This window comes from Lolium perenne, chromosome 2 (genome assembly GCF_019359855.2).
Source record: "Lolium perenne isolate Kyuss_39 chromosome 2, Kyuss_2.0, whole genome shotgun sequence".
NCBI lineage: Eukaryota > Viridiplantae > Streptophyta > Magnoliopsida > Poales > Poaceae > Lolium > Lolium perenne.
Window position 1 is genome coordinate 223,287,936 of NC_067245.2, and position 72,089 is coordinate 223,360,024.

General features: G+C 45.5%; 2 protein-coding genes across 2 annotated transcripts; one reads left to right on the forward strand and one right to left on the reverse strand.

The window, feature by feature from the left end:
- Positions 1-15,983: 15,983 nt before the first annotated feature.
- Positions 15,984-19,631, forward strand: LOC127335015 (peptidyl-prolyl cis-trans isomerase FKBP53). Its single transcript, XM_051361600.2, has 12 exons — positions 15,984-16,187; positions 16,308-16,381; positions 16,603-16,817; positions 16,933-17,066; positions 17,142-17,231; positions 17,765-18,029; positions 18,112-18,330; positions 18,437-18,659; positions 18,869-18,953; positions 19,039-19,080; positions 19,193-19,241; positions 19,326-19,631. Exons 1-12 carry the CDS (start codon positions 16,172-16,174, stop codon positions 19,402-19,404), a joined length of 1,491 nt encoding a protein of 496 aa, XP_051217560.1. The 5' UTR covers positions 15,984-16,171; the 3' UTR covers positions 19,405-19,631.
- A 2,103-nt stretch (positions 19,632-21,734) lies between these two features.
- LOC127335016 (putative disease resistance protein RGA3) lies at positions 21,735-23,693 on the reverse strand. The gene has a single exon (XM_051361606.2). It carries the CDS (start codon positions 23,598-23,600, stop codon positions 22,128-22,130), a length of 1,473 nt encoding a protein of 490 aa, XP_051217566.1. The 5' UTR covers positions 23,601-23,693; the 3' UTR covers positions 21,735-22,127.
- Between the last annotated feature and the right edge of the window lie 48,396 nt (positions 23,694-72,089).

Sequence of the window (72,089 nt, forward strand, 5' to 3'; positions counted from 1 at the left end):
AGTTGTTTACTCATTGCTTTTACCATTGCTTCGAATCGCTGCATTCATTACATATGCTTACAATAGTATTGATCAAGATTATGATAGCTTGTCACTTCAGAAATTATCTTTGTTATCGTTTACCTACTCGAGGACGAGTAGGAACTAAGCTTGGGGATGCTTGATACGTCTCAAACGTATCTATAATTTCTTATGTTCCATGCTACTTTATTGATGATACTCACATGTTTTATACACACTTCATGTCATATTTATGCATTTTCCGGCACTAACCTATTGACGAGATGCCGAAGAGCCCGTTGCTGTTTTCTGCTGTTTTTGGTTTCAGAAATCCTAGTAAGGAAATATTCTCGGAATTGGACGAAATCAACGCCCAGGATCTTATTTTTCCACGAAGCTTCCAGAAATCCGAAAGGGAAACGAAGTGGGGCGACGAGGCGCCCACACAACAGGGCGGCGCGGCCAGGGCTTGGGCCGCGCGGCCCTAGCGTGTGGGGCCCTCGTGGCACCCCCTGACCTACTCTTCCGCCTACTTAAGCCTTCGTCGATAATAGTTCCAGTACCGAGAGCCACGATACGGAAAACCTTCCAGAGACGCCACCGCTGCCAATCCCATCTCGGGGGATTCAGGAGATCGCCTCCGGCACCCTGCCGGAGAGGGGAATCATCTCCCGGAGGACTCTTCATCGCCATGATCGCCTCCGGATTGATGTGTGAGTAGTTCACCCCTGGACTATGGGTCCATAGCAGTAGCTAGATGGTTGTCTTCTCCTCATGTGCTATCATTGTTGGATCTTGTGAGCTGCCTAACATGATCAAGATCATCTATCTGTAATGCTACATGTTGCGTTTGTTGGGATCCGATGAATATGGAATACTATGTTATGTTGATTATCAATCTATTATCTATGTGTTGTTTATGATCTTGCATGCTCTCCGTTAATAGTAGAGGCTAGGCCAAGTTGATACTTGTAACTCCAAGAGGAAGTATTTATGCTCGATAGTGGGTTCATGCCTCCATTAAATCTGGGACAGTGACAGAAAGTTCTAAGGTTGTGGATGTGCTGTTGCTACTAGGGATAAAATATCAATGCTATGTCTAAGGATGTATTTGTTGATTACATTACGCACCATACTTAATTCAATTGTCTGTTGTTTGCAACTTAATACTGGAAGGGGTTCGGATGATAACCTGAAGGTGGACTTTTTAGGCATAGATGCATGCTGGATAGCGGTCTATGTACTTTGTCGTAATGCCCAATTGAATTCCACATTACTCATCATAATATGTATGTGCATTGTTATGCCCTCTCTATTTGTCAATTGCCCAACTATAATTTGTTCACTCAACATGCTTATTCTTATCGGAGAGACACCACTAGTGAACTGTGGACCCCGGTCCAATTCTTTTACATCGAATACAATCTACTGCAATACTTGTTTTACTGTTCTTTGCAAACATCATCTTCCACACTATACATCTAATCCTTTGTTACAGCAAGCTGGTGAGATTGACAACCTCGCTGTTAAGTTGGGGCAAAGTACCTGGATTGTGTTGTGCAGGTTCCACGTTGATGCCGGAATCCCTGGTGTTGCGCCGCACTACACTCCGCCATCAACAACCTTCAACGTGCTTCTTGGCTCCTACTGGTTCGATAAACCTTGGTTTCTTACTGAGGGAAAACTTGCTGCTGTACACATCATACCTTCCTCTTGGGGTGCCCAACGGACGAGTGCTTTACCGTCACAAGGAAGCTACTTTCTGGGGCCGTTGCAATCCAACTCCCACGTCAGCAACCGCGAGTGTTGCTCTCTCTCTGTCTTGTGGGTCCAAATTTCCCGTCAATTTGACACGTCGTGCAAGTGGGGGACACACGTCCTCCGCTTTTCCTGGCGCACGTACTGTAGCGCCTGTTCTGTTCCTTCGCAGTAAAAATACCTTTTTACCCCTTAGTTATGAGTGCATTATCCACCGCACAATTTTTCCATCCAACGGCGCATTGCTTCGCCAAATCCCTATATAAATCCTTCTTCTTCCTTCGTTCACCCCTTCGCTTGCGCCGCACCTCTGCTCTCCTCTGCAAAAACCTCCATTGCACCCAGCACTTCCTGAGCTCATCCACGCCCAAGCTTCGCGCTTTTCGCCATTGTTGATGCCACCACGCGCGCGGCTCACTCGCCATAGCACTCCCGAATCCAAGATGGCCGCTGAAGATCTAGAGTGGGAGAGATCGAAAATCTCCAACCAAGACGTGAACTTGATGAAGAAGCTCGGACTGATGAAGAAGGAGGGCGCGATTCGCTTCCCCAGCGAAGAAAGCTACCCCTCTCCTCCAATCGAGTATCATGTTAGTTTCGTCGACCACCTCATTCGCGGTCTCTCCACCCCCATTCATGATTTCCTCCGCGGCCTCCTCTTTGTCTATGGGGTTCAGCTGCACCAGCTGACCCCTAACTCTATCCTCCATGTCGCCATTTTCATCACCCTCTGCGAGTGCTTCCTCGGAGTCCCTCCTAACTGGGCTCTGTGGAATCGCATCTTCTGCCTCCGCCGCAATGGCTCCCACAACATCGCCTACAACATAGGTGGTGTTGTTATCTGCGTCCGCTCTGACGTCGAGTATTTTGACGTCAAATTCCCCGACTCCGTCCAAGGGTGGCGCAAAAGATGGCTCTATGTGCATGAAGAAAGTGCCAACTCGGTGGAGCACAACATAGCTCCTTTCAATGGAAGCGCCAAGATTCTTCGCCGCCGTTCCTGGGACGCTGAAGCTACCGAAGAAGAAAAAACGGCGACAGAGGCCCTGATGTCCCGTATCCACGAGCTTCAGAACACCCGTGGCAAGGAATTGTCGGGCATCCAGATCACAGCATACTTCCTTAGGATTAGGGTGCAGCCTCTGCAAGCTCACAAAAATCCCCTTTGGACGTATGCTGGCGAAAAAGATGCTAATAGGCTCTCCAAGGATCTTTCTGTAAAGGACTTGGAGAAACTTATCCGAAGAACTTCATCGCTCAGCAAGAAGGATCCTATTCCATCCTCTTGCCGCGTGGAGCCATATAGCGCCACCAATCCTCTCCCCCAGGTATTTTCTTCTTGTATTTTGTCCTCTCGACTTTTTTGTCTTTCCGAACTTTTACTGTTTTGTCGACTGCTTTTTTTACTGACACCCCTGCATAATTTCTCTTGTCGACATTTTTCTGTAGAATCATCCAATCCTAGCTTCTCTTCCTCCTCTCCCTGAAGATGGAGAAGTTGAAGAATAAGCTGTTGTCACTGACGACAACCAGGGTACTTCTCTCCCTGAGAGTGAAATCGCAGGTTCTCGCAAATCTGCGGCTTCCTCTGAAAAAGAAGTTGAATCTGACGCCATCGAGTCGACACAGTCTCTTCCTTCTGTTGTTTCCCCAGGGAACAAAAGAAAGAGGATTGAAGTTGTCGACACTGGCACGTCCAGAGCCGACACATCTCATGCCGAAGAAGTTGCTCCTACTGAAGAAAGGACAACTTTAAACCCTTATGAGGCTGCCCTTATCAGCTCGTAAGTTTTCTGTTACTCTTTGCTCTCGATATTTTGTCTATGTTGTCTCTTTTATACTGTAACCTGTTTATTGCAGTGACGAAGAGGAGGACGATCCCCCCATTGACGTGACTGCTCGAACGAGCACGTCTCGTACTTTGGTTATCTCAGAGGCTCAACCTGATGGAGACGAAACCTCGACTCCTCAACAAGATGTCGAGCTTACTGCTCCAGCTGTAAGCCCCCGTGCCCCTTCACCGAAGAGAGCCAGGGTTGAGCCCCCCAAGGAAACCACCCAACTAATTGGTGGTTCCACGACTTCTTCACTGGATCATGTAAGTTTCCCTTGCTTCTTCTTTTTTTGTGCTGATATTTTTTCGGGTCTCTTTTTATGTTTTGCTCCCTTTTTGCTTGCTGCTGTCGAACTTTCGCACACTATATTGATTTGTCTCTCTTTGGCTCTTTCTTCAGCCTTTGATGAAGGAGTTTATTCGTCTAGGTACCCAATGTGTTGGGTACCATGACCAAGTAAACAAACTTGAAGGTACTATATTTGCTACTCTCTTTGATTCAATACTCTCCATCATATTTTTGTCATGACAATCGTTATTGTCAATTTTTTCGCCAGCCAACCTTGCAGAGACCAACAAACGCGTTGATGCTCTTGCTCTTAAATTGGAGCAAAGTGAAAAGGCTCGCAGGAAGGCTGAATCAAGTGCCGCCGTTGTTGAAGATCTTCGAAAAAGACTTCATGACCCGGAAACCTCTCTGAGTGATAACATCACTCAGCAGACTGCTCGCGAGGAAGACATCATCTCGCGTTTAGAGTCGCAGAGTCGACGTTTTGTTAGTAAGTGCTCTGATCATTTTTATTCTTCGAATACTCATGCTTTTTCTTGACGCGTTGTTTGTGACGAGCTATATTTTGCGTTATCAGGGAGGACGCATCAAGAATTTGAGCTCGAAAGTCCTGAAGATGATCGCCTTCTCGATGCGCTCTCCCTCCTCGAGATTAATGCAGACGAAGCGCATCAAGGTATTGCTGATGCCGAATCGAGCTTGTCGCGGTTTTTTCCGTTCTTCTTCGCGAAGAAAGAAAAACCCGACACATTTTCTGCGCTGGCCAAGTGCTTCAACTCTGAAGAAGATCTTGGGCATGGTCTTCGACAAGAAGGTCTGAAGGTTGGTGTTGAAGGCACCATCGCCTTGGTTGCTGACAACCAGCAAAATGTCGACTGGGCCAAGGTTGGGGACGTGCAGAAGATGGAGACGAAAAAATGGTAATCTTTGATCAAAGCTGCCAAGCCGAATTCGAAGAAAAACCTTGCTTTCCTTGGATTCAAGCCAACTCCAGCTCCTAGTTCGTCGAAGCCGGAGGCCAAGTAGACCACTTTTCCTTTTTTTGTTTTGCTGTCTTTCTTTTGACGTTGTCGCCATAATAGTTTTGGCGACAACTGCTCCACTTGTTCACTAGGAACTTTCTCTTGTAATAGCTATGTAAATATCTGACCTTATCAATGGAAAAGCTATGTTGCCAAGTTATTGATATCGAAGTTTTTTCTTTCCAGTTGATTTTTGACAACTATACCGTGGTGCCTCCATCCACTGTCTTGCTTACTACATCTTGCTCAAAAAAGTCTCCTGCTGGCGAGTTTGTTGAAGGTTCTTCGAGTGCTGCATATAATGAAGATTTAAACGAACTCCGTCAACAGTTGCAATCGATGAAAAAAAGCTCTCGTGATAATGGAGCAATCTCGAAGATCTTCTGAAAAGGAAAAAACTTGCTATTCAACAAGCTCAAGTGGCCATAGCATTGAAGGAAACTGCAGTTACTAAAGCTGCGCAAGCTGCTTCTCGAGAAAATTGTATGCTTGAGTTGATGATTGAAGCAAGTCAGGATATGGCGGGTATCTCTCTCAACCTTAACCTTCCTTTTTTTCTTTGCCTGTTTTCTATTTTTAACTGGTGTGTTGTCGCCAAGTAGGTTCCTTTTTAGACGCTGGTGCTGAAGATCAACGAGTTGACACAAGATCAAATTATCTTATCAACCTTGCACTTGACCATGGCATCCTTTTTTGGGCTACCCCTGAACGCACCCGACAAATCGTCAGATTTCAAGATCGCGCATGCCAAATTCGTGGATTTCTTTTCTTCTGTACCAAGACGTTGTCCATGGTTTACAACTCCATGTTTCCTCGGAATGTTCAGCCTAAGACCCTTCCTGAGCTGATGGAAAAATTTGAGGACTCACACAAAATCCATGGTTTTGTGAAAGCTCAACTAATAGCTGGCGCCAGGTTTGCCCTTATCATGCTTCAAATCTGCCACTCAAAGCTTGATATGACCAAGGTGGTAGAAAAAGTTCATGATAGGATGAAACGTCGAAGGATGGGTGTTGATAGAATTGATGCGATAGTTACGCCTGTGGCTGAAGAAATAATTGGTGATCTTCTTCAGATGGATGCCGACTTTTTTGCAGATAGCCATTATGCCGATTTTCTGGGCGCCTCTGCCGAAGAAGGAAAAGTCACCATTGACGATATATTGAAGCATGACTAATTTTCTTTCTTTGGTAGATAAATTTCTTTGTCGAGAGGAAACTGTAACTATATTGTAGAACAAAGATATATGTATATTTTTCCTAGCCCCCGAGTATTTCGGTGGCGATTTTCTGTATTGTACTTGCGAGGTTAAAGCAAGGCGAAGATTTTCTATATTGTATTTGCGGGTGCTAGCCCCCGAGCTTTTTGTTGATCACTATTTTGTATTTTTATTGACTTGCGAGGTATTTTGTACCAAGGCAAAACTATCTTTTTGTAATTTTGGAGAACTATATTGTAATTGTCGGGTTTGAGCCCCCGAGCGTGTCGAAAAAGGAGATGTATGCCATCAATATCTTTACTATATTGCAGCACCGCGAGCCCGCCTCATTAAAAACCTTTCCAGCCCCACTCGGTGCCCTGAAAAGGAAAAGAGTGCGTCTGGAAGCTCGCGGGCGTTTCAGTACATTGTATTTTTACAAAGGAGGAACTATATTTCGACTCTAGGCGTAGAACCGCCTGAGTTGCGCCATGTTCCAGGGGTTTTGCTCGGCAACCCCTGTCTTCTTGTCCTTTATCCTGTATGCTCCCTGTTCGATTACTTCTGTGACGATGTAAGGGCCAAGCCATGGCGACTCGAGTTTCTCATGACTTTTTTGCGTGAGCCGAAGAACTAAGTCTCCCACCTGGAAGGATCTTGGTCGCAAACGTCGATTGTGGTAGTTCTTCAAATCTTGCTGATACTTGGTGACCCGTGATAACACTTCATCTCGAGCTTCATCAAGTGCATCGACATCATCCTCCAGTGCTTTCCTCGAAGTTTCTTCGTCGAATTCCGTGACTCGTGGAGAATCGTGCTCTATTTCGATTGGTAGTACTGCTTCAGCTCCATGGACCAGGAAAAACGGAGTTTCTTGTGTCGCTGTATTTGGTGTTATTCGTATACTCCATAACACACTGGGCAACTCCTCTGGCCAAGTGTGTCGAGCTTTTTCCAGTGGTGCTAATAGACGCTTCTTGATACCATTGCAGATGATACCGTTGGCTTTCTCGACTTGGCCATTGGTCTGCGGGTGCGCAACTGATGCAAAGTGTAGTTTGATACCTACCTCTGCACAATATGCCTTGAATTCCTTGGATGTGAAGTTACTACCATTGTCCGTGACGATGCTGTGAGGTACTCCAAACCTGAAGACGATACTTTTTACGAACTTGATGGCGGACGCTCCGTCCGGCGAATTTATCGGCTTTGCTTCTATCCATTTTGTAAATTTGTCGACAGCGACGAGCATATACTCGTATCCTCCTGGCGAAGCTTTGTGTAGTTTTCCCACCATGTCGAGACCCCACTGAGCAAAGGGCCAAGACAGCGGTATTGGCGTCAGCTCTGCTGCTGGAGAGTGAGGTTTTGCGGCAAATCTCTGGCACGCGTCGCAAGTACGAACTATTTCTTTCGCATCCTCGATTGCTGTCAGCCAATAAAACCCTGCTCTGAAAACCTTGGCTGCTATAGCTTGACTGCTTGCGTGATGACCACAAATTCCTTCGTGTACGTCCTTCAAGATTAGCCTTCCTTCTTCGGGTGTGACGCACCTTTGTAGCACTCCGGAAATACTTTGTTTGTATAGCTCCCTTTTGACCACAGTAAAGGCTTTAGATCGTCTGATAACTCGCCTTGCTTCAACTGGATCGTCGGGTATTTCTTTCCTTAGGATGTATGATATGTACACCTGCATCCATGGTATTTGCACCACCATTACCAGGTCCTGTTCCTCTTCTTCTTCTGGTGCTTCTTTTGTAGCCCCCGAGGGTTTCCTGTCCTTCTTCTTTTTTGGTTTCTTCGACTTCGTAGATCTATCAGCTATCTCTTCCCAAAATACGCCTGGTGGAATTGCGAGACATTGCGACCCGATGTTCTGGAGAACGTCGGCTTCATCATTGCTCAGCCTGCTGATGTGATTTACCTCACATCCATCAAACAGCTTCTCTAGTTCGTTGTATACTTCCTTGTATGCTATCATACTATCATTGACTACATCACATTGATTCATGACTTGCTGAGCCACCAATTGCGAGTCACCGAAGATTTTTAGTCGAGTTGCGCCACAAGCCTTCGCCATCTTCATCCCATGTATGAGAGCTTCGTATTCTGCCTCGTTGTTAGATGCGTTTGGGAACATCATCCTCAAGACATACTTCAACTTGTCGCCCTCAGGTGATATTAGTATCACGCCTGCTCCAACTCCTTCCAATCTCTTGGACCCGTCGAAGTTCATAGTCCAAGTTCTCGATAAATCCGGTGGTCCTGTATTTTGTAACTCCATCCACTCTGCGATGAAGTCTGGTAGAATCTGCGACTTTATTGCTTTTCTTTTTTCATACGTGATGTCCCGAGGGGAATGTTCTATTCCCCAAAGGGAGACACGACCCGTAGCTTCTGGATTGTTTAGTATATTGGACAAGGGCGCCTCATTGACCACTATTATCGGGTGTGCCAAAAAATAGTGCCGCAATTTTTTTGCGGTTGTAAACACTCGTATGCTAGCTTCTGGTACTGGGGATACCGCTGTTTTGAAGGCGATAGAACTTCGCTGATGAAGTATACTGGCCTCTGTACTCCATGGAGTTTTCCTTCTTCCTCTCTTTCGACAACGAGTGCTGTGCTGACCACCTGAGGTGTGGCCGCAATGTATAACAACAGAGATTCCTTCCCCTTAGGCGCCACCAAGATTGGTGGTGTCGAGATTGTGCGCTTGAGATCCTCGAAAGCTCTGTCTGCCTCTTCATTCCATTGGAACTTCTCTCCCTGCTTGATCAAGGCGTAGAACGGCAACGCCTTTTCCCCTAACCTGGCGACGAATCTGCTCAAAGCTGCGACTCGCCCAGTTAGTTGCTGTATTTCTTTTAACTTTGTTGGCTTCCTCATTGTTACGATAGCTTGTATTTTTTCTGGATTGGCGTCAATCCCTCTTGCTGAAACTAGGAACCCGAGAAGTTCTCCCGCAGGGACGCCGAAGGAGCACTTTGTTGGGTTTAGATTGAGGCAGAACTTGTCTAGGTTGTCGAAAGTTTCCTTTAGATCCTCGATCAGCGTTGACCCTTTCTTTGTTGTTATGACGACATCGTCGATGTATACTTGTACATTTTTTCCAATCTGTGTTACCAAGCACTTCTGTATCATCCGCTGATATGTTGCTCCCGCGTTTTTCAAACAGAAAGACATTGTTTTGTAGCAAAACACGCCATAAGGTGTTATGAACGCTGTCTTGACCTCATCTTCTTCTTTTAATCTGATCTGGTTATAACCAGAATATGCGTCCAGGAAGGAAAGACGTTCACAACCTGCCGTGGAGTCGATAATTTGATCGATCCTTGGGAGGGGAAAGTGATCCTTTGGACAATGTTTATTTAGACACGTGAAGTCGACGCACATGCGAAGGACTTTCGTGTTTTTCTTCGGCACCAACACTGGTTAGCTACCCATGTGGCATCTGTACGTAGCTCTTTGATGAAACCAGCTTCTCTAAGCCGATCAATCTCTGACAGCTTAGCTTTGCGGTTTGGTTCCGAAAAACGCCGCAAAGGTTGTTTGATTGGTCTCGCTATTGGATCCAAATTTAGGTGGTGCTCGGCAAGTTCCCTGGGTACTCCTGGCATGTCAGCTGGACACCATGCGAAGATTTTCCAGTGCTCATGGAGGAACTCGACGAGCGCGCTTTCCTATGCGAGATCCATATCTGTTGCATTGGACGTCGTCTTCTTTGGATCTGTCGGGTAAATCTGCACTTCCTTGGAATCTTTCGTAGTGTTGAAGGTTGGCTCCCTGAGAGGCCTTCCTGCATCTGGTAACACATCATAATCGGTTGTGAGCCTTGACGCCATATATTCTGCCTGCATCCCGAAAGTTTCTGACAGCCTATGGAAAGCCTTGTCGCATTTATCGGCTAACGCAAAACTGCCTTTGACTGTAATTGGTCCCTTAGGCCCAGGTAGCCTCCATAGCAGGTACGTGTAATGTGGTACCGCCATAAACCTGACGTATGCTGGTCGTCCCAACAAGGCGTGGTATTGCGACGGGAAATCAACAACTTCGAACTCTAGCCTTTCTATTCTGTAATTTTCTCGAGTGCCAAACTGAACGTCGAGATTGATCTTCCCCAGTGGGTAACTTGGCTTCTCTGGTGTAATGCCGTGAAAACGTGTGTCCGTAGGCTTAAGGTTTGCCAGGGATATGTTCATCTTCCTTAGTGTATCCGCGTACATAAGGTTTAGACTGCTGCCTCCATCTATGAATACTCGAGATACGTCGAATCCGGCGATTACTGCTGGTAAGATAAGTGCTGACTGCCCTGGTCGAGGAACTTGCTGCGAGTGATCCGCTATTGTGAAGCCAATGTCCTGTCCTGACCAATTTAGGTACTCAATCGTTGGTGGAGGCATCTTCTCTGCCATGAACACTTGTCGCGAGATTTATTTCTGAGCCCTGTTGGACGGCCTAGCCTTCTGAATCATTGACACCGCACCATTGGAGTTGGGGTCAACATATGGAGATGGATGTGGAGCTGCCGCTATTCTCAGCTGGTGTCGATTTTCGTTCGTGATTGCGGGAGGAGGTGGTAGGTGGATCTCACTCCTAGGTCCCTGAGGTTTTCGACTCGCTGCCTGAGTATTGGCTTGCCCTGCGAATCTCAACATTGCTTGAAAGTTTCGACAATCCTTCTGCAAATGCCCTGACTGCCTCTTCTCGTTATTGTCGACATAGAAGTGCATCTGACATGGACCGTTCATCATATCTTCGGGAGATACATATGGTCTCTGGAAGCTTGGCCCACTATTTTGCCTGTTATTTCGGGAATCATCTCTATTGTCGCCTCGCTGCTCGTTGCCTCTTTGATAATCATCTCTATTGCTTCCTCCGCTGTTTGCTCGAAAACCAGCCGATATTTGGCCAGGAGCATCATAACTCGAGAACTGCCGAGAAAATCGTCGTCTATTTTGAAAATTTCGACTGCGGTCCTCCTCTGGTGACCTATGTCGCTTATTGTGAACAGCATCTTCTCCATCTTCCCACCTATTTCCTATCTCCATTAGCGCTGATACTGTCTTTGGGTTTGTTCTCCCCAAATCCTCGACGAAATCTCCTCGTCGGATTCCTGCCACAAATGCATCTATTGCCCTCTCGTCGGATATGTTCTCTGCCGAGTTTTTAATGATGTTCCACCTCTGGATGTACTTTCTCATAGATTCATCATGCTTTTGTCGACACGACCTCAGCTCCTCTAGCGATGCAGGATTTTTGTAGGTGGATCGGAAGTTCTTGACGAATATATCTTCAAAATCATCCCACCTGTCGATGGAACCCGGAGGAAGCTTCTTTATCCAAGACCGTGCTGCTCCACTCAGGTGTACTTGAATGCTCTGCATGGCTGTTGCCCTTGTTCCGCCTATCAGCTTCACCGTCTCGAGATAATCGACTAGCCAATCCTCGGGATCTTGCAGGCCATCGAATTTTTTGAAATTATCGGGTAACTTAAACCCTGAAGGCACTCGAGTTTTCTGAACACTCCTTGTAAAGCATGGTAACCCACACATATCCTCTTCAGCTATATCTGGGGAGTCCCGATGTTCTCTTCTATTTTGTCGTGCTCTATCCACCCGCGCTTACGCTGCCGTATCTCTTGCTCCACTTGTTCTTTCGGGACCTGGTGCTGCTGCAGTAGGTCTTGGACTATTTTGCCTTGCTGATCCTCCGGGAGGCGAATTTACAAACGCCGCTCCCATGGCTCCAACTCCCGCCATAGCCATATTGTACAGTGCCTCTCTTGGATTTCCGGCAGGTGGTTTGGACGCGAGGATGAAGGCTTGCGTCGCCATGTATCCCGCTTCTGGCGTCTTAGGGATAATGTTCCCCCTCGTGTCTATCGACATAAAGGACATGTCGAGGTTTTGCACTAGATTCTCCCTCTCAGCTTCAGGTATGTTGTTTAGTCGGGACCTTGCCCTGTTGCGAGCTTCTCTGTGACTGCTTCCCGAAGTACCTGATTAACGACTCAGCTCCGCTCTTCGCCTACTCGATGCTGATGCTGCTTCTTGCCTCCTGTCCAAAGCGATCTTCTGCTTCTCGAGTTCTCGCCTGGTACGTGCGAGCCTGTATTGATATGCTTGTAACTCTTCAGGTGTCACTGTTACAGTCATCGGTTCTGTACCATTGATGGCTCTTTCGACTCGATCCCATACTTCCTGCGGAAATCGCACCATCTCTCGCGTCCTTGCGCCGATATATTTTGTTCCTAGATCTCGCGTGAGATCTGCAGGATCGACAAACGGATTTCCCGCCTCGTCGAAGTTCTCTGATGTCTCCTCCTGAGGTCGGCTTGTTTCTCCGATTGCATAGATCTGATGATACTTTATTTTCTGTATTTTTTCGGGATTGGTGACACCGTCGTATAAACCGGCGAAGACCTTTCCGATAGTGATGGATTTATCGATGAAGATGAAACTGTCGACGCTGTCGGAGTCGCTGCTTATATTGGAGTCCGCAGACGACTCGAAGGATATGTCGCTGAAGATCTTGGCGAGTTTTTCACTCGCCTTCGTGCTTATGAAGCGTGGTGAAGAAGTTTCCTCGTCGCCTGACTCGATTGACGATGTTGAACTTGAAAAATCGGGATCGACCGCTGATAATCCCGACGAGATCGGAATTTCGAGACGATACGCTCCCTCTTTCTCGACACAGAAGTGGAACCTTTCGAACGTCATCTCCATGGGCTCCTCCAGATATGCATATGCATCCAAACGGGAGGGTGGGTGAGGAACAAAATCGATTAGACTAGTTTCGACATGTTTACCTCCGTCCATCGCTTTGCTTGCAGTTGATGAAGTCGACGATCTTGAACGTGCCATCGAGATCAGCTCCTTGACACCTCTAATCCCCACAGACGGCGCCAATTGACAAGAGATTAACTTATCAATGCCTATAGATTGTAGACTAGGGTTTAGTTGGAAGTAGAGGGCAAGTAGATCTCGAAGGTTTCAGCCGAAAAGTACTCGACGATTATGAAAACTAAGGTTTCGTGAGACAATGATTCGATGCTTTCTTTGTCCCTCGACTCCCCCTTATATAGGAGGCGGAGCCGAGGGATTCGTGAACACAAGTTACAGAGTCCGGGAGGGTTTCTGACCCGTCCCGCAAGATTACAAGTCTATGTTTCCTAATACAACTCTAGCTTTCCTTAATTCTATCTTGGGCTTCCGAACTTCATATTCTTCGAGTCATGGGCCTTCAGTAAACCCGGGTACCATCTTCGGCAGGCCCATTGGGGATGCCTATGTCACTCGCGCACCTCCTTCACTCATGGGCCCTCTCATATTTACCGCGCTATGTCATAGATGTGTTTATCACATTACGTTGTTCCGCCTTCGGCAACATCTAGAGCTATCGGTGAGGGTTGGAATGGATTTTTTTTCTTAAGTATGGAACGTGATTTTTGTAAGGGAAAATAAGTACAGGAAATATCTTGATTATGTGCTTTTTTTAGGACTCTCAGTTGTGTGCACTTTTTAGAACTCTCAGTTTTAACTTTTTAGGGAAATAACTCTCAATTGTGTGCAACGTGTACTGTGTCCATGGGCTGTCCTACCATCCCCCACCCAATCATCACGTATCTAACCAGAAGATAAAAGACCCAAGAGAAAAATTAACAGGTCCAAGTTACAACCTGCTAGAAAGATGTAACGTTTCGCTGAACCCTCAAAAAAGAGTAACGTTTCGCTTCGTCTCCCCCAACTGGACGAGAGAAAAAACTCTAACCTGCCTCTAATGGCGCCGCCTCCCATATGTGCACCTAGCTGGGGCCCCTGGGCTTCGGGGGCTCGGGGCGGCCGCCCCGCCTGCCCCCTCAGGGCCGGCCATGTTTCTCATTCTGAACCGGCCTAGCTACTCTCTTTCCTTAGTAATTTTCCCGAGTTGTTCTCCATTCACAAGAATAAAATCCTTAGGTTTAATTTTCTAAGAGCTCACTTGCACTCTATTTTTTGGTGGAAAATTTCCATTCACTTTACACTTATTTGATTTCCATGATTTTCCAAATGCAAAAATATAAAGAACACATAATTTAAATGTCATGGCCATACAAACCCCACATAATTTTGGTTTGTCTGATTGGGTCACAAACAAAACAAAGGATCTTTCCAAGAGGTTTGAGAGGATGAAAATTCTCATATGCAACGTAGTGCAAAAGAAACCCTTAGAAAAATAATCATATGAAATTCTATAATATAAACTAGCATGGATGGGCGCGGCGGCACACCGCGCCAACTATGTAATACGATGGTTGTAATAATTTTAAGATTACACGTAAACCAATAGAAGTAGTGAATCATGTGTACAGAATAATAGCAAGCTTTAGAATAGCACCAAAACTGAAGAGAACAATTCTCGTCTTGATAGCCGATTCAACTTGTCTTCAAATAACCCAGATAATAGCTACCTTCTAACTTGTGGTTTAACACTCTTCTCATCATGATTTTGTACACTCAGCCATCTTCTCTCGAGGTTTTCTGAAACACACAACTTTCTTAAATACGACTCTTCATATTGTATACCACAACAACTTCTCCTAGACACTATTGCAAGACCTGAACTATTTTTGTTCTGTCTCCGGTTGTTTGATTAGGTATTCATTCTCACATCCCCTATGAATTGAACTCTAGAAAAGGAATTGTTACCAGAAACCATCTTCTTGTTACCACAAGACTCCTCGCTGCATTCAAATGTAAATATTACTACCCATGAGTGTAAAAGCTAGAATTTCCGAGCATAGCTTATTATAAGTCAAAGCAAGACAAAAAAAATTATATCTAAAAGATGTGATGTCTCCTAACGTTCCTTCTTTGCATGCGTGTATGACTGATAACTGTGCTTATGTACTATGAATAAATGTCACTTGCCCTTTCAGCTCTATATAACAAAGGATAAAAAACATAACAATCCAATAATGATGAGAAAGGCTGAGCAAAGGAAAAAAAGAACATGAGAAAAGGCAATAATAGAAGCACAATTCTCAAATATTCATGGAAAGATCCCTAGTTCTTCTCAAAAAACAATCCACAATTTGAAATTATGTAGAATCTATGTAGAGAATGAGACCAGCCTTCTTGAACATGTTTGTGTGTCCTCATTGGATGATACAGTGCTCTATGGCTTGAGAACCTCAAATCTCATAGAATTTAACAACCTCAATTGAGAAAAGGAACGACACAAAATCTGTTGCATCATGGAAGTGCAGACCAATGCACCACACTTTAACGCCATATTTTTATGTGTGTAACTAATCATGGTGCATGTAATGTGAGATTATAGTTCCGACTTTCAAATATAGTACTGAATTATCAAATGGTTGAGAAAATCCACTCAGGAGCTGGTATTAGGAGTAAACTACCAGGAAAATGGCCGGGTCGCATTATGGCTCTATTGACCAATAACTTGTCTCCTCGTGATGTAACTTTTTTTGAGACAGAGAAGTGTAAAGCATCAGTGGGAAATAACCCGGCGATAAGCCATATTAGTCAATATGGGAATTTCTAAACTCCTGTCTAGCTTTTGCGATATTGGTCGTCATGACATTTGTATCTTTGCATTTCGAACTCTTGAGCATCCTTGTAATGCAGAAGCAGGGTGTAACACTCAAGTTTTTGAGTAAAAAAGCATCCTTTATTATCCAAAAAAATTGATCTATTGCTGAGATTTTAAGAGCAGCTCAAAAAAAAATTCTTAGTTTTTTTAGGGCATTTGGGGCATTTTTTTTCTTAGTTGAGATTGAGGGCTAATCCCCATATTCCTACGAGGCCCACTCCGAAATACCGAAGGCCCAAAAACCCAGAGCGAAACGAGATCGACCGCACAACGGCACAAGGGCGTACGGGCGAGAAACAGTTGCCATTTCCGTATCCTCCCTCTCCGCCGCCCGCTCCCCTAAACCCCTCCCCTCTATTTAGGGTTTCTCGCCGCCCTCCCCTCCAGTCTCCACCACCGCCTCGAAGCTTCCAAAGCCCCCGAAGCCGATCTCCTCCCATCGAGATCGAGGAACATTCGTCGAACGAATCGCGGAGATGTCTTCGTTTTGGGGTAAGCAGCCGTCTCGACCGCCATGGCCGCCGCCGTTAATTTCTCCGTGCTCTCCTTTCCCCCCCTCCGTTCATCCATGTGCTGTCCTCTAACCGTTTGCCCGCGGTGCTTCGCTCGCAGGTGTCGAGGTGAAGCCCGAGAAGCCCTACATGCTCACCCCCGACCCGCGCCGCGGCCGCCTGCGCCTCACCCAGGTCCGCCCAGATTTCTCGCCCTTGAATTTCTCTCTTCCCGCTGATTTAACGGCACGAGGTGGCTGGGATTCCCGGGTCCCGTGTAATTGCTGTACGTTGCGTGACGACGGGGAATTTTTATTCAGGCGACGCTGGGGGCTGAGATTCCTGGGTCCCGTGTAATCGCGTTAGGTTGTGCGACTGACTGATGGGGAATTTTACTGTATTGGCAACGCTGGCAGGCGACGCTGGGGGCCGAGGTTGGTAAGGCGGAGAAGGGGAGGAAGAACGTGGTGCAGGTGCAGTGCGCCGTGAAGAACAGGGATCCCGTGTACCTCTGCGCCCTGGTCTCGGGCCAGTCGGAGTCGTGCAACCTGGATTTCGAGTTCGAGGAGAAGCTTGTGACCTTCTCGGTGCTTGGCCCCAGGAGCGTCCACCTGGCTGGATACTATGTCGCGTATCCTTTGCATCTTTTGCGCCACTTTAGTTTCCCGTTGATTTATTATTACTGTATTTTTCTCTGGTTCGTAGTTGTCCGCAGCGGAAGTTCTTTTCCTTAAGTGTAGTTTCAGTGATGAGTATGATGAGGAGGACATGGACTGCGACACTTGCAGCGACGAGCTGCAGGGCTCCGACTCCGAGGAGGATTTATATGCGTCAGATGAGGGCGTGGTCATTCCAGGATCCCATGGGGAGATGGGCACAGGTAGGCTAGCATTAGATCTTATCCTACTGCGCAAGCCATTGCTATCCTGTTACTGACTCTAAGACGATGATTCAGACAGCGAAGATGATTTGGACTACAATTCAGATTACGATTCGGATGATGATGAAGAGTTGTTCAGCAACCAGCGTAGAGGCAAGAGTTCAGGTGATGCTTTCATATGCTGTTCCATCTCCTGATATATGCGTGAATCTGTTCTATTGGCATGCTTGGTTTGATGCCAAAATTTGGCTCGCCATAGTTTCTCTATAGTACTTTACTGGTTCCCGACTTTCCGTGATGTAGCTATTTTTGTTGTTGCAAATGTGCATAGGAGAGCTATTGTACATCGGTTAATAGTAATGGCAGTGGCAGACATTGTAAGTGCATGGCACGTATCAGGTTAAAATTAGCACTTTGCGCAGGAATTCATATGTTGCTGGTTTATAGATTAGATAATATATGCCAGTTTCTTAGTTGTAGATTTCTAGGCTGCACTGCGTACTTGTGTGCATGCTTAAGTAGAGTCAGCATTGTTAGTTCTGTAGCTACGTCCCACGAAATGAAAGGATTGTCTTGTTCCCAAGAATTTCATTTGTTGAAAAATATTTTTGATTGGTTTTAAGATTCATGGTCTTTGGATTGCTTCAGGCCTCAAGACTACCTCATGATTTTTGTTCTGATGTGGACAAATTTTGCAGTTGTTATTGAGGAGATTCAAGAGGATGACAAGCCTGCTGTTGGTGAAGGACAGAAGGGATCAAACAAGAAACAAACCAGTGAAGATGGTGACAATTCTCGACTCCAGGTTGCTGTTAGAACTCCAACTGCTGGATCATTGGAAAGTGAAGATGAAGATGGCTTTCCTGTATCTGACTCAAAGAGTTCAAAGGGTAGTTCTAAGAAAGAAACAAAGACTAATGAGGACAGGAAAAGGAAAAGTGGCGACATTGCTGAGCCATCAGGGTACATGCTAGTTCATTATTTGCCCTAGCTAATTTGTTTAATCACGATGTAGTGAGGTGTGTAATTTTTCCTGTGTTCTTAGGGATGTAATTGCTGAAAATGACCGGATCTCAAAGAAAAAGAAGAAGGCCAAGGACAAGAGGACTGCTGTGGATAGTGAGAAGGTAAAAGATGAAGGAAAGGAGATCACGCAAGAGTCCTCAGCTGACATTGTTGAAGCCAAACAGAAGAAAAAGAAAAACAAGAAGGCAAGTGCTTCTGAGGTTGACCCTGATCAGCAAGCTGATGAGAAAACCATAACGTAAGTATGCTAAGTTGCTGTATTTGTGTTCGGCTTTCCATATTTAATGCTTTTTTTTTTCATTTTTCATTGTTCTCTGATAAAAACCTCTTATGGCTTGTTACAGCGACGATGTTGAAGAGCCTAGCAAACAAGCGGCCAAGAAAAAGAAGAACAAGAAGAAAACAAAGGAGAACAACACAAGTGAAAAACAGGCACAGACTGATGTTTCCAAGTCAGATAGCAGCAAGGAGGAGACATCACAAACACGAACTTTTGGCAATGGTCTGATCATTCAGACGGTGGCGTTGGGCAAACCAGATGGTAAAAAGGCTGCCCCTGGGAAAAAGGTAAACAATTTTGAGGTTGCATCAAGGGAATTTTTCTTCGAGTTACCTTATTTAATGCATCTTCTTAGTACTACTTTCAGTTGCTTAATGTGGTCAGTAAGTGGATGACTTTGCATTGTTCAAATCAATCTGACCACTTGGGAGACCTTCTTATGTTCTGATTATATATATATATTTGGACTGGTACTGACAACTGAATCCTTCTCTAGGTTGCTGTTAAGTACATTGGCAAGTTGAAGAATGGAACGATTTTTGACTCTACTGTTGGTAAAAGGCCTTTTGAGTTTAGACTGGGTAACTTTTTCCCCTCCTGCTGATGTTTTCCCCCTCTAGGCTTTAGCATCTTCAAATTATTGATTTTAATGTTACTTTCCTGCAGGAATTGGTCAGGTTATTAAAGGCTGGGACATTGGTGTCAATGGTATTTGAATTCTTACTCTGTCATAGAAAACTAGATAATAATGGCTAGTGCATACGTCAGTCGTTTGGCTGGTGCATAATCTCATACGCTCCCTCTTGTGTGTTTATTGTAGGCATGCGCATTGGTGACAAAAGAAGGCTAACCATTCCACCATCTATGGGGTAGGAAAGATTTGCAGATACAGTTGCATTGCTTTTTCATCACAAGCTGGTTGTTTCGATTCTGATTTGTTGTCTTCTTTGCAGCTATGGAAAGGAGAAGGCAGGGCAGATACCGCCCAACTCAACTCTTGTGTTTGATGTGGAGCTAATGAACGTAAAATGAAGGGGACTGAAAGGGATCAGGACAAACTGAGGCTGCCGTGCAAGTTCAAAGAACACCATTTTACTTCATCAGTGCTACAGCTTTTACTGAATATTCTACAGTCGTAATATGTACCTTGGTATTTTCGTTAGCTCTGCATATGAACTAAGCCATCTGGGCTAAATTTTGGCGGTGTTAACGTTTGCGTGACTTGCAAGTGAACTTATGGTTATGTGGCTCGTTTTTGACATTCTTGTGAGATCATGACTTGTTTCGAATGAAAGAAAGAAAGAAGTCTAGATAACCCCGTAAGGTTCAGGTTTGGGACAGTAAACCCCCTTAAGTTTTAACTGGAGCACTTGAACCCCCTAAGTATCACTTACCGGTTAAATTACCCCCTCAGGCCCAGCAATGGTTGTTTTAGCTGAGTTGGACACTGGTTTTGTCGTTTTGACCATGTAGGTTGGGGAAAAGTCAACTCCAGCTCTGTTAGGTAAGGAAAATATCCACTCCCGGTTGAGCCCGCACTCTCCCCAAGGCCCCTCCCGTACTCGTGACCGCAGCATCGCCGGCGACTTGCTCGGTGGTGCTACCTCGGGTCATATTTGTTTGATCACGCCCTGGATCCTTGGGTCATATTTGTTTGATCACGCGAGAAGGAGCTTGCCACCGAATCCACGAGTCGAGTCCCCAGCGCTCGCTGTCGCCGGAAGCGATATGCCCTTTGAAGGCGCCGACGTGATCTTCCATGGCCGCCACCACGCATATCCTACTCTCGCAGGTCCCTGACGGCGAGGCTGTCGACGTTCGCACACTCCGCCCATCAGCATTGACGACCTACTCCCGGCGATACCCTCCTGCTAGAGACTCGCGTGACACTGGCCTGTTACATACTCTGAATTTTCCTTGGAGTCCATTGTGTATAGTACCTGCAGATTGGCCGATTGACTTCCTGAATAGCTAATCGATTCATGCAATGTGCGCCATGTAGTTTAAGCCATTGTTGGCCTCCTGAATATGATTGGGAGTTCAGAATGTGAATATACATCTTTGCGGAACATTGTATTTTTCTCAGAAAGAAGTGAGTATAAGTTATTATGAATGGAATTTTGAGAAATAAACAATCTCTTATTCCCTTATTCGTATGTGCAATCTGAGATGTTCTTGGGTGAATTAATTACTGAATAGTGGAGCCGGTTTTCCAAGTGGGGCTTGATCGAAAATGGTAGTCTGAACTCTGAACTAAACCTGTCCAGAGGAACATGCTATCACTAAAGCAGCTCTCCAACACGCAAGAAGGCAAGTGCTTCTGAAGCTGACCCTGATCAGCAAGCTGATGAGAAAACCATAACGTAAGTATGCTAAGTTGCTGTATTTGTGTCTGACTTTTCATATTTAATGCTTTTCTCATTGTTCTCTGATAAAACCTCTTGTGGCTTGTTAAAGCGACGATGTTGAAGAGCCTAGCAAACAGGGGTCCAAGAACAAGAAGAAAACAAAGGAGAACAACACAAGTGAAAAACAGGCACAAACTGATGTTTCGAAGTCAGATAGGAGACATCCCAAACACGCACTTTTGGCAATGGTCTGATCATTCAGACAGTGGCGTTGGGCAAACCAGATGGTAAAAAGGCTACCCCTGGGAAAAAGGTAAACAAATTTGAGGTTGCATCAAGGGAATTTTTCTTCAAGCTACCTTATTTAATGCAACTTAGTACCGCCTTCAGTTGCTTAAGGTGGTCAGTAAGTGGATGACAATCTGACCACTTAGGAGACTTTCTTATGTTCTGATCATATATACATTTTGAACTGGTAGTGACAACTGAATCCTTCTCTAGGTTGCTGTTAAGTACATTGGCAAGTTGAAGAATGGAACGATTTTTGACTCTACTGTTGGTAAAAGGCCTTTTGAGTTTAGACTGGGTAACTTTTCCCCCTCCTGCTGATGTTTTTCCCCTCTAGGCTCTAGCATCTTCAAAGTATTGATTTTAATGTTACTTTCCTGCAGGAAATGGTCAGGTTATTAAAGGCTGGGACATTGGTGTCAACGGTATTTGATTTCTTACTTTGTCGTAGAACACTAGATAAAATAATGGCTAGTGCGTACATCAGTTGTTTGGCTGGTGCATAATCTCAAACGCCCCCTCTTGTGTGTTTATTGTAGGCATGCGCATTGGTGACAAAAGAAGGCTAACCATTCCACCATCTATGGGGTAGGAAAGATCTACAGTTCAGTTGCATTGCTTTTTCATCACAAGCTGCTTGCTTCGATTCTGATTTGTATCTTCTTTGCAGCTATGGAAAGGAGAAGGCAGGGCAGATACCGCCCAACTCAACTCTTGTGTTTGATGTGGAGCTAATGAACGTAAAATGAAGGGGGCTGAGTCACTGAAAGGGATCAGGACAAACTGAGGCTGCCGTGCAAGTTCAAAGAACACCATTTTCCTCCATCAGCGCTACAGCTTTAATCAATACTAGTAAAGCTTCTGTACAAGGAAAGATCTTTTTTGTTTGGATAAAATAAACTGTGTGCTTTACTCATTTGCCCAAATGAATCCCGATTACAATAGACAATCTTTGTTAAATAAGAGAGATAATGTAGCGAGATAAACACATCTTTAGCACTCTATGTAATTAGTATAGCACCACTCTTGTGTCAAAAAAAAAAAAGAACTATAGCACCACTCTGAAAGTCTCAAAGTGCTACCCAAATACGTACGTTGTACTACCACAAGTCCACAACACTAGGCAAATTGACCCGGACGCTTCTTCCCTGACAAGGGTGTTTCAGGCTTATCATCGACGCAAGTTGAAGCAGAGCGTACCAAGTGAGAAAATGAAGTGTAAGGTGGTAGCCTTGATTCCCATGAAATTAGCCTAAAATCTCCTCTGGGAAAAACGGTGTGACCTGCTGTTGCTATCAAGTCCCCAAACATAATCCTAGGCAGATCTTCATCTGGGAAACTGGCCATACCGTTAGCAGACCCTACAATACTTGATGGAGCAGCTGGATACAAAATGTGGCGACCCATCAGGTGCAAGGGGCAACCTCGGATAAAAAGCTCATGCGGATGGGCGCCAAAACTAGACATGTTCTTCCTGACGGTATCTCTGGCCCAGTTCAATCTGTACATCCAAAACTGGGTGCTCAGGTTTTTCCTCAACGCATATGCGAGCAAGTTTCCTAAGATGAGTGACTCTCCCAGCACCATGGCAAACTCTTCCACCATTGCCGCTAACCGCGAATGGTCCCTCGGGTTCGCGCTTCCGAACGCGAGCGTCTTAAACAGGTAGCAGTACTCTTGGAATGCCAGGCAATCCAGCGAGATAGGCTTGACTGTACCAAACTTCCCCAGTTCCGTGCTTCGGCCTAAGATGACCACCTTGCTTCCTCTGTCCAAGTTCGTGATAGAACGATGAAATGTCTCCCATTCATCTTCATTTACATCTGAAACAAACTCGATAACCACCAACGTCCTCCCTGACGTCCATTCATGCTCTGTTATTCTGGAGAGATCATCTCCTTTCAGGTGCAAAATCATAGAAAAGTGAGAGCGCACCCTCTCGTGGTTGCACACATGGGCGACAAGAGTTTTCTTCCCAACTCCATTGCCACCAATCACAGGAAGCATGGCCGGAGGACCAGGGGAGTTGTGTTCCAGCAAGAACCCCATGAGCTGCTGCTTTTCGACATGCCGACCAAACATGAAGTTGTCAATGTAAAGATAGGCGTCATAGGGTCTGCAGGAGATGCGCTCGCATCCACCCAAAAGCACAACAAACTCTGCCATGTTAGCAACACCAGCCTCTAGGTTTTGCAGTGCACTCTGTAACTCAGAGTTGATAACCATGTTTGTTGCTCTGCTACTATCGATTGTGCGAGAACGCTTGTAAGGAGTATAAACAGATAAGGCGGACGAGTCGCATACCAGTTCCTCCAAGAACTTCTTGTGTTTCATGTTCCTGATGGTGTCAAGCACATGATGGCCTCGGTACATGGCTGCCGCTAGCGTCTTCAGCTGTATGATCATACATGAGTTGGCGATGTATCGCGAGTCCGCCTCATCGATGACCATGCCAATTCTCAGCAAGAGTTGTTGTAGCCTTTTCAGCTGCTTCTCTTCAGAGCATGCGCGGCTGGAGTAGTACTTGTTGGCGAGAAAGGAGATGAATCGGTTCACGAGTTCACCTGTTACTGCAGATATGGCAAGCTCCATCTTGAATTCCCCCGATCTAACTATCTCAGTGTTCTAAGTTATAACTATTCATGGAGTTCAAGGGAGGGGAGGGGGCAGGAGGCAGGAGGAAACTGCTGGCGTACAGGCGTAGAAGTCAATAGCCGGGGAACATCACTCTCTGCGGTGTGAACTACTCCACCTCCAGCATGTGCTTACCTTTCCACGCTGATCTAGAGTGGTAGTTGTTTGGTCAAACTCCCGTCACGTCGTGGATAGGCAGTTTTGACATTTGGTGGTAAGGGCATCTCCAACGGCGCATTTTAATGTCCGCAAGTGTTCGTTTATGTCGCGCCGTGGACGCTAAAATGATCGTTTTTGTTCGTGCGTCCGTTTGCGTCTAGGGATTGCTCCAGCGGGGCGACGCATTTATTTTTTCTTATTTTTTTTCTCTACTCCATTCATTTAAACATAGTTCTAAATATTATATATTGGAACATGGTTTTACACAAACTAATACATAATTGGGAACATGGTTTACACAAACTAATACATAGTTTGAACCATGGTGGACACAAATAAAACATTGCAAAATGAGGAAACCAATTGTGTTGATTTCTGTATGTTCTCTGCCAAGAAAGAACATTCGAGGGCACACTCAGTCATCCAAACTGAAAAATCCAGCGGGAGATGGTGCCCTTGTTGGTTCTACCGAGGATGAACATCCAGAAACCTCCACTACTGTCTTCGTCTGGCCCGTAGCCAGATTCGCTGCAAAGAAAGAACACTCTAAGTTCTAGCTATCGGTATCCGAGCCGGATTCGCCGGTGTGGTAGTGCCTGCGGCACGCCGTGTCGTCGAACACCTTGACGATCATCTCGCCATCACCTGACATAGGCATCCCAAATGGGCCTGCCGAAGATAGTACCCGGGGTTTACTGAAGGCCCACTACCCGAAGAATAAGAAGATTCGGGAGCCCAAGATGTATTTAAGGAAAGATAGAATTGTAATAGGAAGTGTTATTTGTAATCTTGTGGGATGAGTTAGAAACCTTCCCGGACTATGTAACTTGTACTACACGAATCCCTCGGCTCCGCCTCCTATATAAGGGGGAGTCGAGGGATACAGAGATCATCGAATCATTGTTTACAAACCCTAGTTTTCATAATCGTCGAGTACTTTTCGGCTGAAACCTTCGAGATCTACTTGCCCTCTACTTTCAACTAAACCCTAGCCTACAATCCATAGGCATTGACAAGTTAATACCTTGTCAATTGGCGCCGTCAGTGGGAACTAGAGGCGTAAGGATCTGATCTCGATGGCACGTTCAAGATCTTCGACATCATCAACCGCAAGCAACGCAATGGATCGAGGTAAACAGATCGCTGCTGGTCCTGTCGATTTTGTTCCTCACCCACCCTCCCGTTTGGATGCATATGCGTACCTGGAGGAGCCTATGGAGATGACGTTCGGAAGGTTTCGCTTTCGCGTCGAGAAGGAATGATCGTATCGTGTCGAAATTCCGATTTCGTCGGGATCGTCGGCGGTCGATTCTGATTTTTCAAGCTATACATCGTCAACCGAATCAGGAGAAGAAGAAACTTCGTCGACACGCTACGTCAGCACCAGGGCAAGAGAGAAACTCGCCAAGATCTTCAGCGACATGTCGTTTGAGTCATCTGCGGACTCATATATAAGCGATGGCTCAAGCGATGTCGACAGTTATGACTTCATCGACAAATCTATTATAGTGGGCAAGGTCTTCATCAATCTCAACGATGGTGTCACCAAACCCAACATAGATCTGAATACAAAATATCATCAGATTTATGCCATTGAAGATCAAGAGGAAACATCTGAGGCTTTCGACGATCTGGGAAATCCATACGTCGATCCCTCCGATCTGCGACGAGGCCTGGGCAATAAATACGTTGGGCCACAGCCGCGAGACAGAGTTCAACTTTCACAAGCAGCGTGGGATAGAGCCGCAAGAGCTATGAACGGCTCAGAACCAATGGCCACCACAGCCACACCAGAGGAATTGCAAGCATATCAATATAGGCTCGCACGAGCTGCAAGAGAATTGGAAAAACAGACAGCTGAGTTAAACAGAAGAAAGGAGGCAGCTTCTGCATCCAGCAGGAGAAGGGCAGATCTGAGTCGACAATCTAGAACTTCGGGTGATAGCCACAGGGAGGCTCGGAACAGAGCAAGATCAAGGTTACAACACATACCCGAAGCAGAAAGAGAGCACTTGGTCCAAAACCTCGACATGTCTTTTATGTCGATAGATACAAGAGGAAATATCATCCCTAAGACACCAGAGGCTGGGTATATGGCGACACACGCTTTTATCCTCGCATCTAAACCACCTCCAGGCGATCCAAGGGAAACACTATACAATATGGCGGTAGCAGGAGTTGGAGCTATGTGGACAGCGTTTGTATCAACGCCTCCCGAAGGAGCGGCAAGGCAAAATAGTCCACGACCTGCAGCAGCAACAGCGGCAGCCCCTGAAGGACCAAGCGGAGCAAGAGACACGACAGCACAAGCAAGGGTCGATAGAGCGCGGCAAAGCAGAAGGGAACATCGGCAATCCCCGGAGCTTAACGACGAAGATATGTGCGGCTTGCCATGCTTCACGAGGAGAGTCCGAAAAACTCGAGTCCCTTCAGGATTCAAGTTACCCGATAATTTCAAGAAATTCGACGGCCTTCAAGATCCAGAGGATTGGCTAGTTGATTATCTCGAGACAGTAAAACTCACAGGAGGAACCAGAGCAACAGCTATGCAAAGCATCCAGGTGCATCTGAGTGGAGCCGCACGATCTTGGATAAAGAAACTTACCCCAGGATCTATCGACAGCTGGGAAAGCTTCGAGGATGTGTTCGTCAAGAACTTCCGGTCCACATGCAAGAAACCTGCGTCGTTGGAGGAGTTGAGAGCATGTTGACAAAAACCGGACGAGCCAATGAGAAAATACATCCAAAGATGCGTTTGTCGCAGGAATCAGGCATGGAGATTTCGTCGAGAACTTGGGAAGGACCAACCCAAAGACAGTATCCGCGTTAATAGAAATAGCAAACAGATGGGCAGATGGAGAAGATGCTGTCCACAACAAAAGGCACAGGTCGCCAGAGGACGACCGTGGTCGAAATTATCAACCGAGGCGACGATTTCCTCGGCAGTACCCGAATTATGACGCTCCAGGACAAATTTCGGCAGGTTTTCGGGCAAACACAGGAGGAAACAACAGAGATGATTATCAGAGAAGCAGTGAGCAGCGAGGCGATAACAGGGACGATTCTCGCAACAACAGGCAAAATAGCGGGCCTAGGTTCCCGAGGCCTTTCGTTTCCCCCGAAGAAATGATGAATGGGCCGTGTCAGATGCACTTTTTCCTCGACAGCAACGGAAAAAGACAGTCAGGGCACCTGCAGAAAGACTGTCGCAATTTCCAGGCAATGCTAAGGTATGCAGAGCACGCTAATGCTCGGGCAGCACAGAGAAATCCTCGAGAACCCAGGAGCGAGATTCACTTGCCACCACCTCCCGCGATTACAGAAGACAATCGACATCAGCTCAGAATAGCGGCAGCACCTCCGCCACCACCTTATGTTGATCCTAACTCTAACGGAGCAGTGTCGATGATTCAGAAGGGAAGGCCATCCAATAGAGCTCAGAAAGTAATCTCACGACAGGTGTTCATGGCAGAAAAAATGACTCCACCAACAGTCGAGTATCTTAACTGGTCAGGACAAGATATTGGCTTCACCATAGCAGATCATCCGCAGCAAGTTCCTCGACCAGGGCAGTCAGCACTTATTTTGCCGATTATTGCGGGATTTGATGTCTCTCGAGTGTTCATAGACGGCGGCAGCAGCTTAAACCTTATGTATGCAGATACATTGAGGAAGATGAACATATCCTTAGCAAACTTGAAGCCAACAGACACAAGGTTCCACGGTATCACACCGGAGAAACCAAGTTATCCATTGGGGAAGATCAATCTCGACGTTCAGTTTGGAACCCGAGAGAATTATAGAATCGAGAGGTTGGAATTTGAAGTCGTGGATTTTCCGTCGCAATACCACGCTCTGTTGGGACGACCAGCATATGCTAGATTTATGGCGGTGCCACATTACACATACCTGTTGTGGAGGTTGCCTGGACCAAAGGGACCAATCACAGTCAAGGGAAGCTTCGCCTTAGCCGATAAGTGCGATAAGGATTTTCACCGGATATCAGAAACTTTCGGGATGCAAGCGGAGTATCTGGCGTCAAGGAGTATGACTGACTACGATGTGCTGCCAGACGTTGGAAGACCAAACAAAGAATCAACTTTCAATACCGAGAAAAATTCTAAGGAGGTGCAAATTCACCCGACAAACCCGAAAAAGACGACGTCCATCGCAAACGACATGGACCTCGCATAGGAAAGCGCGCTCATCGAGTTCCTCCGTGAGAACTGGAAAATCTTTGCATGGTGTCCAGCCGACATGCCAGGAGTACCCAGGGAACTTGCCGAGCACCACCTAAACTTGGATCCATTAGCGAGACCAATCAAACAACCTCTGCGGCGTTTTTCGGAACCAAACCGCAAAGCTATGCTATCAGAAGTAAATCGACTTAAGGATGCTGGTTTTATCAAAGAGATATCTACAGAAGCCACATGGGTAGCTAACCCAGTGATGGTGCCGAAGAAACACACGACAGTCCTTCGCATGTGCGTCGACTTTACGTGTCTCAATAAACATTGTCCTAAGGATCACTTTCCCCTCCCAAGGATCGATCAAATCATCGACTCCACGGCAGGATGTGAACGTCTTTCCTTCTTGGATGCATACTCTGGTTATAACCAGATCAGACTAAAAGAAGACGATGAGGCCAAAGCAGCGTTCATAACACCTTACGGCGTGTTTTGCTACATAACAATGCCTTTTGGTTTAAAAAATGCGGGAGCAACATATCAGAGGATGATGCAGAAGTGTTTGGCGACACAGATTGGGAAAAACGTGCAAGTATACATCGACGACGTCGTCATAACGTCAAAAAAGGGGCCAACGCTGATCGAGGATCTCAAGGAAACCTTTGACAACCTCAACAAATTCTGCCTCAAGCTGAACCCGACGAAGTGTTCCTTTGGCGTTCCAGCAGGAGAACTTCTGGGATTTCTAGTTTCAGCAAGAGGGATTGAAGCAAATCCCGACAAAATATAAGCTATCGTCACAATGAGGAAGCCAACAAAGTTGAAAGAAATACAGCAGTTAACTGGGCGAGTCGCAGCTTTGAGCAGATTCGTAGCCAGGCTGGGAGAAAAAGCGTTACCATTTTACGCTCTGATAAAGCAAGGAGATAAATTCCAGTGAACGAAGAGGCCGATAGAGCTTTCGAGGATTTGAAACGCACAATCTCGACACCACCAATTTTAGTGGCGCCGAAGGAAAAGGAACCGCTCCTGCTGTATATTGCAGCCACGCCCCAAGTGGTTAGCACGGTGTTAGTCGTTGAAAGAGAAGAGGAAGGAAAACTCCATGGAGTGCAAAGGCCAGTATATTTCATCAGTGAAGTTCTGTCGCCTTCCAAACAGCGGTACCCGCAGTACCAGAAACTAGCATATGGAGTAATTGCAACGGCAAGGAAGTTGCGCCACTATTTTTCGGCACATCCGATAATAGTAGTCAACGAAGCACCTCTTTCAAATATACTGAACAATCCAGAAGCTACAGGGCGTGTCTCCCTTTGGGGAATAGAACTTTCCCCTCGGGACATCACGTATGAAAAAAGAAAGGCAATCAAGTCGCAAGTTCTCGCGATTTCATTGCAGAGTGGATGGAGCTACAAAACATGGGACCCCCAGATTTGTCGAGAACCTGGACCATGAACTTCGATGGGTCCAAGAGAGTAGAAGGAGCTGGCGCAGGAGTAGTACTTATATCACCTGAAGGCGACAAGTTGAAATACGTCCTTCGGATGACGTTCCCTAACGCATCTAACAATGAAGCAGAATATGAAGCCCTCATACACGGGATGAAGATGGCGAAAGCTTGCGGTGCAACTCGACTAAAAATCTTTGGCGACTCACAATTGGTGGCTCAGCAGGTTATGAACCAATGTGACGCAGTCAATGATAGCATGATGGCATACAAGGAGGTGTACAATGAGCTCGAGAAGCTGTTTGATGGATGCGAAGTAAACCACATCAGCCGATTGAGCAATGATGAAGCCGACGTTCTCGCAAACATCGGGTCGCAGTGCCTCCCAATCCCGCCAGGAGTATTTTGGGAAGAAATAGCGGAGAGATCCACGAAACCAAAAAAGGTGCAGAAAAAAGCAAAAGAAGAGAAAACTTCGACGCTTCTGAAAGAAACCACGGAGGATGAAGAGGAGCAAGAACTTGTGATGATGGTTCAAATTCCATGGATGCAAGCATATATATCATACATCCTTAGGAAAGAAATACCCGACGATCCAGTTGAAGCAAGGCGAGTTATTCGACGATCCAAAGCTTTCACAGTGATCAAAGGGGAATTATACAAGCGAAGTATTTCGGGCGTCCTGCAAAGGTGTGTCACACCTGAAGAAGGAAGAATAATTCTGAAGGATGTACACGAAGGAATATGTGGCCACCACGCAAGTAGTCGAGCTATTGCAGCCAAGGTTTTTCGAGCAGGATTCTATTGGCTGACAGCAATTGAGGATGCCAAGGAAATAGTAAGGACTTGCGACGCGTGTCAAAGATTCGCCGCCAAACCTCACTCTCCAGCCCCGGAAATAACACCAAAACCATAGTCGAGGCCCTATGCCCAATGGGGACATCAGATGGAGGGCAAGTAGCACAAAGCTACGCCAGGAGGATATGAGTACTTGCTGGTTCTTTGTCGACAAATTCACCAAGTGGATAGAAGCAAAGCCGATAAATTCACCAGATGCAGCATCAGCAATAAAATTCGTGAAGGACATCGTTTTTCGATTTGGAGTACCTCATAGCATTGTCACAGACAATGGCAGCAACTTCACGTCAAAAGAGTTCAAGGCGTACTGTGCAGAGGTAGGCATCAAATTGCACTTCGCGTCAGTTGCACATCCTCAAACCAATGGTCAAGTCGAGAAAGCCAATGGCATCATCTGCAATGGCATCAAGAAACGCCTATTAGGACCACTGGAAAAAGCTCGATATACCTGGCCAGAAGAACTACCAAGTGTGTTATGGAGCATCCGAACAACACCAAATACAGCGACACAGGAGACCCCGTTTTTCCTTGTCCATGGAGCAGAAGCGATCGCCAATAGAAATAGAGCACGACTCCCCCAGAGTCACAGAGTATAATGAAGAAGCTTCCAGGAAAGCATTGGAAGATGACGTCGACGCACTCGATGAAGCTCGAGACGAAGTATTATCAAGGGTAACCAAATATCAGCAGGACCTGAAAAATTACCACAGTCGACGTTTGAGACCAAGATCTTTTCAAGTGGGAGACTTAGTTTTGCGACTCAATCAAGAGCGCACTGAAAAACTCGAGTCGCCATGGCTTGGCCCCTACGTCATAACGGAAGTAATCGAAGGAGGAGCGTACAGGATAAAGGACAAGAAGACAGGGGTTCCCGAGAAAAACCCCTGGAACGTAGCACAGCTCAGGCGGTTCTACGTCTAGAGTCGAAATATAGTCCTTCTCTGTAAAAATACAATGTACTGAAACGCCCGCGAGTTTTCAGACGCACTCTTTTCCTTTTCGGGGCACCGAGTGGGGCCGGAAAGGTTTTTAATGAGGCGGGCTCGCGGTGCTGCAATATAATAAAGATAGTGGAGATATATTTCTTATTCTTCGACACGCCCGGGGGCTCAACGCCTTCAAGTTTCAAAATACGTACAATATAGACATATTAGACTTACCAAAATATTTCGCCTTGGTACACTAAATACCTCGCCAAATATCGGAAGCTAATAAAATCATAAACATAGTGTATGCGCCAAAGAAACTTACTGCTTTGGTCTAAGAACCTCGCAACAAAATAGAACTGTGACACCACGACACTCGGGGGCTTCCAACCCATCAATGAAAAAACAGAGATATCTTATCACGACAGGAGGGAAAACCTCCGAGATAGAAAAACAGTATAGACCCCAGCCAAGAGCTCGGGGGCTCAGTGATCAAAAACACAGCTTGACAATATAGATCGTATTTACAAATACACAAAAAAGTACTAAAGATAGAAATACAGCAAAGAAGAGGAAAAAGTTTTCAAGGGAAACCTAGCACATGATCTATGGTTATCCGCTCAGTCGAAGGACGAGTACTATGTTCAGCATAGCTTCCCTTCACGAAGAACTCAGAATCCATCCGAAGAAGTTCATCCATCATATCTTCAGCAACAGGAGTCACCAAATCGTCAATCTTGCCCATATTTCTTTTTTTCTTTGCCATCTTCGCCAAACAAGTAGGAACAATTTGATCTATGGGAAATTTTGGATGGCAAATTTTTATCATCATCATGGCAAATCTTGCGCCAGCAGAAAGTTGAGCTCGCACAAAGCCATGGATTCGAGGAGCATCTCGAAATTTCTCCATTAAAGCTGGAAGGGTTTCTGGCATTTTGTTCCGAGGGAACATGGTTCCATAAACTAAGAATAAAGTCTTCGTACAGAAGTCAAGGAAATCGCGGACCTGAGCCGCGCGATCTTGAAATCTGACGATTTGGCGGGTGCGCTCAGGAGTGACCCAAAAATTAGACCCATGCTGCGCAGCCAGTCTCAGCAAAACAGTGGTTCGAGCTTCAACACGTTGGTCTTCGGCAGCAGCATCCAGAAACGAGCCTGACATATCAAACAAAAAATCAAGGAACGAATTATGAAGAATAAAATCTAATATGGTTACGAGCGGGAAACATACCTGTCATGTCCAAACTAGCATCAGTCATTAGCTGAAGCATATAATTCTCGCGGGAAGACGCTTCAGCAGCTTCAGCAACAGCAGCATCCTTCGCAGCGATGGCTTCTTTTGCCTGTTGAAGAGCAATTTCCTCTCTTTCGGATGCTTGTCGAGATTTTTCCATCATCGCAAGAGTTTGCCTCTTCATGGATTGAAGTTGTTGTCGAAGTTCTTGCAAATCTTCCGACAAATGTTTGCTTGAAGAACCTTCGGGGGGGTTATCATCGATTAGCATTTTCTTCGAGAAGGAAGAAGCAGGAGAAGCATCGGCAGAGCAAGGATTGGTCGAATAATTGTCAAATATTAACTGGAAAAGAAAGCGCCAGGATCAATGATAGTGCCAGAGGGAATTTCATTAATTTCTAGAAATATTTACATAGGCATTACAAAAGAAGTTTCTCCTAAAGGACTACCAGGATAATTGTCGCCATAGCTAAATTGGCAACAAGGGCAAAAGAAACAGAGAAAGAAAAAACAAAAGAGGCATGCAACTAGACCTCCGGCCTTGATGAGCTAGGAGTTGAAGCTAGTTTGATCCCGAGATAGGCCAGGATTTTCTTCGTGTTGGGCTTGGCTGCCTTAATCAACGACCTCCATCTTGACTGCTCTATCTGATCGGTGTCGCCAACCTTCATCCAATCAACAGTTTGTTGACTGTCAGCGACCAGGGCAACAGTACTCTCGACAGCAATCTTCATGTTTTCCTGGCGCATCTTCAGTCCAAGGTCTTCTGATGAATTGAAGCTCTGGGCAAGGGCAAGGAAAGTCTTGGGCTCCTCTTTCTTCGGGAAGAAGTAGGGGAACAACGCCGACAGTCCCGCGTCAGCATTCGCCACGCCTTCACGAATTTCGGATCCATGAAGCTCCAGATAAGAAAGTGCGTCAAGGAGAGGATCATTGTCGGGATTTTCCAGGTCAAACTCTTGGTTTGTTTGGCCTGCCACAGGAAACAAACGTTGGTCAAAAACAAGAAACAGCGGGTCTCATAAAAAATAGAAGGGATCAATAGTATTACCTTGAATGCGTCGACTTTGTGATTTCAGGCGCTTGAGAATCCCCTGCTCACGAGCAGCCTGTGCGGCTTTGTGCTCGTTTAAAGCAGTTTCAGCATCTTCAAGTTTCTTCTGCAGCTCCTCGACACTAGCAGCTTTTGCTTTGGTTTTATCAGCCTCTGCTTTGGCTTCACTAGCAACAAGTTCGGCTTTCTTGCGGGCCGCTTCACTTTGCTCCAGTTTTTGAGCAAGTGCGTCGGCACGTTTGTTGGCCTCTGCAAGTTTCTCTGTCGAAATAAAAGAAGAAAGGTCAAAATTGCGACAAACAACAGGAGTAAGAAGTCAGAAAGAACGACAAGTATAAAAGTTGTTACCTTCAGTTCTGCTGGCATACTCACGGTATCCAACGAATTGGGATCCGATGCGGATAAGCTCTTGGATCATGGGCTGTCAAAGAAGAACAAAGAAAGAGAAACATTGGTATGAAAAAAGAGTGAAGGCCTGAAAAAGCAAAATAGAGGAAATATAGATATCGGCAAGTAAATTAAAAAACTTACATCATCCAAGAGCAGAGTAGAAGAGCTACCCAATTGAGGGGCAGGCTCAGTGATCGTCTCAATCCTTGTCCTTTTTGGTGAAGGAGCAAGGGGGCTTGATGGAGGAGTAGTGGTGACGACGTTTCGTTGAGGAGGCGAGGATTCTTCTCCTTCAACTAACGTGTCCGAGGCAAGTACAGTATGTGACGTGCTCGTCCGAGGAGCCACGTCAACAGTTGGTATTTCTTCCTCATCATCACTGTGATTAAAAATTGAAAGCATAAAAAAACAAGACAAGATAAATATTTCGAATACAGAAATAAGGAGAAATAAAAATGACTTACGAGCTGACGAGGGATTCAAGATAAGGATCGTAAGCCGCCTTCTGATGTGAAGGATCAACTTCTTCGGCTTTGGAAGTGCCGGAATCTTCGACATCTTTCCTTTTCCTTTTGCTTCTCGGGGAGACAGCGGGAGGAGGAGATTGTGCCGACGCAGTACCTTCGGAAGAAGCAGCAGATTTTCGAGAATCCACGGGTTCATTCACAAAAGATGGAGCTTCCTGATTGTCATCAGTGACAATGGCCCTTTCTTCGACTTCTCCACCTTCCGGGAGAGGAGGAAGCGAGACAAGGTCTGGATGATTCTGTGCAACATAAAAACAGGGATCAGTATCAAAATAAAGTTACAAAAAAGATAGCAAAGCAACACCAGGACAATAGACAAAGATTACCTCGGGAAGTGGATTGGCGGCGCTGAATGGCGTCACACGGCAAGAAGAAGGGACAGCATCTTTTTTGTTAAGAGATGAAATTTTTCGGACAAGTTTTTCTAAATCCTTGACCTCCAAATTCACCGACAGCCGATCTACGTCCTTGTCGCCGGCATATTTCCAGAGAGGATGCTTGCGAGCCTGAAGCGGCTGCACCCTAGTCCTAAGAAAGTATGCAGTGATTTGGATACCCGATAACTCCTTGCCGCGAGTATTTTGCAACTCGTGGATACGAGCCATCAAGGTTTCTGTCGATGACCTTTCTTCTTCGGTGGCCTCCGCGTCCCATGAGCGGCGGCGAAAAATTTTCTCGGTGCCATCAAAAGGAGGGATGTTATCCTCCGCACATCCATGGTTCTCCTCCTGAATGTACAACCATTTCTTGCGCCATCCTTGAACTGAGTCAGGCAGCTTGACGTCGAAGTAGTCGACAGTGGGCCGGATAGAAATCACAACGCCGCCTATATTATAGGCGACATTGGGCGAGCCATTACGGCGGCAGAAGAAAATGCGCTTCCATAGCGCCCAGTTAGGCTGGATGCCAAGGAAGGCCTCGCACAGAGTGATGAAAATAGAGATATGGAGGATTGAATTTGGCGTGAGGTGGTGGAGTTGCAGACCGTAGACAAAAAGAAGTCCACGGAGAAAAGGATGAATGGGGGCGGAAAGACCGCGGATGAGGTGGTCGACAAAACTTACCCGATACCCCATTGGAGGGGTTGGGTAGCTTTCCTCACTGGGGAAGCACAATGCCTTGGGTTTCTTGCTGATCCCCAGCTTCCTCAGCATGTTGACATCTTGAGCGGAAATCTTCGATCTTTCCCACTCCGCTGTCCCCAGATCCGTGGCAGCCATGGAGGATTCCGGCTTGCTGTGCCTCGTCAATCGACGCGGTGGCATCAACAATGGCGCAGGGGTTGCAGTTTGGAAGCGAGGAGTTTAGGAGATTGTGGATTGCAGGAGGAAATTTGCAGATGAGAAAAGGGGGGACGGCGCGAGTGGAAGTGCTCAAGGAGGAAGACGATAATCTTATATAAGGGTGCGGCGAAACGACGGACCGTTGGATAAGGAATATGTGTGACAGATGGTAACCACGTGGTAACAAGGGTAAAAAAGTAACTTAACACTGGGGAAGTTACGATGACTGCGCCAGAAAAAGCGGAGGACGTGTGTCCCCCACTTGCACGATGTGTCAAGATAGTAGATTAATTGGGCCCGCATGGCAGCGAGAAAAGACTTGTCGCAGATTTTTGACAAACAATCGTGGCTATCGTCAGCAACAACGTCATCTTGGCAGAAGAAAAAATTCGATTCAATAGCTTCATAAAAGGCGACACGGAAAAATAATGTTGAGCCTTTGAATCAAATACAAGTTTTTGATCAAATGCTCGGGGGCTATTTAAAAAAAAAAAAAAGGTCCAGAAAGACAAAATAGAAATGGCGTGAGCCTATGATCAAATACAAATATTTGTTCATAGTCTCAGGGGCTACTCCCATCGGGAGCGCTGTTCGCGCACCCGAGAAATTATAAAACTTCGGGAGATAAAAAGAAAATATAGCGGCATAAGGCGTGGAGCCTACAACCAAGTACAAGTCCTTGGCTGTAGCCTCGGGGGCTACTCCCATCGGGAACGCTGTTCGCGTGCCCGATGAAATCATAAGAAAGAAAGAGAAAAAAGAAAGATAGCAGAGTATATTTCGAGTTATAAATAACTCTGCATATACTCCCATCGGGAAAGCAATATAAGTCATCTTTGACTCGATAAAATGTGCCATTCTAACAGCCGAAATAGCACTCGACAATATATTCTCAGAACGCCGAAGTTGCGATCAATTTCTGAATGCCGCAAATTTGCGAAGGTAAAACCCCAAATCCGTTCTGCCGGGCGTGGCATCGCCGAAGACTGCGCTCTGCTACTTTTATCCGTATCAACAGATACGAAGAAAAATCCTAACGGACGCGTTAGGTACCCGATAAATTTTACTGGGACTCGACAGAATGGTAAGACCTTAAGCGGCACCTGTCGAAGTTTACACCAGTATCCCGAGGTCATGTCCAGGGACGTGATTCTTGAAGTAGGTTTTTGCGGATTGCCACGAGAGCAGTTAACTAGTACCTGATCCGTCAGATGAACTAGCCCCAATTACCATTATCCCTGTACAATATAGAAGTTTATGAGAAGAAATATAAAGAAGTTGAGTTTGTCGAATAAAAATAAACAGTGGAGATTTTCCTTAATTCTGCGATTCAAGCAAAATCTCGGGGGCTACTGACATAGGCATCCCAAATGGGCCTGCCGAAGATAGTACCCGGGGTTTACTGAAGGCCCACTACCCGAAGAATAAGAAGATTCGGGAGCCCAAGATGTATTTAAGGAAAGATAGAATTGTAATAGGAAGTGTTATTTGTAATCTTACGGGATGAGTTAGAAACCTTCCCGGACTATGTAACTTGTACTACACGAATCCCTCGGCTCCGCCTCCTATATAAGGGGGAGTCGAGGGATACAGAGATCATCGAATCATTGTTTACAAACCCTAGTTTTCATAATCGTCGAGTACTTTTCGGCTGAAACCTTCGAGATCTACTTGCCCTCTACTTCCAACTAAACCCTAGCCTACAATCCATAGGCATTGACAAGTTAATACCTTGTCATCACCCTCGTAGAGGAAGGTGAGCTAGCAGCCACGCTCGAGCTCGAGGTCGCGGGCGAACTTGTCTCACCCCGTGTGTAGGTACATCTTGCCCTGCCCGTCGAACAAGACCTCGATGGTCCAGCGGCAGAAGTTGCAGCTGGCCTCCCGTAGCTACAAATGCGCCGGCTCGACGCCATCGACGAACTCGGTGAACTTGTCCGGGAGCCGCTGATGCCGAGTGGGTCGTCGTCGATGCGGAGGAGGAACTCGAAGCAACGGTCCTCCTGCGAAGACGAGGAGGGCGTAGGCGACGGCGAGTTTGGGGCCGTAGCTGCTCCACCACGACGGCCCCTGCCCCGGCCCCGGGGGCGCCCAGGGCCGCGGCCTCGACCGCCTCGCCGGCCACCAGGACCGGCCATGGACTTCCTCGTGGGCCTGGCTGCGTCGCAGGAACACCTAGGCGGCGCTACGGTCGAGCTTTGTGGCGGCTAGGGTTTCTTTGGAGGAGTGGATGAGGAAGAAGAACGTGCGCCCAATTTATATATGCCAGAGGCATGCGGTGGCCGCGAGACGCGTGGCGTCGCCATTAACGTGGTTGGCGGAGGTGGGCTGCGGCCACTCGGCAGCCGAGGCATCGCCATTAACGTGGCGCAGGCTGCCGAAACGACGCAGCGGCGCAGTCGCTGGCGCAGTCGTTGAGCGACTGTTTGCGTCGCGCCGCTGGAGATGCCCTAAGCGTTGCGTGTCTTCATGTATAACCAGTGGAGCTATTGGTTGTAGTATGATTTTTCGTTTTATTATTCGTAATGCCCGTAAAATAAAAGGGATGTCCAATCAAACCACCAACTAGGGACAGCAAAACAGCAATAATTTTGCAAAGGATTGTTTACTAATTAAAGATTAAATAATTAGTCTGAACTAAAATATTCTTTTGCGATTGATTGTATGATAATGTTTTCACCCAAAATTACAAACCTGAACTTAACCGACACATGGGCCTACATCGAGAACATGAAAATTAAAAAAAATCAGCATACATATGCCGACAAGATATTTTTATCACAAAGATTGTGAAACCGTAGTCTATCAGAAATAGACGATGACCAATATGTAGAGTTGTAGACAATGCACTGGCATGGAGCCAATGAGCAATATGCAGACAATGGCATTGAGCCATGGTTGTTCGACGGCTCGTCAATTGTTTCAGCCTTTCAGGCTTAAGTGAATTATACCAACATAAAATCGATTGTATGTGTGCGATTCCAAAATAGTAGTGCTGAAAAGGACTAAACATCAGTCCCTCCATAGTGCTCACGATTTGTACAATCTTATAGCTAAAACCATTTCTTAGAACGTGCATGCACAATCAGTCTTATTTCCTCCAGGACTTGATGATGGCGACATAGGTTCTTTGAAGAAATTCATGAAAACAACACGGCCTTTCAGATAAATCTTTATAACTCCAAACAAAATTTCGTCTCAGTGAACGGAAATATGCGATCCGTATGGTAATATCCACAACATAAGACCTCCAAATAAAAATTTCATATTCTAGTAGCAATGCTCCTGCTTGCGGCCAAGCATTCAAAAACCAAAAAGTCAACACACTGGCCAACCAATGTTCTGCAAAATCTCCTAGACAATCATCCCTGTAGTTGCCTCTTGAAGAGCAAATATAATTGGCAGCTTGAACCTTCTTAAAATAACCTAGTGAGTAGTGACCATTGACGTCATAGAAATGAGAACAAACACCAACATGGAGAAGAAAGGCGAAAACAAGTTGTACTGATCATGCCAGGCTTTTCTCGAATCGAACAAGTTCAACATATTTAACATACAAACTAGAGAACAAACACGAAAACAATCAAATTATAAACTAATTCTTGGTCTTCTTGTCAGAAGGCCCAGCCTCGTCGTCTTCACGGACGCGCCTCCTGCTTGTCACATCCTCCTCCGAAGAGGTACTGCCGGTCGATGCGTCCGATGAGCTTGAGTTTCAGTCCAACGACTGGTCAGTGGGGTCTTCCTCGTCATCGGTGAACGGACGACGACGCTCCGCACGCGCCCTCGCCCGGACCCTTGCCTCCTTCCTTGTCACCGCCGCGTCGTCCGACGCCTCCAGCGCCTCCAGTCGTGCCCACTTGGCGTCGGAGTCCTCCTCCTCCTTCTGGACATCGAGGCCAACGGCGCCTCCCTCCTCCTCGACCTCTGTCAGTGGGGAGCTAGGGTTCCTGGGCGTTGCAGCCCTATCCCACCAATGCCGCCATCCCAACGGCTTCCCCTCGCTGCCGTGTCCGATGGAAACGACAGGTTGCTCATGGTGGCTAGCCGGTGTCGGAGAAGAAGAATGGCAGCTGGTTGGACGTGAATTACAGCAAGCGCGGGGTTATATTCAGCGGGATTAATGGCGGTGCGTATAACAAAGAGGCCTGCGGTTGCTCTTCCGCGGTGGTTCGGCGCTCCATTCCGGCGGTTGGCGGGACGATCGGCGCGGTTGCCACTCCGGCGGTTGACCTCCCCCGCAGTTGCTCTGCTTGAATTAACGCCGATCGAACTAGGGTCGCTGCCAAGCGGGCCCGTGAGGGAAGCGAGCGGACGCTCGACACGACCGCGTAACGTCTGCGGAGACGCAAACGTGCCGCATATTTGTGCCACGTTTGCATTGCTGCAGACGCCCCGGACACGATGTGTCGCCTCGGTGAAGCAGGGGTGCAGGCGCATTTCCAGTCCGCGCGGACGCAAACGGTCAGCGTCCGTTTGCGTCGCCCCGTTGGAGATGCCCTTATTTCCATAGACTACCACTCACACTAGTGCTAAAAATCCGTATGTTTGCAAACAATGCAAAAGTGATAAAGAAACAACTAATTTGCTACACATTGAATTACAACAAAAATCATCAATTATCTTTTACTAAAATCACAAACGATTATAACAAAAACTCTGTATATTTGTAAACAATGCAAAAGTGGTCAAGAGATAATTAGTTTTCTACAATTTGATTACAACAAAAATAATCAGCTATTTTTTTACAAAAGTCACAAATGATTACAACAAAAATGTTTGCAAACAATGCAAAAAGTGGTCAAGAAATAATTAATTTTCTACAATTTGATTACAACAAAAATTATCAACTATTTTTTTACAGAAGTCACAAACGATTACAACAAAAACTCCGTATGTTTGCAAACAATGTAAAAGTGGTAAAGAAATAATTAATTTGCTACAAATTAAATTACAACAAAAATGATCAGCTGTTCTTTACAAAAATCACAAAATATTACAACAACAATCCATATGTTTGCAAACAATGCAAGGTCAAGCAACAATTAATTTTCTGCAGACTGAATTATATCGAAAAATACTTATTATACATATTTAATAAAAAAGGTAGCTATATATGTTCAATAAAAAAAGTAGCCATTACATGGGTCGTCGCCTCTCATGATCAAAAGTTAAATGGCATGATAGTTAAGCAAATCATTGGATATAAGTGGCATGCACCATGCAGTTCTACAATGAAGTGGTTCGTGGTAGGGTCCATCGTAGGAAAACTAGCTCAGGACAGTGCGCTCAACGTGTACGCATGCATGCGGTACAGCAGTAACATGGACTACTGGATAGCAAACTTTTTCCTTATTGTTTTAAGAAATTCTTCAGTTGTTATATGTACCTTGGTTTTTTCGTTAGCTCTGCATATGAACACCGGGGCTAAATTTTGGGGGCGGTAACATTTGCCTGGCTTGCAAGTGAACTTATCACCGTGATGGTTGTGTGGCCCGTTTTTGACATTCTTCTGAGATCGTGATTTGTTTCGAATGAATGAATGATTGATTAGTAACAAGTTATAAACTGTCGTATAACTAGTCTAGTAGTTAATTACTGCATTTTTTATTCAAGCACCGGTCATCTTAGTTTGATGCGTGAATGCCGATTAACAAAGAGAGAAAATGATCAGGATTAGAATCTGCTTTCCAGAACTTAACTCAACTATTGCCTCAAATCTAAGAGTGCATATCAGTTATCTACACAAGGAATTTATATTGATTGTGTTTTGTGTTGTATGAAAGCCACATTGAGGTATCAATAGTTTGGTGGGCGACGGAAGCGCGCGGCGACGCGAGCGACGGCAGGCCCTCCCACGGTAGGGCTCGCCCAACGCCGGCGCCGGAGGCAAAGGTAAGTTCTGGGCGGCGGATGAAGCGCTCGAGGTGGATTCGGAGGCGCTCAGTGAGCGTAGTTGGGAGGAAGGAGATTCGCCATCCCCCTCAGATCTCCGTAGCGAGGCACCGCAGGTGACCCTCGGCGACTTCGTGGTCAGGGCACAGGAGCTTGGGGGCTCGCTGCGCGGTGGCCGGCGGTCCGCCTTTAATTTGCCCCTGGTGGGAAAGGCTCGCGTTACACCGGCGGCGGTTCCTCGGGGAGAGCTTGCTCGGTGGTCGCGGTTAGAGGTCGACGGTGCGGTGGCGCGGGGCCTCCGGGGAGGTGTCGCGGCGGCTGTCGTCTTGCCGGTCCCCGGGGTTGTCTAGCGTGGAGGGCGCGCCCCTCCCATCGCCGCCGCCTTCGCGTCGCGAGGTGGGAGACGACCTAGGTGGCACGGAGGTCTCGAGGTGGGCCACACCAGGACGTGGGTCGACCATTCGACCCATCTCCCCTCCCGTCTCCACGGCCCAGTGGGTGCTGGAGGCGTACGAGATTTGTCCAGGCTGTTGGGCCGTCGCAGGAGAGCTACGGGCCCATTAGTGGCCTGCTCGGCCCGAGCAGCCCGGTGGGGCAACCCCAGCCCACGCAGGAGCCTCTTATCCGCTAGCTCTGGATCCCGAAGGGGGCTAACCAGTTATCCCAAGGGTTTCATGTTTCCTCTGCCGACGTGCGACGGCGCGGACGAACGACGGGGCGAATTCGACCTGCCCCTCCACTCGCTCCTCTCTCCAGGGTGTTTGCGCATGCGGTGGTGATGGGGTCGCACGGTCCAGGAGGCCGTAACGGCAACGGCAAGCGGCCGGCGGCGGAGCGCCTGACGGTGGAGGACGCGCGTGCTGAGGCGGATGCGCGGGCGCGTGCGACGCAGAGCTTTGCTCACAAACGCACGGGCCAAGCTCAGGGCGGAGGCCCTGTTCCCCCCACTCCCCCGACGTGGTGGGTGGCGCGGGAGAAGAAGAGGGAGGCGCAGCGGCAGGCGGCGCTCCGGATAGGGGAGCTCGAGAAAATCCCCGACCGCGGTAGGGGCCGTGTGTCGGAGGGGAACACGGGCAAGCGCCCGACGTCCCAAACCAGGAGGCAGCAGCCACCTCCGCCTCCCCCGTCGACAGTGCCCTCGGGCCTGTCGAAGGACAGCGAGGGGGGCAGCTCTGGCACCTCCAAGCGTAGTGCTTCAAGTGTGGCTGCACCGGCCACTTCTAGGCCAGCTGCCAATTCGATCCCATCTGTGTGTTGTGCGGCCTGGAAGGGCACAATTCCGCGGATTGCGAGATGAGGGGTCAAGCCCCGGAGTTGCTGTTGCTGGGGCAGGCGACTGCCGATGAGGGCTTCTTCTACCTCGACTTTGAGGATGATGAGGTGGAGGAGGTTGGGGCCTCCAATGAAGCTATCATCTCCTTCACGAAGGTGCGCCTAAGTGCGGAGGAGCTCCATGCCGAGTTGCGCCACCTTGTGGAGTGCGAGTGGGATTGGCAGGTGCGGAAGAGGTCCGAGAGGGAGTTCACGGTGGTGTTCCAGTCTCAGGATACCCTCAAGATGAGTGCCCGGAGTGGCAAACTCTTCCTGCCTCTCCACGATGTGGTGGTCAACATCCGCCTTGCCTTGGCTGACCCTGCACTGGTGGAAAAAAGCTGCAGGAGGTGTGGGTGGCGATCTCAGGCCTCCCACGCTGCATGCGCCGCGCGGACCGCCTCCGTGTGGGCATGAGGATGCTTGGCCACCCGCTCCTAGTTTTCGAGGAGTCCATCAAGGGGCCGGGTCCGGTGAGGATGCTGTTAGCATGCCGCAACCCGGAGAAGCTGAATGGGGTGGTCCAGCTTTTTCACAAGTCCTTGGGCTACAGCGTGGGCATCAAGGTGGTTGGAGACCCCCTCCTTGGATCCACGTCTGCCCCACCCCCACCACCTCCTCGAGGCCCCGATGATGACCTTGACGATGATGACGATGACTCCGGTGGGGAGAGCTTTTCGGAGGGCGAGTGGCACGAGCTGGGGAAGAAGGACGCGGAGCGTGCTGCTCGATCTGCCTAGGCGGCCACGGAGCCTTCCAACAAGGCGGGCGGCGAGTCCGCGAAGGATGATGCGCTGGATGCGCGGGACGCGCCGGACTCCCCTCTTGACCGTTGCAGGGAGTGCTCCGGCGTCAATCAGCCTTGGGGGGCTCGATCAGTATGGCTCCAACTTGGGGCGGGCTGGCAAGTGGCCGGCCCCGTTGGTTGAGGTGGAGCGGCTCCGTGCAGCGAGCTCTCCCATCCTCTAGCCGGCGGGAGCCACGGTGCAGATGGAGGAGCACGTGGCGTCGCCTCCTATGGACTCCTCCACGCTTCTCACGGCGGGCTCAGATGAGGACGGGGAGCTACTCCGTGAGCCCCACCCATCCAGGAGGATGGAGGACACACCCTCCAAGGCTACCAGTGTGAGAAGGGAGGTCTCGGGGGATGCGTCGCCGATGGAGGAGGATGGCCCGGTCGTCGCTCGAAGATGGCTCCTGTTGGCCCAGTGCGCAAGAGTGCCCGGTTCACTGGTACGAGGCGTCGGTGCCAGTGATGCAGCGGGCGCTGGAGAGGGCAGCGAACAAGAACCTCGACGGTCCAGGTAAACCCCTAGAATTTGACTTTACTGTCTTACCGCATGTTTCTAATTCTCACCTTCTAGAGGTAGCACATGATTCGGGTCTGGCCTGTAGGGATTCGCTGCATAGAAAACAAAAATTTTCCTACCGCGAACACGCAATCCAAGCCAAGATGCAATCTAGAAGACGGTAGCAACGAGGGGATTATCGAGTCTCACCCTTGAAGAGATTCCAAAGCCTACAAGATGAGGCTCTTGTTGCTGCGGTAGACGTTCACTTGCCGCTTGCAAAAGCGCGTAGAAGATCTTTATCACGGCGCCACGAACGGGCAGCACCTCCGTACTCGGTCGCACGTTCGGTTGTTGATGAAGACGACGTCCACCTCCCCGTTCCAGCGGGCAGCGGAAGAAGTAGCTCCTCTTGAATCCGGCAGCACGACGGCGTGGTGTCGGTGATGGTGGAGAAAACCGACGGAGCTTCGCTAAGCGTGCGGGGAAGAAGGAGTAGTGGGGTGGCTAGGGTTTGGGGAGAGGGGGGCGCCGGCCATCTAGGTGGTGCGGCCACCTTGTGTTGTTGGGGTGGCCAGCCCCCTCCCCTTGGCCCTCATTATATAGGTGGAACACCCAAGAGTTGGTCTACAAGTCTTCGAATAAGACCCCAAACCAAAACCTTTCATATCACATGAAACCTACCCAAGCTAGGACTCCCACTAGAGGTGGGATTCCCACCCTTCCTTGGGAGGGGGTGGCCGGCCCCCTTAGGGGAGTCCACTTGGGACTCCTCCCCTTTTAGGGTTGGCCGGCCATGGTGGTGGAGTCCCTTTGGGACTCCGCCTTCCAAAGTGGTTTCTTTCGGACTTTTCTAGAACCTTCTAGAACCTTCCATAGAACCTTCCGGATCATTTTAAATCTTATAAAATGACTTCCTATATATGAATCTTATTCTCCGGACCATTCCGGAACTCCTCGTGATGTCCGGGATCTCATCCGGGACTCCGAACAAATATTCGAACTCCATTCCATATTCAAGTTCTACCATTTCAACATCCAACTTTAAGTGTGTCACCCTACGGTTCGCGAACTATGCGGACATGGTTGAGTACTCACTCCGACCAATAACCAATAGCGGGATCTGGAGATCCATAATGGCTCCCACATATTCAACGATGACTTTAGTGATCGAATGAACCATTCACATACGATACCAATTCCCTTTATCACGCGATATTTTACTTGTCCGAGGTTTGATCATCGGTATCACTCTATACCTTGTTCAACCTCGTCTCCTGACAAGTACTCTTTACTCGTACCGTGGTATGTGGTCTCTTATGAACTTATTCATATGCTTGCAAGACACTAGACGACATTCCACCGAGAGGGCCCAGAGTATATCTATCCATCATCGGGATGGACAAATCCCACTGTTGATCCATATGCCTCAACTCATACTTTCCGGATACTTAATCCCACCTTTATAACCAACCATTTACGCAGTGGCGTTTGATGTAATCAAAGTACCTTTCCGGTATAAGTGATTTATATAATCTCATGGTCATAAGGACTAGGTAACTATGTATCGAAAGCTTATAGCAAATAACTTAATGACGTGATCTTATGCTACGCTTAAATGGGTGTGTCCATTACATCATTCATACAATGATATAACCTTGTTATTAATAACATCCAATGTTCATGATTATGAAACTAATCATCCATTAATCAACAAGCTAGTTAAGAGGCATACTAGGGACTCTTTGTTGTTTACATATCACACATGTATCAATGTTTCGGTTAATACAATTATAGCATGGTATATAAACATTTATCATAAACATAAAGACATATAATAACCACTTTTATTATTGCCTCTTGGGCATATCTCCTTCAGTCTCCCACTTGCACTAGAGTCAATAATCTAGATTACATTGTAAGGTACCTAACACCCATAGCATTCTGGTGTTGGTCATGCTTTGCCCTAGGGAGAGCTTTAGTCAACGGATCTGCTACATTCAGATCAGTGTGTACTTTGCAAATCTTTACTTCTCCATCTTCGTTGTACTCGCGAATCGAGTGGTAACGCAGCTTGATATGCTTCAGCCTCTTGTGTGACCTTGGTTCTTGTGCATTGGCGATGGCACCCATGTTGTCACAGTATATGACTAGTGGGTCCAATGCACTAGGAACCACACCGAGCTCTACAATGAACCTCTTCATCCATACCGCTTCTGATGAAGCCTCTGAAGCCGCTATGTACTCTGATTACGGTTGAAGACTTCGCCACCGTGCACCGCTTCGAGCTTGCCCGACTGCTTGCAGCACCATTCAATATAAACACGTACCCAGCGTGACTTAGAGTCATCAGGATCAGTGTTCCAACTTGCATCGGTGTAACCGTTTACAACGAGCTCTTGGTCACCTCCATAACAAAGAAACATATCCTTAGTTCTTTTCAAGTACTTCAGGATATTCTTGACCGCTGTCCAGTGTTCCATTCCTGGATCACTTTGATATCTGCTAGTCAAACTAACATCATGTGCTATATCCGGTCTAGTACATAGCATGGCATACATGATAGATCCTACTGCCGAGGCATAGGGGATATTACTCATCCTTTCTCTTTCTTCTGCCGTAGCCGGTCCTTGAGTCTTACTCAAGACCTTGCACAATAACATAGGTAAGAACCCTTTCTTGCTTTCGTCCATTCTAAACTTCTTTAGAATCTTGTCCAGGTATGTACTCTGTGATAGCCCTATTAGGCGTCTTGATCTATCTCTATAAATCTTGATGCCTAATATATACGATGCTTCACCAAGGTCTTTCATTGAAAAACTATTATTCAAATAACCTTTTACACTGCTTAATAGTTCTATATCATTCCCAATCAATAATATGTCATCTACATATAATATCAGGAATGCTACAGAGCTCGCACTCACTTTCTTGTAAATACAGGCCTCTCCATGACACTGTATAAACCCGAAGTCTTTGATTACCTTATCAAAGCGTAGGTTCCAACTTCTTGATGCTTGCTTCAGTCCATAGATTGAACGCTGAAGTTTGCATACTTTGTCAGCATTTTTAGGATCGACAAAACCTTTGGGTTGTACCATATACAACTCTTCCTCAATGTCTCCATTAAGGAACGCCGTTTTGACATCCATCTGCCAAATCTCATAATCGAAAAATGCAGCTATTGCTAACAAAATCCTTACAGATTTTAGCTTCGCTACAGGTGAAAAAGTCTCATCGTAGTCAACTCCTTGAATTTGTCGGAAACCCTTTGCGACAAGTCGAGCTTTATAGACAGTAATATTACCATCAACATCTGTTTTTCTCTTGAAGATCCATTTATTCTCGACAGCCTTGCGGCTATCAGGTAAGTCTACCAAAGTCCACACTTTGTTATCATACATAGATCCCATTTCGGATTTCATGGCTTCTTGCCATTTGTTGGAATCTGGGCTCATCATCGCTTCTTCATATGTCGCAGGGTCCTCATCATTGTTATCCACAATCATGACATTTAGACAAGGATCATACCAATCAGGAGTGGCACGTTCCCTTGTCGATCTACGAGGTTCAGTAGTTTCCTCGTTCGAAGTTTCATGATCATTATCATTAGCTTCCTCTGTTGCCGGTGTAGGCGGTACAGATACAACTTCCGGTACTGCGCTACTCTGATCAACGAGTATAGATTCATCAATCTCATCGAGTTCTACTTTTCTTCCAGTCACTTCTTTAGTGAGAAATTCTTTCTCAAGAAAGGTTCCGTTCTTAGCAACAAAGATTTTGCCTTCGGATCTGTGATAGAAAGTGTACCCTATAGTTTCCTTAGGGTATCCTATGAAGACGCATTTCTCCGCTTTGGGTTCTAGCTTGTCCGGTTGTAACTTCTTTACATAGGCTTCGCAACCCCAAACTTTAAGGAACGACAGCTTAGGTTTCTTATTAAACCATAATTCATACGGTGTCGTTTCTACGGATTTTGATGGTGCTCTATTTAAAGTGAATGCGGCTGTCTCTAATGCATAACTCCAAAATGATAACGGCAAATCAGTAAGAGACATCATAGAACGAACCATATCTAAGAGAGTTCGATTACGATGTTCGGACACACCGTTTTGTTGTGGTGTTCACGGCGGTGTCAATTGTGAAAGTATTCCGCATTTCTTTAAATGCATGCCAAACTCATAACTCAGATATTCACCTCCACGATCAGATCGTAGAAATTTAATCTTCTTGTTACGTTGATTTTCTACTTCACTTTGGAATTCCTTAAACTTCTCGAAAGTTTCGGATTTATGTTTCATGAAATAGATATACCCATATCTACTCAGATCATATTTGAAGGTTAGAACATAACGATAACCACCGCGCGATGCTACACTCATTGGTCCGCACACATCGGTATGTATGATTTCCAATAAGTCAGTAGCTCGCTCCATCATTCCAGAAAATGGAGTCTTAATCATTTTTCCCATTAGACATGCTTCGCATCTATCAAGTGACTCAAAGTCAAGTGATTCAAGTAATCCATCGGTATGGAGTTTCTTCATGCGTTTCACTCCAATATGACCAAGGCAGCGATTGCCACATATAAGTAGAATTATCATTCAATTTAATTCGTTTAGCATCAATGTTATGTATATGCGTATCACTACTATCGAGATCTAACAGAAATAAGCCATTCTTTTCAGGTGCTCGACCATAAAAGATATTATTCATAAAAATAGAACAACTATTATTCTCAGACTTGAATGAATAACCGTCTTGCATTAAACAAGATCCAGATATAATGTTCATGATCAACGCGGGTACAAAATAACAATTATTTAGGCTTAAAACTAATCCCGAAGGTAGATGTAGAGGAAGTGTGCCGACAGCGATCACATCGACTTTGGATCCGTTTCCAACGCGCATCGTCACTTCATCTTTCAGTAGTCTTCGTTTATTCTTTAGTTCCTGTTTCGAGTTACAAATATGAGCAACCAAACCAGTATCAAATACCCAGGTAATAGAACGAGAACCAGTGAGATAAACATCTATAACATGTATATCAGATATACCTTCTTTCTTCTTCTTGACAAGGCCGCTCTTCAGATCAGCCAGATACTTGGAGCAATTACGCTTCCAGTGTCCCTTCTCCTTGCAGTAATAGCACTCAGCATCAGGCTTAGGGCCGTTCTTAGGTTTCACAGGAGGCGTGGCAGCTTTCTTGCCACCCTTCTTGAATTTTCCCTTAGACTTGCCCTGTTTCTTGAAACTGGTGGTCTTGTTGACCATCAACACTTGGTGTTCTTTCTTGATCTCAATCTCAGCAGCTTTTAGCATGCCAAAGAGTTCAGGTAACTCCTTGTTCATGTTCTGCATATTGTAGTTCATCACAAAGTTCTTGTAACTTGGTGGCAGTGATTGAAGGACACGATTAATCCCCAGTCTGTTAGGAATCACTATTCCCAAGTCACTGAGTTTCTTCGCATGCCCGGTCATGGCGAGCATGTGCTCACTAACGGAGCTGCCTTCTTCCATCATGCAGCTGAAGAAGTGTTTCGATGCTTCATAGCATTCCACGGCCGCATGAGTTTCAAATATAGCTTTCAGCTCATTGACCAACTCATGAGGATCGTGGTGCTCAAAACGTATTTGAAGATCGGCTTCCAGACTGCACAGGAGGGCACACTGAACTTGAGAGTACCGAGTTTTCCGAGTCGCGTAAACATTCTTTACTTCATCGGTTTCAGTTTCTGCAGGAGGGTCACCTAGCGGTGCATCAAGCACAAATTGCAGATTTCCGCCAGAGAGGAAGATCCTCACATGACGGAACCAGTCGGTGAAGTTGCTACCGTTGCTCTTAAGCTTTTCTTTCTCTAGGAACTGGTTAAAATTGATTGGGGACGCCATCTCTACAACATATATTTGAGTTCAAATTTTAATTCAACATAATTAAAAATCTAGGTGAACTCCCACTCAAAACAATATCCCTCGCATTGTCTTAGTGATCACACGAACCAAATCCACCGCACCTAAGTCCGATCATCACGAGACAAGGTGTGATTTCAATGGCGAACACTCAAAGTGTTCATCATATCAACCATATGATTCATGCTCTACCTTTCGGTATCACGTGTTCCGAGACCATGTCTGTACATGCTAGGCTCGTCAAGGCCACCTTAGTATCCGCATGTGCAAAACTGGCTTGCACCCATTGTATGCACTTGTTGATTCTATCACACCCGATCATCACGAGATGCTTCGAAACGACAAGTCTTGGCAATGGTGCTACTAAGGATGAACACTTTATTATCTTGAGATTTTAGTGAGGGATCATCTTATAATGCTACCGTCGTGATCTAAGCAAAATAAGATGCATAAAAGGATTAACATCACATGCAGTTCATATGTGATATGATATGGCCCTTTTGTCTTTGCGCCTTTGATCTTCATCTCCAAAGCACGGACATGATCTCCATCATCCTCGGGCATGATCTCCATCATCGTCGGCATAGCGTCAAGGTCAATGACGCCGTCTTCATGATTGTCCTCCATGTAGCAACTATTACAACTACTTTGAAAAACTACTCAACATGAAATTTAAAGACAACCATAAGGCTCCTGCCGGTTGCCACAATACAATAATGATCATCTCATACATATTCATCATCACATTATGGCCATATCACATCACCAAACCCTGCAAAAACAAGTTAGACGTCTCTAATTTGGTTTGCATATTTTACGTGGTTTAGGGTTTTCGATAGAGATCTAATCTACCTACGAACATGAACCACAACGGTGATACTAGTGTTGTCAATAGAAGAGTAAAATGAATCTTCACTATAGTAGGAGAGACAGACACCCACAAAGCCTCTTATGCAATACAAGTTGCATGTCGAACGAGGAACAAGTCTAATGAACGCGGTCATGTAAAGTTAGTCCGAGCCGCTTCATCCCACTATGCCACAAAGATGCAAAGTACTCAAACTAAAGACAACAAGAGCATCAACGCCCACAAAACCATTGTGTTCTACTCGTGCAACCATCTATGCATAGACACGGCTCTGATACCACTGTAGGGATTCGTTGCATAGAAAACAAAAATTTTCCTACCGCGAACACGCAATCCAAGCCAAGATGCAATCTAGAAGACGGTAGCAACGAGGGGATTATCGAGTCTCACCCTTGAAGAGATTCCAAAGCCTACAAGATGAGGCTCTTGTTGCTGTGGTAGACGTTCACTTGCCGCTTGCAAAAGCGCGTAGAAGATCTTTATCACGGCCCCACGAACGGGCATCACCTCCGTACTCGGTCACACGTTCGGTTGTTGATGAAGACGACGTCCACCTCCCCGTTCCAGCGGGCAGCGGAAATAGTAGCTCCTCTTGAATCCGGCAGCATGACGGCGTGGTGTCGGTGATGGTGGAGAAAACCGGTGGAGCTTCGCTAAGCGTGCGGGGAAGAAGGAGTAGTGGGGTGGCTAGGGTTTGGGGAGAGGGGGGCGCCGGCCATCTAGGTGGTGCGGCCACCTTGTGTTGTTGGGGTGGCCGGCCCCCTCCCCTTGGCCCTCATTATATAGGTGGAACACCCAAGAGTTGGTCTACAAGTCTTCGAATAAGACCCCAAACCAAAACCTTCCATATCACATGAAACCTACCCAAGCTAGGACTCCCACTAGAGGTGGGATTCCCACCCTTCCTTGGGAGGGGGTGGCCGGCCCCCTTAGGGCTCGTTTGGTTAGTCGAATCCCGGCGGGTTCCCGGCCTTTTCCCGGGGAGATTTTTCCCCTAGTCCGGAGGTCGGGAATAGAATCCCGGAGTTTTGCTCCTGTTTCAGTCTATTCCCGGCCGGGAATATTTTCCCGGGGAATTTCGGTCCCAACAGCCAAACGAGCCCTTAGGGGAGTCCACTTGGGACTCCTCCCCTTTTAGGGTTGGCCGGCCATGGTGGAGGAGTCCCTTTGGGACTCCGCCTTCCAAAGTGGTTTCTTCCGGACTTTTCTAGAACCTTCTAGAACCTTCCATAGAACCTTCCGGATCATTTTAAATCTTATAAAATGACTTCCTATATATGAATCTTATTCTCCGGACCATTCCGGAACTCCTCGTGATGTCCGGGATCTCATCCGGGACTCCGAACAAATATTCGAACTCCATTCCATATTCAAGTTCTACCATTTCAACATCCAACTTTAAGTGTGTCACCCTACGGTTCGCGAACTATGCGGACATGGTTGAGTACTCACTCCGACCAATAACCAATAGCGGGATCTGGAGATCCATAATGGCTCCCACATATTCAACGATGACTTTAGTGATCGAATGAACCATTCACATACGATACCAATTCCCTTTGTCACGCGATATTTTACTTGTCTGAGGTTTGATCATCGGTATCACTCTATACCTTGTTCAACCTCGTCTCCTGACAAGTACTCTTTACTAAATGCAGTAGTATGTGGTCTCTTATGAACTTATTCATATGCTTGCAAGACACTAGACGACATTCCACCGAGAGGGCCCAGAGTATATCTATCCATCATCGGGATGGACAAATCCCACTGTTGATCCATATGCCTCAACTCCTACTTTCCGGATACTTAATCCCACCTTTATAACCACCCATTTATGCAGTGGCGTTTGATGTAATCAAAGTACCTTTCTGGTATAAGTGATTTATATAATCTCATGGTCATAAGGACTAGGTAACTATGTATCGAAAGCTTATAGCAAATAACTTAATGACGTGATCTTATGCTACGCTTAAATGGGTGTGTCCATTACATCATTCATACAATGATATAACCTTGTTATTAATAACATCCAATGTTCATGATTATGAAACTAATCATCCATTAATCAACAAGCTAGTTAAGAGGCATACTAGGGACTCTTTGTTGTTTACATATCACACATGTATCAATGTTTCGGTTAATACAATTATAGCATGGTATATAAACATTTATCATAAACATAAAGATATATAATAACCACTTTTATTATTGCCTCTTGGGCATATCTCCTTCATGGCCTTTACTGCGGAGTCGGGATCATCCGTGGAGGCGATCTCGCTTATACGGGCTAAGGAGGAGGCGCAAGCGGCGTTGGCCCTTGCAGCCTACCTACGCTCCTTGTTGCGGCCGGAGGGGGAGACCCAGCTAGGCCCCGCCGGCGAGGACACTGTTGGAGCTGTGCCCTCAACCTCGGGTATGGACGTTGAGGTGGCCTCGACGGTCACTACCCAGGCTCCCCCGTCAGCCAGGATGCGGGGTAAAGGAAAAGCTACGCTGGTATCCTGCCGTGGGCGGAGTAAATCCCGTGGTGCTCTATGAGAGCGGAGATTTGGAATATTCATGGATACCGCGCCGGGACGCCGGACCCAAATTCAGGACTTCATATCTAGAGAGCATCTTGACTTTTTTGGGCTCCACGAGACAATCAAGGACTCGTTTACCCCTCTGAGCTATTGGCTATCGACCTTCTAGGGAAGTTCGCTTGGCATCATACTCCGGCGTTGGGGCGTTCGGGAGGGATTCTTATGGGGGTCAACGAAGACACCTTTGAGGTGTTGGCCTGGAAGGAGGGTAGTTTCTCCATTCAGGTAGACGTGCTACAATTAGACTCTAGCTATCGCTGGTCCTTCATCTGTGTGTATGGTCCGGCTGACCACCGCAGATCACCTGACTTCCTGGCAGAGCTCACAGTGACGATCCATGCTTGCTCTCTCCCGTTGGTCGTGGGGGCGACTTTAACCTGATTAGGGGATTAGAGGATAAGAACAATGATAACATCAACTGGCTGCGTGTTCATAGGTTCAACGAGTGCATTGCAGACCTGGCACTACGAGAGATCCGTAGGGGAGGATTGAGGTACATTTGGACGAACCGGCAGCTTAACCCAGTTCAGTGTGTTCTTGATCGAGTCTTTGTCTCGGTGGATTGGGAGGCTTTGTTCCCCCTGTGTTCGCTCATGGCCCATACTATCCTCGGCTCCGATCATTCCCCTCTCGTCCTCTCTTCTGGGGAGGAGCTCAAGAAGAGGAGCTCGAGGTTCTTTTTTGAAAAGGGCTACATTGAAAGACTAGAGTTTGTGGACCTGGTCTCCTCCAAGTGGCGGTTGCTTGAGGAGGCAGGTGGCACATTTACGGATCCTATTGACCCTTGGCAGTTCCTGTCAGCCGACATCCGTCAGTTCCTCAAGGGATAGGGAGCTAACTTAGGTAAGGCTGATCGTGATCTCAAGGAGGGGATCCTAACCCAGATAGAGGCACTTGATCACCGGGCGGATTCTTCTGGCCTAGATGACGAGGGTTGGACGCTCCGTTATCACCTTTAAGATCAACTCGCTCACCTTGCTAAGGTGGAGGAGGAATATTGGTGTCAGTGTAGCAGACATAAATGGCTGCTGCAAGGGGATGCTAACACTACCTATTTCCATGCCATCGTTAATGGTCGTAGACGCAAGTGTGCGTTCTCCCGACTCATGTCGGAGCAGGGCCCTATTTCGAACCCTAGAGACCTCCAGGAAGCATAACTGATGGGATTCGTAGCATAGAAAACAAAAAATTTCCTACCGCAAGAACGAAACACAAGCCAAGATCTAATCTAGAAGACGGTAGCAACGAGGGGATCACGAGACTAACCCTTGAAGATTTCCAAGGCCTACGAGATTAGATCTCGTTGTTGCAGAAGATGATCACTTGCCGCTTTCAAAAGCGCGTAGAAGATCTTGACGGTGCCACAATCGGGCAGCACCTCCGTACTCGGTCACACGTACGGTGTTGATGAAGACGACGTCCTCCTCCCCGTTCCAGCGGGCAGCGGAAGTAGTAAATCCTCCTCGGAATCCCGGCAGCACAACGGCGTGGTGACGGTGGTGGTGGAGATCTTCGGCAGGGTTCGCTTATGCACTGCGGGAGAGATATGTGGAGGAGGGGCGCTAGGGTTTGGGGAGAGAGGGGGTCTAGGGCGCCGGCCACTTGGGGGCTGCGGCCTAGGAGGCTTTGGTGTAGCCGTTCCCTCCCCTTGGCTCCTCATTATATAGGTGGAAGCCCCCAAGAGTTGTAGTCCAAGTCTTCGAATAAGACCCCAACAACAAAACTTGCCATAGGTGGGAAACCTACTCAAGGGGGAGTCCTACTCAAGGTGGGACTCCCACCTTTCCTTGAGGTGGGGTGGCCGGCCACCTTAGGTGGAGTCCACCTGGGACTCCTCCCCCTTAGGGTTGGCCGGCCATGCTAGTGGAGTCCCTCCGGGACTCCACCTTCCATAGTGATTTCTTCCGGACTTTTCTAGAACCGTCTAGAACCTTCCATAAATGCACCAGATCATTTTCGAACTTATAAAATGACTTCCTATATATGACTCTTATTCTCTAGACCATTCTGGAACTCATCGTGATATCCTGGATCCCATCCGAGACTTCGAACAAAACTTCGAACTCCATTCCATATTCCATATCTACTTAAACGACATCAAACCTTAAATGTGTCACCCTACGGTTCGCGAACTATGCAGACATGATTGGGACCTCTCTCCGACCAATAACCAATAGCGGGATCTGAAGATCGATAATGGGTCCCACATATTCAACGATGACTTAGTGATCGAATGAACCATTTACATACGATACCGATTCCCTTTGTCACGCGATATTTCACTTGTCCGAGGTTTGATCATCGGTATCTCTATACCTCGTTCAACCTCGTCTCATGACAAGTACTTTTTACTCGTACCATGGTATGTGGTCTCTTATGAACCTTTCATATGCTTGCAAGCTAATTAGACGACATTCCACCGAGAGGGCCCAGAGTATATCTATCCGTCATCGGGATGGACAAATCCCACTGTTGATCCATATGCCTCAACTCATACTTTCCGAATACTTAATCCCACCTTTATAACCACCCATTTACGCAGTGGCATTTGATGTAATCAAAGTACCCTTCCGGTATAAGTGATTTACATGATCTCATGGTCGAAGGACTAGGTAACTATGTATCGAAAGCTTATAGAAAATGAACTTAATGACGTGATCTTATGCTACGCTTAATTGGGTGTGTCCATTACATCATTCATATAATGATATAACCTTGTTATTAATAACATCCAATGTTCATGATCATGAAACTATGATCATCTATTAATCAACAAGCTAGTTATACAAGAGACTTACTAGGGACTCCTTGTTGTTTACATAACACACATGTATCAATGTTTCGGTTAATACAATTATAGCATGGTATGCAAACATTTATCATAAACACAAAGATATATTATAATAACCATTTTATTATTGCCTCTTGGGCATATCTCCAACAGTCTCCCACTTGCACTAGAGTCAATAATCTAGTTTACATTTGTAAAGATATAACACCTTGGCCTTCTGGTGCTTTATCATATTTTGCTCACGGGAGAGGTTTTAGTCAACGGATCTGACATGCTCAGAAACGTATGTATTTTGCAATTCATTTGCGTCTTCACGCATCACTCATTTTTGATACGTCTCCAACGTATCGACAATTTCTTATGTTCCATGCTTGTTTTATGACAATACCCACATGTTTTATACACACTTTATGTCATTATTATGCATTTTCCGGAACTAACCTATTGACAAGATGCCGAAGCGCCAGTTCCTGTTTTCTGCTGTTTTTGGTTTCAGAAATCCTAGTAAGGAAATATTCTAGGAATTGGACGAAATCAACGCCCAGTATCTTATAATTCCACGAAGCTTCCAGAACACCGGAGAGGGGCCAGAGGAGAGCCACAGGCCCACCACACAAGGTGTTGGCGCGGCCCAGGGGGGCGCCCCCTATTGTCTGGCTGCCTCGTCAGCCCTCCGACTCCGACTCTCCGCCTATAAGAAGCCTCCTGACCTAAAAACTTCGGGGGAATAAGCCACGGTACGAGAAACCTTTCAGAGCCGCCGCCATCGCGAAGCCAAGATCTGGGGGACAAGAGTCTCTGTTCCGGCACGCCGCCGGGATGGGGAAGTGCCCTCGGAAGGCATCTCCATCGACACCACCACCATCTTCATCACCGCTGCTGTCTCCCATGAGGAGGGAGTAGTTCTCCATCGAGGCTAAGGGCTGTACCGGTAGCTATGTGGTTAATCTCTCTCCTATGTACTTCAATACAATGATCTCATGAGCTGCCTTACATGATTGAGATTCATATGAGCGTTGTATCACTATTAATCTATGTGCTACTCTAGTGATGTTATTAAAGTACTCTATTCCTCCTCCATGATGTAATGGTGACAGTGTGTGCATCATGTAGTACTTGGCATAGTTTATGATTGTGATCTCTTGTAGATTATGAAGTTAACTATTACTATGATGGTATTGATGTGATCTATTCCTCCTTTCATAGCTTGAAGGTGACAGTGTGCATGCTATGTTAGTACTTGGTATAATTGCGTTGGTCTATCATGCACTCTAAGGTTATTTAAATATGAACATTGAATGTTGTGGAGCTTGTTAACTCCGGCATTGAGGTGCTCTTGTAGCCCTACACAATTAATGGTGTTCATCATCCAACAAGAGAGTGTAGAGTGGTTTTATTATGTGATCAATGTTGAGAGTGTGCACTAGTGAAAGTATGATCCCTAGGCCTTGTTTCCAAATACTGCAATCATCGCTTATTTACTGTTTTACTGCATCTTTACTTCCTGCAATATTACCACCACCAACTGCACGCCAGCAAGCTATTTTCTGGTGCCGTTACTACTGCTCATATTCATTCATACCACTTGTATTTCACTATCTCTTCGCCGAACTAGTGCACCTATACATCTGACAAGTGTATTGGGTGTGTTGGGGACACAAGAGACTTCTTGTATCGTGATTGCAGGGTTGCTTGAGAGGGATATCTTTGACCTCTTCCTCCCTGAGTTCGATAAACCTAAGGGAAACTTGCTGTTGTTCTACAAACCTCTGCTCTTGGAGGCCCAACACTGTCTACAGGAAAAGAAGTGCGAGTAGACATCAAGCTAAATTTCTGGCGCCGTTGCCGGGGAGGAAAGGTAAAAGGCACTCACACTCCGGTCCCAGGTAACTAAGTTATTTTATGGCGCCGTTGTAAGTGCTCGAAGCTATTTCCTTTAGATCCTGCAATTGCATCTTTTTGTTTCTTGTTTTTCACTAGCTAGGCATAATGGAAAGTAACAGTGAGCTTTTTAAGCTATTTCCTGAGTTAAGACATGGATTGTTTGATGCGAAAATTAAAAAACCTATGGAACCTTATTTGCATGCTAGTAGCAATGATATTAGTATGAACGCTTTGAACACCATTGTTGCTAATGATATAGAAAGTTCTAAGCTTGGGGAAGCTGGTTTTGATGAGCATGATATTTTAGTCTCCCAAGCATGGAGGAGAAAATATTCTTTGATGATACTTTGCCTCCAATTTATGATGATTATAATGATAGTGGTCTTTTGGTGCCGCCTACTATGGAGGATAAATTTTATTATGATTATACTATGCCTCCTACACTTGATGAGAACAATAATGATAGCTACTTTGTTGAATTTGCTCCCACTACAATTAATAATAATGACTATGCTTATGTTGGGAGTAGTAATTATTTTATGCATGAGACTCATGATAAGAATGCTTTATGTGATAGTTATATTGTTGAGTTTGTTCATGATGCTACTGAAAATCTTTATGAGAGAGGAAAATATGGTTGTAGAAATTTTCATGTTACTAAAACACCTCTCTATATGCTGAAATTTTTGAAGTTACACTTGTTTTATCTTCCTATGCTTGTCACTTTGCTCTTCATGAACTTGTTTATTTACAAGATTCCTTTTCATAGGAAGTGGGTTAGGCTTAAATTGTTTTGAATTTGCTTTTTGATGCTCTCTTTTGCTTCAACTACTATTTCTTGCAAGAGCATCATTGAAATTGATGAGCCCATCTTAACGGCTATAAAGAAAGCACTTCTTGGGAGATAACCCTTGTTTTTATTTTGCTACAGCAACTTTGTTTTATATTTGAGTCTTGGAAGTTATTACTACTGTAGCAACCTCTCCTTATCTTTATTTTGTTGCATTGTTGTGCCAAGTAAAGTCTTTGATAGTAAGGTTCATACTAGATTTGGATTACTGCGCAGAAACAGATTTCTTGCTATCACGAATTTGGGCAGTGTTCTCTGTAGGTAACTCAGAAAAATCTGCCAATTTACATGAGTGATCCTCAGATATGTACGCAACTTTCATTCAGTTTGAGAATTTTCATCCGAGCAAGTTAAGTGCCTCTAAAAAATTCGTCTTTACGGACTGTTCTGTTTTGACAGATTCTGCCTTTTATTACGCATTGCCTCTTTTGCTGAGTTGGATGGATTTTTTTGTTCCATTAACTTCCAGTAGCTTTGTACAATGTCCAGAAGTGTTAAGAATGATTGTGTCACCTCTGAACATGTGAATTTTTGATTATGCACTAACCCTCTAATGAGTTTGTTTCGAGTTTGGTGTGGAGGAAGTTTTCAAAGATCAAGAGAGGAGGATGATATATGATCAAGAAGAGTGAAAAGTCTAAGCTTGGGGATGCCCCCGTGGTTCATCCCTGCATATTTCAAGAATACTCAAGCGTCTAAGCTTGGGGATGCTCAAGGCATCCCCTTCTTCATCAACACTTTATCAGGTTTCTTCTATTGAAACTATATTTTTATTCCGTCACATCTTATGTAATTTACTTAGAGCGTCTGTGTGTTTTTATTTTCGTTTTTGTTATTTTCATTCTCTAAATAAATGCTTGCGTGGGAGAGAGACACGCTCCCCTGGTTCATATGAACACATGTGTTCTTAGCTTTTAATGTTCATGGCGAAGGTTGAAACTGCTTCGTTCATTGTTATTTGGTCGGTTCAGGAAATATTGCATGTGGTAGTGGTATAATGAAACACTTGCATAATCTTGTAGATCATTGAGCTTTGATAACTTGATTCTTTGCAAACGTTTTGAGGTATTTAGATGGTAAGGCTTGTTGTTTAAATAAGTTAAAATCAGTAGTGGATTGTTGTCTTTAAGCTTGTGCCGTACTACAAACTCTACTTAAATAGTTGAAGGTGTAGTTGGACTTGATAGCTTTCCATGTCTGAGAGTTCATCGTAATAACTAAGTTGTGCTGAAGGTCGAGGGAGCTAGCGGGGTACTGATACGTCCAAAACGTATCTACTTTCCCGAACACTTGTGCTATTATTTTGCCTCTAATTTGTGTATTTTGGATACAGCTAACACGGACTAACGCTGTTTTCAGGAGAATTGCTCTGGTGTCTCGTTTTTATGCAGAAATTCAACTTTCGGGAAAATCCTCGGAATTTATACCAAAGGGCCTATTTTACCGTAAGAATCACGGAGCCGAAGGGCAGGCACTGGGGAGGCCCGGGGCCCCCGGGACGCTAGGCCGGCGCGGCCTGGAGGGGGGGCGCGCCGCCCTAGCGTGTGGCCCCCTCGGCTGCCCTCTGACGCCCTCTTCTGGACTACTTAAAGGTTTCGATCTAAAAACGCGAGAAGAGAAGTCGAAGCCAGAAACCCTCCAGAACGCCGCCACATCGCGAAACTCTGTCTCGGGACCAGAAACTCCGTTCTGGCACTCCGGGACGGGGAGTTGGAGGAGATCATCGCCATCATCACCACCGACGCCTCTCCATCGACCAGCAATGTTTCCCCCATCCATGTGTGAGTAATTCCCCCGTTGTAGGATGAATGGGATGGTAGGGATTGGATGAGATTGGTCATGTAATAGCATAAGATTGTTAGGGCATAGTGCCTAGTGTCCGTAATTGGTATTTTGATGATATTGCTGCAACTTGTTATGCTTAATGCTTGTCACTAGGGCCCGAGTGCCATGATTTCAGATCTGAACATGTTATTGTTTCATGATGATATGCATTGTTTTATGATCTTACCTGCAAGTTGTATACACATGTCGCTGTCCGGAACCCGAGGCCCGAAAGTGACAGAAATCGGGACAACCGGAGGGGAAGGCGGTGATGTGAGGATCACATGTGTTCACGGAGTGTTAATGCTTTGCTCCGGTACTTTATTAAAAGGAGTACCTTAATATCCAGTAGATTCCCTAGAGGCCCGGCTGCCACCGGCTGGTAGGACAAAAGATGTTGTGCAAGTTTCTCATTGCGAGCACGTACGACTATATACGGAACACATGCCTATGGATTGCTTAGTACTTGGACACCGTTATATTACTATCTGCAAATGCCCTGCTTTGATTGTTACATGAGTTTCTCTCATCCATGCAACGCCCGTCATCCATCCCTGTGCCTACAATATTTTAATCCTGCTGTTTACTGTAATCACTACTGTTGTCTTTGTTACTCTGCTGCTATTATTTCACTACTGCTACTGCTATAAAACTGTTACTACTGATAAACTCTTGCGAGCAAGTCTGTTTCCAGGTGCAGCTTAATTGACAACTCCGCTGTTAAGGCTTTCAAGTATTCTTTGTCTCCCTTGTGTCGAATCAATAAATTGGGTTTTACTTCCCGCGAAGACTGTTGCGATCCCCTATACTTGTGGGTTATCAAGACTATTTTCTGGCGCCGTTGCCGGGGAGCATAGCTTTATTTGGAAGTTCACTTGGACTGATATTGTTCGCTGCAAATTCTCCATCATGGGTAAATCTCGCGATTCTAAAGTCGCCATATTACCATCCACTACAAGAAAAGGTACAACTCTGAGTACATCTGCTGCTCTTGACTCACCATCTGTGATAAGTCAACTTGTTTCACCACCGCAACCTTCACTTGCTGGTACTTCTGCTGAATCTAAAAATTCTCATAATATTGATGATGTTTGTGCTGTGCTTGATGATAGTGGTTCATTGGGATCTTTTCTAGATGCTACAATTGCTAGGTCTAGACAAATTGAAAATGCTGAAACTCCTAATAAAAATACTGCTACACCTGTTAATTCACCTGAGCTTGAATACTCTAGTGATGATCCTGATGAGGATTATGTGGAGCTTGATGATGGTTTTATTGATAAATGCAATGCTATTACTGATGCAAGAAAAATTAAAAAGTTTCTCACACAACATACTGTTAGATATAAGCTGTCTCCTGATCCTAAATTTGCCACATCTCCTATAAACATTAAGGATAAAGATTATGATTTTTCTCTTGATCTATCTCATATAGCTATTGTTGAGAAAACACCCTTTTGTGGTACTGAAAAAGAAAGTGCTGTAGAACACATGAATGAACTTTCTTCTATGAGTAGCTTGTTTTCTGATGATGTCAAGTTGCGTACTTATTTTGTTGCTAAAATTTTCCCTTTCTCATTAAAGGACGATGCTAAAACTTGGTATAATAGTTTGCCTCCTGGTTCTATTAATAGTCCAGGTGATTTGCTTGATGTTTTCTTTCGGAAATACTTTCCTGCTAGTGCTCAACATGCTGCTTTACAGAAAATTTATAGCTTCGACCAAGAAGATGGAGAGAAATTGCCTGAAGCTTGGGCAAGATTTTGCTCTCTTATCAGAGCTCGACCTGGACATGATTTGGAAAAGCATGATTTACTTGATATATTTTATAGTGCACTAACCATTGAGTCTAGAGCATATTTGGATAGTTGTGCTGGTTGTGTTTTCAGGAAAAGAACTCCAGACGAAGCTGAAGAATTATTGGCTAAAATAGGCCGGAATCATGATGATTGGACTACACCTGAACCAACTCCGACGCCAATATTGAAGAAGAGGGGTTTAATTAAATTAAATGATGAAGATATGAGGGAAGCCAAGAAATCTCTTAAGGAGAAAGGTATTAAATCTGAAGATGTGAAAAACTTACCTCCCATAGAAGATATATGTGAGATAATTCCCCCTTCATCCATGATTGAGGTAAACTCTCTTCAACGCTTTACTAGGGAAGATATTCCGTATTCAAAACCTCCTGCTCAATGCTTAGATGAGTTTGATAATTATATTGTTAAGCAAGAAAATTTTAATATGAGAGTAGAGAATCATCTAATGGAAAATTCTCAAGCTATTAGCAGTTTGCATGATATTGTGGAGAGAACCTCCAATGATGTTAAGATGCTTGTTAAACATTTTCAAATGGTTCAAACTCAAATTGATCAACTCACTAAAGTGCAAAATGACTTGTTAAAAAATAATTCTAAAGAGAAACATGCTTATGAAGTAACAACTAGAGGCGGTGTTTCTACCCAGGATCCTCTATATCCTGAAGGGCATCCCAAAAGAGTTGAACAAGATTCTCAACGAATTGAACCTAGTGCTCCTTCTAAGAAAAAGAAGAAGAAACATAAAAATGTTGTAGAATCCTCTGAACCTGTTAATGATCCAAATAGTATTTCTATTTCTGATGCTGAAACTGAAAGTGGTAATGAACATGATAAAGATAATGATAAGAATGATGCTTCTGATAAAGAAGAGGTTGAAGATGAACCTGAAAAGCATGCTAAAAATAAAAATATATGATACGTCTCCAACGTATCGATAATTTCTTATGTTCCATGCCACTTTATTGATGATACCTACATGTTTTATGCATACTTTATGTCATATTTATGCATTTTCCGGCACTAACCTATTAACGAGATGCCGAAGAGCCGATTCTTTGTTTTCTGCTGTTTTTGGTTTCAGAAATCCTAGTAAGGAAATATTCTCGGAATTGGACGAAATCAACACCTAGGATCTTATTTTTCCACGAAGCTTCCAGAAGTCCGGAGAGGAAACGAAGTGGGGCGACGAGGCGGCGACACGCCAGGGCGGCGCGGCCCAAGCCCTGGCCGCGCCGGCCTGTTGTGTGGGCCCCTCGCGTCGCCCCCTGACCTACCCTTCAGCCTACTTAAGCCTTCGTCGATAATAACTCCAGTACCGAGAGCCACGATACGGAAAACCTTCCAGAGACACCGCCGCCGCCAATCCCATCTCGAGGGATTCAGGAGATCGCCTCCGGCACCCTGCTGGAGAGGGGAATCACCTCCCGGAGGACTCTTCACCGCCATGGTCGCCTCCGGGGTGATGAGTGAGTAGTTCACCCCTGGACTATGGGTCCATAGCAGTAGCTAGATGGTCGTCTTCTCCTAATTGTGCTATCATTGTTGGATCTTGTGAGCTGCCTAACATGATCAAGATCATCTATCTGTAATGCTACATGTTGTGTTTGTTGGGATCCGATGAATAAGTGAATGCTATGTTATGTTGATTATCAATATCATCTATGTGTTGTTTATGATCTTGCATGCTCTCCGTTGCTAGTAGAGGCTCTGGCCAAGTTGATACTTGTAACTCCAAGAGGGAGTATTTATGCTCGATAGTGGGTTCCTGTCTCCATTAAATCTGGGGGAGTGATAGAAACCCCTAAGGTTGTGGATGTGCTGTTGCCACTAGGGATAAAACATCAATGCTATGTCCAAGGATATATTTGTTGATTACATTACGCACCATACTTAATGCAATTGTCTGTTGTTTGCAACTTAATACTGGAAGGGGTTCGGATGATAACCTGAAGGTGGACTTTTTAGGCATAGATGCATGCTGGATAGCGGTCTATGTACTTTGTCGTAATGCCCAATTAAATCTCACAATACTCATCATAACATGTATGTGCATGGTCATGCCCTCTTTATTTGTAAATTGCCCAACTGTAATTTGTTCACCCAACATGCTTATTCTTATGGAAGAGACGCCTCTAGTGAACTGTGGACCCCGGTCCATTCTTAACATCGAATACAATCTACTGCAATACTCGTTCTACTGTTCTCTGCAAACAATCATCATCCACACTATACATCTAATCCTTTGTTACAGCAAGCCGGTGAGATTGACAACCTCACTGTTACGTTGGGACAAAGTACTTTGGTTGTGTTGTGCAGGTTCCACGTTGGCGCCGAAATCCCTGGTGTTGCGCCGCACTACACTCCGCCGCCATCAACCTTCAACGTGCTTCTTGACTCCTACTGGTTCGATAAACCTTGGTTTCTTACTGAGGGAATTTCCGTCTTCCTGAATTGGGATAGTCAGATTCAGTCTTTCTTTCGTATCAAAGTCAGTTCTTTCCTTGATTCTTTCTTTTCATGCATGACCTTTCTCGAACTTTCTAAAAATGATAGAATTGACTTTTCCGCAGCCACTATTTGGACTTCTCCTTTTAAGCAATTATGAACGGAACGGGCAAGAGTGATCTTTAAAAGCCCAGGTTGGCTTTCCCACTTCCAAATCCGTAATAGTAAAGTAAGAGTAAGGTGCAGATAGTGGACAATTTCCATAATAGATAAGTGCTTAATCCTAAGAAGATGGGAGACGTCGATTGTTAGAGTACTCTTGACAAGTGCATTTCTCAAATTCTAGCCAACAGATTGAAAGCATGCCTGCCTATTTGTTCTTTTCAGTTCCAATCAACCTTCCTTTTCTTTTTGAATCCAGGCAAGAAAACGGCGAAGTACCAGTACCGAAGAAAGCAAAAGCTTTCGAGAAAACCCGAGCATCGACTCCAATGTTTGGTAAAGGGAATGAGCCTAGATACTCAGTGGCTGGAAAAACACATCCATTTGCTCGATTTAACGAAAAAAGATGTACGCATCACACCTTCCACTTGGGGTTCCTAACGGTCGCGTGCTGTACGCGTGTCAGTATACTAGAGAAGATTTTATTGCTAAGAAACATGGTAATAAAAGAGAACCATGGGTACAAAAGCAAATGCCTTTTCCTGCTAAGAAACTAAAATCAAAGGAAGAAGAACACTATAATAAATTTTGCGATTGGATGAAACCTTTATTCTTGCAAATCCCTTAACTGATGCTATTAAATTGCCTCCTTATTCAAAGTATATGAAAGATATTGTCTCTAACAAAAGGAAAATTCCTAATGAGGAGATTTCCACTATGCTTGCTAATTACTCTTTCAATGGCAAAGTTCCAAAGAAGTTGGGCGACCCAGGTATACCGACTATTCCTTGTTCTATTAAGAATAATTATGTTAGAACTGCTCTATGTGATTTGGGAGCCGGTGTTAGTGTTATGCCTTTCTCTCTTTATAAGAGACTTTATTTAGATAAGTTGATACCGACTGATATATCTTTGCAAATGGCTGATAAATCTACTGCTATTCCTGTTGGTATATGTGAGGATGTTCCTGTTCAAGTTACTAATAACTGCTTGATATTAACTGATTTTGTTGTGTTGGAAATGCCTAAGGATGATAATATGTCTATTATTCTTGGGAGATCTTTTCTTAACATCGCAGGGGCTGTTATTGATTGCAATAAAGGAAAATTTACTTTCAATGTCGATGATAAGGAGCATACCGTTTATTTTCCCAAGAGGATTGATAAAGTATGTGGAGTTAATACCATTTCTAATGTGAGAACTATCAAAGTTGGAGCTATTGATTGTCCTATATATGAGCCTAAAGAAGGATATCAAAATCTTATGATTGGATCCATATCAATACAATTTAAGGTAACATGATTGATTTGAGGTTTATTTCTTCTTATGTTATGTAAAATTTATTTGGTGGCAAGACTTGATCAACCTTGTTAACAAATACTTTTTATATGCATAGAGGAGGTAAACAACATCTCTTTCTTCCTCCACTTGTTCTACTTGCTGTAGCACTTTTGTTTTGCAAAGTTCTTTAGTCAATTAGAGATTTCAAAAAATTTCCTGCCCAGTAATAATAAATTTAATACCCAAAAATGTGCATTTTTCAAAGTTTTCAAAAATTCACAAAAATTATACCGTTGGTCTTATTTTTCGAAGACGCACCTGGGAGCACCTAGGGATGACCAGTGGGGCACCCCAGGGTGGCACCCCACAGGCCGGCGCGGCCAGCAAGGGGGGCGCGCCACCCTGTTGTGTGGGGCCCTCCTTGCCTCACTTATTCATCTCTTCCTCCCACTCTCTTCTCTCTCCCGAAAAAACCAGCACCAGCTTTCTCTCACTCGTGTTTCTGCTCAAGAGCTCAAGATTTCTCGATCTCTTTGCTCAGCCCAGATTTCTGTCTGAAATTTGGCACATTTGCTCTCCGGTATGTGACTCCTCCGATTATCCAAGTAGAATTTTGTTTGGTTGAGTATATCTTGAATATTTTGCTGCTGTAGGTAACATGTTTAGTGATCTTGCATGCTTGTTCAAAGTTGTAGAAACTAGTTTTGATGCATGATTAGTACTCTAGCAAGTTCCTATGGTAGTTCCCCTCAATTATATGTCACCAAATCAAATTTTATAATGATTGTTGAAAAATTTCAGAAAAGGAAGATGGATAATTATAACTTTGGAGAAGTGTTTGAGAGAGAGATGACAAGCACGGGAAGGCCCTCTAGGACCGCCACTCGATTCAGGTGATCCTATAATGAGGACGTCATCGTGCCAAGCTTCGAACCCAAAGAGGACAATGGAGTCCCTAACGCTTCATCTTTACCATGTTATGACTTTTTGAATAATGCAGGGTTGCTGAATGATTTCTTGACCCTCGTTGGTAAGGCGGGCTTAACCGCCTATATGGAAGATGAGAGGGAGCAATACCACATGCTCACTAAAATCTTTGTCGAAAGCTTCAAGTTCAACAACAAGCACTATCACCCGACAGTTACATTCAAGATCCATGGTAATCCTGTTACTATGAAGTTGGAAGAGTTTTGTATTGCATTGGATATTGCCCCTGTAGGTACAGCGAAGAGGATCGAGGACAACCCCAGGGCTTTGCTGGAACTCTATCGAGAGATCACCAATGATGATTGCCGCACCATTCAGCGTGGCAAGATAAGAAACATCCAACTCCCCGCCATTAAGTATTTTGCTTATTACCTTGCTACTAGCATTCTTGGTAGGGAGAACACTAGCAATATTTCTAGCTATCACCTTGCTTTCTTAATTGCTGCACTCACTGAAGATACACCTTATCATCTTGGTGCTCTTGTTGCTCGCCGCTTGTCTAGCAGGGGGCCTATTTTTGGAGGAATTATTGCATCGCACATTTTAGCATATCTAGACCTTCCTCTTGACCCTACTGATGTGCAATTAAATCCTATAAGGCTCGATATTGCTGCTATGAAGAGTCATCAATTTGTTACAGCTGATTCTAGTTTAGATAATATGGTCTATAGAATATTGTTTGCTGACGGGGATGAGAGGGAAGTCCCTTTGCCACAGCCAGATTTGTTCAGTGTTGACAGGAAACCATGGTCGCACTCTAAGGAGGAGGTGGATGAGCAACTAAAGATACGGGGCTTCCACCAGCAGCATAACTCCGAGGACGCCGAGCCCTCCTACGAATACACCGTAACGTATCCGGGTGCTTCTTCCAGCACATACCCGGAATATGATCCATCTGCGTCGTACTACGGAGGTGCTACTTCATGGGCACCATGGGATTGAACTCCACTTAGGACAAAATCCTAAACTTTGGGGGAGGTATACCGGCATCACTCATTCTTTGCATATTATGATTGCTGGATACTTGTACATTCTTTAAGTGGTTTTCTAATAAGAGGGAGATGATATTTGGGGAAGTGCTGCTTGAAAACAGATTCTGGACTGTTACCAAAAAAATTCTCAAAAACAGCCAGAACGTTATTTTGTGAAGCCAATTTTTGTGCATGTTCCCCAGGTTGTTATATAACTTTAATTAGTTTAACACTTTTCGAGCTGAGCAGCGGAAGAATTTCTTAAAAATCGATTACTGTACTGCTGTCAAGTTTGACGAATTCCTGCTGCTTTGTGTTTGTGTGACTTTTCTAGTTTTCATTTTCTAGTTTTTGCTTTGTTTCTTTCCTAAAACACAAAAGACCAAAAATATTTCTGTTGTTTCTCTTGACCATTTGCTTATTTTGCTTTCTTGCTTTTATTTTATTTTATTTGCTATCGTTGGTTTGCTATAAGAAAATCCAAAAAGATTTTGCTTTGTTTTCTTGTTTCCTTTTGTTCTTGTTTCTAATTCGAAAACACCAAAAATATTTGCTGTTCTTCTTTGGTTTTGTAAAGTTCATTTTGAGTTCAATGGTCTTCGGTGGCTGGAGCATGGTTTTCATTTCATATTATTCAAGCTACACAAGTGAAAGGCAATAATGACGATCTACGACAATTTGACTGTGGTGAGAGGCTGGTATGAACTCTATTTGTTTTCATTTTTGTACATATACTCATCCATGTGAGCATGCTTAGTTGGTTCATGTGAGGTATATGTCATTTAAGAAAGTCTAGTAGTTCATGATGTCTCATGTTTAGCTCCAATTTATTAATATGAGTAGCATGTCATGGATGTTTGCTTGCATTGTTTTATTCATAAATAGGTATGACATTGTGGTATCCTCCTCTGAATAATTCATTTGAATCGACTTGGCACATGCTCACGCATGCATATGACTGAGCAAAAGTCAATTAAGCCTCGATGATTTACTTTGCCTCAGAGTTCTTGTATCACTTTTATGCCTCCGTTAATTTATTTTGCCGCAAGCATGATTATGACAGTGACTGCTCTCTTGATTTGTCACTCCCCAGTCTATTGCTAGCCTTCACTTGTACTGAGCGGGAATGCTGCTCGTGCTTCCAAACCCCTGAAAACCAAGTTATTCCAAAGTGTCCACCATAAATACCTATGCATGGCATTTCAAACCATTCCAAGTAAATTCTCATGCGCTACCTTTAAACCTTCAAAATGCTTCTCAATTTGTGTAATGTTTTATAGCTCATGAGGAAGTATGTGGTGTTTATCTTTCAACCTTGTCATTTACTTTTGACAGACCTTCATAATAAGAGCTGGCAACGGGGTGCCCAGCCCCAATTAATAACTTCATTAATAATTCTCTTCACACGTTTTGCTCTGATTCATCAGTAAGCAACTTAATTTTGCAAATAGACACTCCTCCATGGTATGAGATTGATGGAAGGCACCCGAGGATTCGGTTAGCCATGGCTTGTGTAAGCAAAGGTTGGGGGGAGTGTCACCCATAATAAAACTAAAGTACGTGTGTAAACAAAAGAGAAGAGGGATGATCTACCTTGCTGGTAGAAATAACGTCCTTCATGGGAGCCTCTCTTGAAAGTCTGGTTGGCGAGGTAGTTGGTGTACCCATTACCATTCGTTGACAACAACAAACACCTCTCAAAATAATTTTACTCCTATTTTAAAAATGAAAAGCTCTAGCGCATGTTAATCCCTGCTTCCCTCTGTGAAGGGTCAATCTTTTACTTTCATGTTGTGTCACCATCCTTTCTTTGAGCACTTTCTTGAGAGCACAACTGTCATTCTTAGTATAATATGCTTGTCCCAAAATATGATTGACTGTGGTATAACTTTGATGCTTTTATCTTTGACAATCTCTATTTCTAGTCTTTCTATGAATTTCAGAGGTGCCTGGGCATTTATGTTTTGCTGTTCAAATTCGGGCAAGCGAGATACCACTTTATCATATCCTTTTATGAACATTGCAATCCTGCTTATAGACATGATTCATGATGCTTATTATTAATTGTTGGTACCTTTCCATGATTGACATAGCTATTAGATGATCTTATTTGCATGTATCTTATTATGAACTGCTTAAGTGCTAGCCCATATCATGAGAATATTTACATCATATGAGCAAATGTGTTCGTGAAAGTTCTTTTATCGCACTCAGTTGTTAACTGAATTGCTTGAGGACAAGCAATAAGCTAAGCTTGGGGGGAGTTGATACGTCTAAAACGTATCTACTTTCCCGAACACTTTTGCTATTGTTTTGCCTCTAATTTGTGTATTTTGGATACAACTAACACGGACTAACGCTGTTTTCAGCAGAATTGCTCTGGTGTCTCGTTTTTGTGCAGAAATTAAATTTTCGGGAAAACCCTCGGAATTTATACCAAAGGGCCTATTTTACCAGAAGAATCACGGAGCCAGAAGGGCAGGCCTGGGGGAGGCCCAGGGCCCCCAGACGCTAGGCCGGCGCGGCCTAGAGGGGGGGCGCGCCGCCCTAGCGTGTGGCCCCCTCGGCTGCCCTCTGACGCCCTCCTCTGGACCACTTAAAGGTTTCGATCTAAAAACGCGAGAAGAGAAGTCGAAGTCGCCAGAAACCCTCCAGAACGCCGCCACATCGCGAAACTCCGTCTCGGGACCAGAAACTCCGTTGTAGCACTCCGCCGGGACGGGGAATTGGAGGAGATCATCGCCATCATCACCACCGATGCCTCTCCATCGACCAGCAATGTTTCCCCATCCATGTGTGAGTAATTCCCCCGCTGTAGGCTGAAGGGGATGGTAGGGATTGGATGAGATTGGTCATGTAATAGCATAAGATTGTTAGGGCATAGTGCCTAGTGTCCGTAATTGGTACTTTGATGATATTGCTGCAACTTGTTATGCTTAATGCTTGTCACTAGGACCCGAGTGCCATGATTTCAGATCTGAACATGTTATTGTTTCATGATGATATGCATTGTTTTATGATCTTACCTGCAGTTTGTATACACATGTCGCTGTCCGGAACCCGAGGCCCCAAAGTGACAGAAATTGGGACAACCGGAGGGGAAGGCGGTGATGTGAGGATCACATGTGTTCACAGAGTGTTAATGCTTTGCTCCGGTACTTTATTAAAAGGAGTACCTTAATATCCAGTAGATTCCCTAGAGGCCCGGCTGCCACCGGCTGGTAGGACAAAAGATGTTGTGCAAGTTTCTCATTGCGAGCACGTACGACTATATACGGAACACATGCCTATGGATTGCTTAGTACTTGGACACCGTTTTATTACTATTTGCAAATGCCCTGCTTTGATTGTTACATGAGTTTCTCTCATCCATGCAACGCCCGTCATCCATCCATGTGCCTACAGTATTTTAATCCTGCTGTTTACTGTAATCACTACTGCTGTCTTTGTTACTCTGCTGATGTTATTTCACTACTGCTACTGCTATAAAACTGTTACTACTGATAAACTCT

What these genes read in the sequence shown, in the direction of transcription:
- LOC127335015 (XM_051361600.2), top strand. An exon ending in GCCTTTTGAGTTTAGACTGG is followed by an intron (nt 18,954 to 19,038) that starts GTAACTTTTTCC and finishes ACTTTCCTGCAG; the next exon opens with GAATTGGTCAGGTTATTAAA. An exon ending in CTGGGACATTGGTGTCAATG is followed by an intron (nt 19,081 to 19,192) that starts GTATTTGAATTC and finishes TGTTTATTGTAG; the next exon opens with GCATGCGCATTGGTGACAAA.
- LOC127335016 (XM_051361606.2), bottom strand. Translation starts at nt 23,600, where the DNA reads ATGGAGCTTGCCATATCTGCAGTAACAGGTGAACTCGTGAACCGATTC.